Below are 72089 nucleotides of genomic sequence, written 5' to 3'. Positions count from 1 at the left end.
GTGATGTGTAGGAAATATATAGAAACGCTGAAGATTTATGTGCATTTATTTTGTATCCTGCAACTTTGCTAAAGTTATTGATTATTTCTACTAGCTTCTTAGTTGATTCTCTAGGATTTTTTAAGTAGACCATCATATCATCTGCAAAGAGTGATAGCTTAGTTTCCTCATTGCCTATTTTAATGCCTTCAATTTCTTTTTCTTCTCTAATCACTACTGTTAGTGTTTTTAGTGCAATGTTAAATAATAGAGGTGATAATGGGCATCCTTGTTTCACTCCTGATCTTACTGGGAAGGCTTCTAATTTATCCCCATTGCATATGATGCTTGTTGATGGTTTTAGATATATACTGTTTATTATTTTTAGGAAAGGTCCTTCTATTCCTATACTTTCCAGTGTTTTCAACAGGAATGGGTACTGTATTTTGTCAAAGGCTTTTTCAACATCTATTGAGATGATCATGTGGTTTTTGTTGGTTAGCTTGTTGATATGGTCAATTATGTGGAAGGTTTTCCTAATGTTGAACCATCCTTGCATTCCTGGTATAAATCCCACCTGATAATGGTGAAGAAATTTAGTCTTAAGAGTTGCCCAGGGCACTGAGAAATTAAATGACTAGTGTAGGAACACAGAGAGATCTCCATTTGTGAACATTTTCACTTGCTTTTTCCCACTTGGAGCTCTATCCTTCTTCATTCTGACTCTTGTCTTCCATGACTTCCTTCTAGTCTCAGTTAAACTCTTGCCTTCTGCAAGAAGTTTCCCCCCTTTAATGCTAGCGTGTTTGTGATTTACTCAGCGTCTCCCTGCTTCCAAGACATATATGAGGTCACATTTGAACTCAGTTCCTCCTGACTCTAGACCCATATCTCTAACCACTGCACACCTGCCTGCCTCAAGGTCATATAGATAGTGTGTGTTTCATTGATAGAATTTGACTCCAGGGCCATTTTGTTTCCCCAGTGTTTATGGAAATTGAATTGCTCCAAAGAAAACGAGTCCCAAAGTGGAATGCGCTGCTCTAGGGGGTCCCAGGATCAGAGAATCTCATCGATGGAAGGGTCCAGAGGCCATCCGGTCAAACCTGTCACTGACAATATCCTCTTTACAATATCCGTCCTCTAAGATGGCTTGAGGACCTTCAGTGAGGGAGAACTCATTGTCTCCGGAGGCAGCTCATGGCTTTGCTGGACAGCTGCTGCCAAGCACCAGTGTTTTCTTACATTGTCCTGGAATTTATTTCTGTTACTTTTATCATTGTTCCTTCAATAGTCTTCTGGAGCAGAGTAATTTGATTCAGTTTTCCAGGTATTTATTGCATACCTACTATGTTCCAGATACCATGCTAGGTGCTGGGTTTTGTTTTGAAACTGGCCTCATCGTTTCATTGGTTTTTCTTCTACCAGTGCAAAGCAGCACCTCTTATACAACCAACAGTCTTAGAGAATTGCCCAGACTCTTCCAACACCACACAGCAAATATGGCTAGGGGCTCTGAGATTCCATGATTCTCTGAAGTGTAGTTAAGGTTGGGAGTGGGAGAAATCATCAAAGGCTTCCTGGAGAAAGGGGGCTCTTGGCTGGATTTGGATGGACAGAGATGGAGACAGGGCATATGCCAAAGGAAAAAATCAAAATTCTCTCATGGGACACATATCATGTAATAATAATAATGATAGTTAGTGTTGCTATAGCTACTTTCATACTAGTAAAACACTTTACATATTATCTTGTTTGATCTTCACAATGCTGGAAGGTAAATATTACTACTATCCCCATTTTGCTGATAAGGAGACTGAGGCAAAGAAGTCAAGTGACTGACTGTCTAGGAATTATACAGTTGGTGAGCTGTTGGAATATGGTGGAAAACCCACTAGCTGGAAAGTACCCACCTCTAACACTTATTTTGAGTACATAACCTTTTGGGACCTCAGTTTCCTCATCTGTAAAATGAAAAGACTGGATTAGGTGGTTTCTGAGGTTTCTTCTATATTTAGGATCCTGTGTGTGAACAAGGCAGGAACTGATTTAATATTTGCCTGACTGTAGGTGTGGCAATTTGTGCTAAGCCCTTCACATCTAGTCATAGCTGCTGCTGGATATTCTAGTATAAATATTCCATCTTTCAGATTTCTGGCATGCTATTAGAGTTTATCAAAACAAAAAGACGTTTCTCTCATTTCATTCAAAATCTTCCCAAATATTTTGGATGGCATAAGTATTCTCATGATGTTGGAAGAAGATAGAAAAAGCCTCAAACACATTGGGTGAACCTTCTGTGGTGAACTTTTGGGAAGGCTTGGATAAGAGTTGCCATAATGAATAGATGTGACTAGGTTCTTCTGCCTTTTTGGAAGGTGCTCTTGAATTGAGATCATAGATTTACTGGAGCACTTGAGTATCTAAGACAATTACTGAATGAACAGATAGCTGGATGAGTGGGAGGATGGAAGGATGGATGGATGAATGGATGGAAGAATGAATGAATGGATGGAAGAATGAATGAATAGATGGAAGAATGAATGGATGGATGGATGGAAGAATGAATAAATAGATGGAAGAATGAATGTATGGATGGATGAATGGATAGATGAATGGTGAACAGATGGGTGATCTCCTCTCCAGGCTTCTTTATAATACGACATCTCCTATTCTCTATACTTCTGCATGAACTGTCTCCAATTTCTGTAATGCTTACCCTTTTTTCCTCTACCTCCTAGAACAGGGGTCAGCAATGTATGGCTCTGGCTCCACCTCCTGACCAGCCAGTCCGGGCAGAGCCCCAGGATGTGCCCCAGGGGGCCCTTCAGCCCCCACCCCATATTCCAGCACCTTCTGCCTCCATCCTCCTCCTTCCACAGGCGTTTATGGCTCTCACGGCCAAAAAGGTTGCCGACCGTTGTCCTAGAATCTCTAGATGCCTTCCAAACTTAGCTAAGCTATTACTTCCTACAAAAGGCTTTTCCTGATCTCCCAACTACCAGTGCTAGCCTCTGAAATTATCTTGTAACAAAAACAATAACAAACATTTATGCAGCTCTTACTATATGCCAGTCCTTGTGCTAAGAGTTTTTCATAGATATCATCTTGTTTAGCCCTCACAACAACCCTGGGAAGTAGATGTTTCCATCGTTGAGTTGTTTCAGTTACATCTGAGTCTTTGTGACCCTATTCGAGGTTTTCTTGGCAGACATACTGGGATAGTTTGTTTTTTACCACTCATTTTACAGGTGAGGAAACTGAGACAATAGGGTTAAGTGACTTGCTCAGGGTTGCATAGTTAGTATTTGAGGCAAGATTTGAAATCAGGAAGATGTCTTCTTGACTAGGTGTCTCTACCACCTAACTTACTAGTAGTGCTATTATTATCCATCCCTTTTTATAGTTGTAGAAACCAAAGCAAATAGATGTTAAATGACTTGCCCAGGGCCACACAGTAAGTATCTGGGGTTAGATTTGAAGTTAGATCTTCCTGATTCTCTGCCTTGGCACTCTACCCGATGCACCAACTAGTAGTCCAAGTGCCTTGTATTTACAAAGTCCAAGTGCCTTTGTATACAAAATGTACATATGCTCTTATATGCCTATTGTCTCCTCCAATCAAATGTAAGCTCTTTGAGGATAGGCCAGGTTCCCCTTTTATCTCAGTACCTTTAGTGCTTGACACAGTAGCTGGCACATAGTAGGCGCTTAGTAAATAGATGCTTGTGGACTGATTTGGCACCAGGGGTTCCCAGTCCCTTGGATGTAGCTCAGCTTGTTACAAAACAGTTTTCTCCTGAGTCCAGCTCTTGGCTAGTAACTCTAGCCTGTCTCTGGCACCCAGGGAGCCCTATCCAAGTGCCCTTGACGTGCCACTGATGTCAATGAAAGCTGACCACTTCTTCAGCAACAGGCAGCCACCCATGTTCATTTTCTCTCCTTTTGAATCTGCTTCCTACCTCCCATTCCAACTTCTCTCCCTCTCCCTCAGTGCAGCTGGAGGGGCTTTGTGGGCACCCTCCTCCCCCTTTCCTCCCTCCCATTGGTCCCTGTTACTTCCCTCATCTGTTCTTAGAGCAGCTCTTAGCTCTTCCACTTTTCTAGTCCCAACCTCCCATGGCCCAGCACTGGTAAATTCTGTCTCCCAGCAGTGCTGAGAAACAATCAGCATGAGTGAATGCTTCAGGGCTTAATGGAAAAAATAGAGAATTGATTTTACCCTCTCAAGCTCCCCCCTCCCTCTCTTTTCCTGACTTCCCCATTTGCCCCACCCCCTTTCCCTCCCTCTTTGATACTTTACAGTCAGAAGACTCTCCTGAGAGCTGCAATATAGAAACTTTAACTCTGACGAAGTCGCCAAAAGGACCCCCGAGAACTGCAGGAGTACTTGGGAGAGGGAAGGATCCTAGACAGACCTCAGAGAGACTTCAGAGTCCACAAGTCCAACCCCTTCGGGTTATAGATGAGAAAACAGAAGCCTAGAGAAGTGAAGTGATTTGCCTGAAATCTATCTATATATCTATATATTCTCAGGTTGGCAGCTAGGTGGTGCCATAGTGCACAAAGTGCTAGATCTGGAGTTAGGAAGACTCATCTCCCCGAGTTCAAATCCAGCTTCAGACATTAGCTGTGTGTAGACAAGTCACTTCACCTTCTTCCTCATCTATAAAATGAACTGGAGAGAGAAATGGCCAACCACTCCAATATCATTGCCAAGAAAACCCCAAATGGGGTCATGAGGAGTTGGACATGACTGAAATGACTGAACAACAACAACTAAGGTGGGAAGGTGGTCAGGGGTGGAATGTGAGCCCAGTCAGATCCCTGAGGGAGGACCAGTGCTATTTTCACTCCTTGGTGGGAAATTGCTTCTCCAACCTCAGCTCCCCAAGACCAAGGACTAGTTTTCCTTTGGCTTTATGTAGCCACCACCTAGTAGGTGCTTAATTTTTTTTTAAACCCTTACCTGCTGACTTAGATTCAATGCTAAGTACTGGTTCTAAGGCAGGAGAGAGGTAAGGGCTAGCCAAATGTGAGGTGGGCACCAGGTCCCCCTGTACATCCCAAATCCCTAGAGAGATCCCAGGTCAAAGATTACTTGAGGAGTTTCACCCCTGCAGTGCTGGTGGCTGAACAAACAGAGGATCTTCTGCCTCTCACTTTAGATGTATTTATACTAGTTTTATGATTAGGGTCTTAGCACAGAGGAATATCTCTTGTTTGTATCTCAAACATCACTAGGTTTCATAAGATAGGGAAGTTACCCACCTTTATGATCATGATGTCATAAATGATGCATACTTGTGCTTCTACCTCTAGACAGTATAATTGGGAATCTTGTACCTTTGAACTACATTACCCAGGAGCCCAATTACTCAAGACCCAAAGGCGCCTTATCATGTCACCTATTTGCCCCTGGATTGTCCCTCTGTTTGCTCCCATTGTTTATCCCCCTCCCCACCTTTCCTTTCCAGGTCATGTAGACCCCATTCCTTTAGGATATAAAAACCCTGAACCTTTTCTGTTCAAGGGTGCAGCTTGGTCCTGCACTCTGACTCCCAATCATTCAACCTAAATAAATCTCTTTATCTTTAAAAGGTATCTATTAGAGTCTTTCATTCTTGAAAGGGCACCCTTTCTGGCGACCCAGAGATTAATCTCCAGTTCTCCCACAATACATGGTCACACAGTTAGAGAGTGTCTGAGGTCAACCTTGAACCCGGGACCTCCCATCTCCAGGCCTGGTGCTCTATCTACTGAACCATTGAGATGCTCCTAATAGGTACTTAATAAATGCCTATTTGAACTCCTACCTGTGGGGCCACAGGGAGGCATCTTATCTCTTTGGATTTCAGTTTTCTCAGTTATAAGATGAGAGTTGAACTAGATCTCAATGCAGACTCCATGTACTTTAAAAATATTTTTTGACAACTATATTTCAATATAAGGGGCAGTTAGGTGGCACAGTGGATACTTCCAGTCCTGAAGTCAGATCAGAGATTTAGAGAAGGTTGGGATGGATGATCTCAGATAGATGATCTCCTAGCTCAACATCCCATTCTTCTTTCTCTTGTTCAATTGCAACAAGCATTTCCATAGCTCTTTCAGTTTTGCCAGGTTCTTTATGGACATTTCTTTTATCTGAGAACTACAAATGGGTCTGTTTATGCAAAAGCAGCAAGTATTATTGAACCAGTTTTCAAGGTAGATTAGCTAAAGCTTAGAGGAGTTAAATGGTCACAGAGATAATTGAATTCAGATCAACAAGTATTTCTTATGGCTCACAATGTGCCTGGCTTTGTGCTAGGCGTGGGAGATGTGAAGACAAGAATGAAGCAGGCCTTGCCCTCAAGGACCTTACATTCTAGGAGGAATGGACATTTTCTAGGGGGAAAATGACAATTGCACAGCTAAGTCAATACCAAGTGATAAATAGAACACAAACACCTCAGGGCATCAAGAAGCTCAGCAATGTTTGGTTGTGTCTTCATGACCCATTTTGGAGTTTTCTTGGCAAAGATACTGGAGTGGTTTAGCCATTTCCTTCTGTAGCTCATTCTACAGATGAGGATCTGAGACAAATAGGGTTAAATGACTTGCCCAGGGTCATATCACTAGAAAGAGCCTAAGGCTGGATTTGAAGTCAGGAAGATGAGTTCCTGATTCCGGATCTGACTCTATCTACTGCATCACCCAGCTGCCCCACTCATTAATAAGAGTCCCAAGTAAAAGGTAGCACTTGAAGAGAGTTCTAAATGGAGCAGAAGTGAAGAAGCAGAGAATTTTAGACATGAGGGATGGCCTTGGGCAAAAGCACAAAGGTGGGAGATATAATATTGTATATGGGGAATTGTACTGACTAATGTCTTCCTAAATTCTCAAGCCTTTCTCTTCTTTTCTTCTTGGGATCAGTGCCAGAGGGGAAGCTTAATGGCTGGACCATTGAGGGGGTTCTGTGGGGCCCTGGTCCAGGGAACTTAGGCTGTTACCACCCTAGTTAGCAATAGTAATGATGCTAGTAATAACAAGAGGAAAAATTAGATTATAGTTTTATATATCTTTATATATCTCTTCTCCCCACCCCTAACCATGCTGCAAGGTATTTTCAGACTGACTCTAAGATCATCTTCCCAGTGCTAGTGGCAAATTCCACCAGGTCTCTGGTTTCCCAAGCAAGAAACCTCAAGGTGGTTTTTGCCTTATTAAGTATCTCGAAACTTCATCCCTCTGGTCCATGGTCAAATTAAACCTCTTTTTCTTTTGTAATATTGCCCATTGTTGCTACTGCTTTAGTCCAGCTTCCATTTATCTTCCTTGCCCAAAGGTATATGGGGAGTCAAGGTCTATGTGCTCTATTAGGGATGGGCAACATCCTTTGGAATAAGAAAATTTGGGTTCAAATCCAGATTTTGCCTTTTCCTACCTGTGTGACTCTGGGCAAATCTAGGAATCTCAGAGTTGTTGTTCCTGAGAATTGTACTCCATCTCCTGTTTCTAGGTCTTTGGCCTAGGTGTCTCAAATATTTTCTAGATGTCTAGAATATTTTCCATCCTCACCTTTGCCCACTTAAAATCTCTGATTATCTTCAAAGCTCTGTTCAAGGGCCATGTTTTATATGAAGTCTTTTTTGATCTCCACAGAAGCTAAGCCCCCTGGCCCCTGCACTCTCCTCCTCCTGCCAGGTACTATGTACAGGAATCTCTTCCAAATCGCTCGGAACTCCCACAATCTGGAAAATCCATGTGAAATTAAAAAGAAAAAACAACCCCTTACCTTTCATCTTAGAATCAATACTGTGTATTGGTTCCAAGGCAGAAGAGTGGTAATGTCTAGGCAATGGGGGGTCAAGTGACTTGCCCAGGGTCACACAGCTGGGAAGTGTCTGAGGCCAATTTAAATCCAGGACCTCCCATCTCTGGGCCTGACTCTCAATCCACTGAGCTGCCTAGCTGCCCACCATGTAAAATTTTTTAGCCCTCTGTACCAGAGAAGTCTGAATTTTTTCTTTTTCTTTTTTGGGGCGTTTACAGTAAAAATAATGTGTATATGGTATTAAAAGATAAATTATTTTGATATCACACAGTACTCTATATATTTGTTATGCATTTCTGAGTCCCTAAACTTTTTCTGTGTTATCTGCTGGCCTTTGCATGTTGTCTGTGGTTTCTCCACCCTCCACCCCCCATTTTCATTTAATTTCTTATGCCAGCCTGTGGTGATATATTGAGGCCACAATGGGGAAAATGGCAATGTGGACGGGATACTTGTATTTAATTTGTAACTGTACATGTTGTCTCTCCCATTAGAATGTAAGCTTCTTGAGGGCAGTGGTTATTTTCACGTTTGTCTTTGTACCCTCTTAACTTGGCACAGGGCTTGGAACATAGTAAGTGCTTAATGATTTCCTTCTGACTGATTGAAAAACTAAAATAATCTCTTCTATAATATCCTTGATAAAGTGGTCTTCTAGCCTTTGGTTGAAGATGCCCAGCTAGGGAGAATCCACTGTCCTCAAAGTAGACCATTCCATTAGATAGCTAATTATTAGGTTTCCAATTAATTTTTAACTTGCCTCTCCATGAACCATTATTGATTATAATTTTTATTGCATTATGATCTGAAAAAGTTGCATTTATTATTTCTGCTTTTCTGCATTTGGTCGTGATGTTTTTATGCCTCAGTACATGGTCAATATTTGTGCATGTACCATGTGCTGCTGAAAAGAATGTATATTCCTTTTTATTCCTATTCAATTTTCTCCAGATATCTATTAACTCTAAGTTTTCCAAGATTTAATTCATTTCCCTTACTTCTTTCTTATTTATTTTTGGTTAGATTTATCTAGTGATAACTAATTATTAGGAAGTCTAAGATTTGTCTCTGTCTTTTGCCACTCTTTGTACCCCCAGAACTTAGCACAGTGCCTGACGTGTAAGTCAGGTGCTTTGTCAATGTCCATCCAGTTCTGCTTTCTGGGTCTAAGCAGAACAAGACTTTTACCTTTTCCATAATGGTGTTCAAACATTAAAAAAAACTATCTTGTCTCCACCAACCATAATCACTTTTTTCTCCATATGAGATAGCACTAGTTCTTTCAATAAATCATCATATAACACGAACTCTCAGCATTTGCTGTTTTTTGCCCTTACATCAGACTATAGAACAGAGCTTAGGAAAGACATGCATCTGAGCTGATGGAGATCCAAACCAATTTATATTATTTAACTTCAACTGGACCCTCACTAAAGAAAGGCAATGCTTTTTCTCTTTCCTAATTAATTCTCTCCTACTCTCAACAGAAACTCAAAACTTTCTCTTCTTTCCCCAAGTCTCCCACACCTTTCCATACCACATTCTCTCAGTTGAAGATTTCACTAACCCTTTATTCAGAAAATAGATGACCGTCAGAGAGAAGAGATTGTGGCATACAGGCTGGGACCCAGGTGAACTCCCCCAACATCCTCCTTCAAACAACTTTGGAATAACACCTCAAGTCAAATTTTGGAGCAACAGAGCCAACATAAAGTCAGTGGGAGGCATTTTTTAAGTCTAAGACAACTTAGGATGTCCTCAGGGGTCTGTAACATTGGGATTGGCACAGACTTGGAGCATGACAGGTGCATCAATGATGGTCTTAGGAGGTGATCCTGACAGTGACAACAGTAGCAACAGCAGCAGCAGCAACAGAAACTTCAGGAGCTTTCAGCTCAGAGATGGTAAGTGGGTCAGATAACTGGTCATACAGACAGGAGACCCTTTGCTGGCACTGGGTGTAACTGGTGCTGATTGACAACTATATTGCTCATAAGCAATTCTTGGCCATTGAGTCCAGGGTGGAAAGGAGCATTTGTGCTCAGTCACAGGGTAACAGGAGCCCTGGTTCCAGGGTCAGGAGGAGTGCTAGCACTTATGGCTGGAGGAGAGTAGAGGAGCACTAGTATTTACAGCTGCAGGGGAGCAGGGTCCTTTCCTGGGTAAAGACAAGAATATAGACCACAAGAGCAGTAACCATACTTGTCCCAGGATCATGCCATCTTGGGAGCCATACTCAAGATTTAGTGTCTTCCATGTTAAATGAGTGGAAGGCTTGGAAAATGATACTTCAGAAGGTAAAGGAGATAAGATTACAATCAAGAATAACCTATCCAGAAAAACTGAGTATAATCCTTTGGGGGGCTAAATGGATATATAGTGAATTAGTAAACTTTCAAGCAATTCTGATGAAAAGATTGGTGCTGAATAGAAAATCTGACATTCAAGCACAAGATTCAAGAGAAGTATAAAAAGGGCAAGCATGAAAGAGTAATCATAAGAGACTTATTAAACTATTTGCATTCCGGTGTGTGAAGATGACATATGTAATTTCTGAGAATTTTAACATCTTTAGGGCAATTAGAAAGAGTCCACATAGACAGAGGGTATATGGGTGAGTCAATTATGTTGAGATGATCTCCAAAAATAAATGTGGTGATGAGGAAGAGGGAGGCAGTAGGAGAAGTGGGAAGGAAAAGGCAGAATGGGGAAAATTTTCTCACACAATAGAGGAATGCAAGGAAAGAGCTTTTATAGTAGAGGGGGGAAATAGGAAGGCAATGTTTGAACCTCACTTTCACTGGAGTTGGTGCAAAGAGGGAAGTACATATATAATGTACAAATACATATACGTATATATATATACATATACATACTCAGCTGGGTATAGAAATCTATTTTATACAAAAAGGAAATTGGAGAGGAGGAGAGAAGAAATATGGGAGTGATGAAAGGAAGGACAGATTAAGGTATGCAGTGGTCAGAAGCAAAATAGCCTTTTGAAGAGGGACAGGATAAAAAGAGAGTGAGAGAGATAAACAAAAGAAAATAGGATGGAGGGAGATGCACAATTAATAATCACAACTGTGAATTTACATAAATGGGGTGAACTAACATAAAATGGAAATAGCGGAATAGATTAGGAACCAGAATCCAACAATTTGTTGAATACAAGAGATGAACTTCAAATAGAAAGAAACAAAGTTAAAATAAAGGTCTAGAGCAGAATCTATTATGTTTCAACTGAAATAAAAAAGGAAAGGGAAGTAATTATTATCCCAGGCAAAGAAAAAGCAAAAACAGACCTAATTAAATGAAGTAATCAGGGAAACTGCATTTTGCTAAAATGTACCATAGACAATGAAGTAATATAAAAATTTCTTATGATAATTTTATCAGATAAAGGTTTCATTCATATAGGGAACTGAATTTAGTTTATAAAAATAAGAGGCATTCCTCTATTGATAAAAGGTCAAAGATATGAATAGGCAGTTTTCAGAAAAAGAATTCAAAGTTATCTATAGTCATGGGGAAAGAAGCTCTAAATCACTCTTTTGGGGGGAATCTCCCCCTTTAATTTCTCTCTTAGAATCACTACTAAGTATCAGTTCTAAGGCAGAAGAATGACAAGGGCTAGGCAATCAGAGTTAAGTGACTTGCCCAGGATATACAGTTAGGAAGTATTTGAAGTTGAATTTGAACTCAGGACCTCCCATCTCTAGACCTAGCTCTCTATCCATGGAGTCACTTTCATGTCCCTCTAAATCACTGTTAATTAGAGAAAGGTAAATTAAAATAACAGTAAGGTACCACCTCACATCTATCAGAAATGACAAATGCTAGAGGGGATGAGAGGAAATAGGTACATTAATAAATTGTTGGTGAAGTAGAGAACAGGTCCAACCATTCTGAAGAATAATCTGGAACTATGACCAAAAGGCTATAAAACTGTGCATACTCTTTATTCCACTAATACCACTACTAGATCTGTACCCCAAAGAGACCTATATGTACAAAAGGAAAAAGGAAAAGGACATATATGCACAAAAATATTTATAGCAGCTCTTTTTGTGGTGGCAAAGAACTGGAAATTGAAGGGATGCTCATCAATTGGGGAATGGCTGAACAAGTTGTGACATATGATTGTGATGGAGTATTATTGTGATATATATATATATGCTTATATATATATATATATATAAAATTATGAAGGAGGTGGTTTCAGAAAAACATCACAAGACCTATATGAACTGATGCAAAGTGAAGTGAGAAGAACCAGGGGATCTCTGTGCACAGTAACAACAATGTTGTAATGATGACCAACTGTGAAAGACTTAGCTACTCTGATCAGTTCAATAATCCAAGATAATTCCAAAGGATCAATAATGAAAAAATGCTACGTACCTCTAGAAAGAGAACTGATGAACTGCGAGTGCAAATTGAAGAATAATTTTCTTATTTTTTTGTGATATGTGATATGTCTTGTTTCATCTCAATCTCCTTTGCTGGCTCATCATCCATATCATGCCATCTAACTGTGGGTGTCCATCAAGTTCCTTTTCTCCTGTCTCTATTTTCTCACTTTCTGGTCTCACTAGATAGATCATCAAAACATCTATGCAGATGCCTCCCTGATCTACGCCCCAAGCCCAAACCCATCTTCTAAACTCCAATCTGATGCCACTAATTGCTTATTGGATATTTAAACTTGAATATCTCACGGATATCTCAAATTCAACATACCCCAAACAAAAATTGTTACATTCTTCTCTTCCAGCCTCCTCCAACTCATTCTTCCTCCAAACTCTCTCTCACACTAGAGAGTAGTCTTCCTTTGCCAAGTTTGTAAATTCATTGTTATCTTCTACACTTCACTCTCCTTGATGCCACATATCCAATAAGCTGCCAAATATTTCAGGTTATTTGTCCACATTTCTAACATCCAACTTTTCCCCTCTACTCTAATGACTGCCATACTATTTCAGATCCTCATCACTTTTCACCTGGACTGTTGTACTCAGAGATGTGCTGGTAAATATTTAACAATTGACTTTCCAAAAAAAAAGCATGCATGGCACACTTTTAAATTTAATCAGCATCATTAACATTTTCTCCATCACTTCTTAGGTAGACAATTAATAAAACAAACCCAGCCCTCATTTGCAGCATCTGCCAATTTCCAAAGTAGATACATGCACTGAAAATGTGAAAATTGGCTCTGAATTGCTGGCAGATTGGTGGTACAGTGCATAGAATGCTGAGCCTGAAGTTGAGAGGACCTGAGTTCAAATCTAATTTTAGAAATTTAGTAGCTGTGTGACTCTGGGCAAGTCCCTTAACACTGTTTGCCTCAGTTTCCTCATCTATAAAATGAACTAGAGAAGGAAATGGCAAGCTACTCCTGTATGTTTGCTAAGAAAACCTCAGATAATGTCACAAAGAGCCACATGACTAATTAACAAAAGAATAACTTGATAGCTAGTATGTTGTCTTATTGCTCTCCCTTCCTTCTCTTTCCACCACTCCTTTCTAATCTTCCACATGGCTATCAAAAGTGATTTTCCTAAAAGCAGAGATCTCATAGTGTTTCTCTCTAATTCATAAACCTTGTGACTCCCTATTCCCTCTAAAATCAAATTTAAACATCCCTTTTTGCATTTAAAATCCATCACAACTTAGGTCTAACCTACCTTTCCTGCCTTATTATACATCACTGTCCTGCCTGTGCTCTATGGTCTAGCCAAACTGGCTTCATTATTCCTCACACATGAAAACTCACCTCCCATGTCTTTGTCTTGCTTTTCCTACTCACCTCCTCTGGTAATCCTTTGTTTCCTTCAAGATTCAGTTCAAATATTCTCTATATAACCTTTTCCCATATCACCAGTTCCCTGCACTCTCCTTCCAAGAGTGGTTTTCTCTTTATTTTCTATTTGTTGTACATATTATCTGCCCTAATAGAAGGAAAGTTCTTTGAGGGAATGGACAGTTTTGTTTTTTGTCTTTATGTCCCAAGCTTGTAACCCAGTAATTGGCATAGAGTATGTGATTAATGAATTAATTCTAATGGATTAATTCAAGATGATTCCTTTTGGATCCTCCCTAGATTATTTACATCCTATCTAAAATATGGGATCTGGAACTGAATATGGTACTCAGTCTAACCTTTCTGTATTTGTTTCTTTCTTGGTAAAGTGATGAGATTGGATTATATGACCTTTAACATCCCTTCCAACTTGAATATTATATGACTTTTTGATTCTATGGTCCCTTCCAACTAAAATTTTTATGTTCTGAGATCTTTCCAAGTTGACTTTCTGCGTTCTAAGCCCCCTTTTAGCTCTGACCCTGTGTTTTTATGGTTCTTCCTAACTTTGACAGTCTGCGTTCCAAGGTCCTTCCTGGCTCTGATATTCCCTCTTCTAATATTCCTCCCAGCTCTGACTTTACATATTCTAAGATCCCCTCCAGCTCTTATATTCTGTGTCCTAAGGGCCCTCCTAACTTTGACATTTTGCATTCTAAGGTCCTTCTCAATTCTGAAAATCTATGTTGTAATGTTCTATGTTCCAAGATTCTTTCCATCTCCTACATTTTCTGTTCCAAGGTTCCTCCCATCCATGACTATCTATTTAAGGTTCTCTCCAGCTTCGACACTCTCTGTTCTAATGTCCCTCTCACTTCTGACATTGTCTATTTTAAGATCCTTCTTAATTCTGATACGATGTGTCCTAAGGTCTGTCAGGGCTGACATTCTATGTTTTATGATTTTCTCTCTGTTTTAATAATCTGTTTTCCAAGATTCTTCCTAGTTCTAATGTTCTACATTTTAGGGTCTCTTCCAGCTCTGTTACATGGTTTAATATTTTACATTTTAAGATCATTTCCAAATTTAAAATTCTAAGTTTTAGGGTTCCTTTCAGATCTGATCTCTGTGATCAGGCTGAACTTGTACTTCCCAAGCCTATGTTATTTGTTCCATCATCACTCTGCCTTCTCTGAAGACCACTAAGTGCCACTCTTCAAGGAAGGCCAATCTGGATAGTTGGAGAAATCTTTCCAGAAGCCTAGGAAAAATGGCAAACAGAGTGGATCTGTTTGCAACATGGACTTAACATTGAGAATAAGTCTTGACTTTTATTCCCAGAAGCCTGAGAGAAATCAGGCCATCAGTCTACTGAAAATCAAGCTATCAGTTTATTGAAAATCAGGAGATAGATGTTTAGTGGCTTCAATAGGTCAACAGGGCATTCAAGGAAGAATAGCCCCCTTTGGAAAGGACAGGAAAAGAAATCTGCTTACCCATCCACCGCGAAATGGACCACACAAGAGATGGCGATGATCAGAAGGCCAATGATGATTGATGCAATAGCAACCCACTTGGCGTTTCGGCCCAGTCTCTTTGACCCTTCTATGTCACCTTGGTTAAAGCTGTTTAGAGACTGCAGGACAGAAAGGGAGAGCTGGTGACAATAGGGCATTGATATAGAAATAGACTCAACGACACCTACGGCTGAACTGTTTTGGCAGTCAAGTTTCCAGGAGTTGGTCAGTGGCTGTGCCATCTTGAATGCCAAGGTAGCCCTTTTGGTGATGGCTTGATGCTTACCTTTTTCCCTTAATGAGCCCTTTTCCTTCCTACGATAGTGGCCCAGTTTGACACAGGAAGCATGGTGGAGTTGGAGTTAAGAAGATCCAGGTTCAAATTTCTCTTCTTTTATTTACTAGCTGTATGAACATGGACAGGTCACTTCATCTCTCTGATCTGAGGTTTCTTCATCTTTATAATGAGCATAATAATATCAGCAGAACCTACCTCATAGAGCTATTTTAACTCCCACATGAAATATGTGTAAGATATTTTATGAAGTGTAATCAGTGACCTTTCCTATGTTTTCAAAAGCTGAGTGTCTTGCCAAAGTTTGCAAAGAAAAAAATGATCAGGGTTAAGTCTAACTTTCCAGGCAGCAAAGGATAGCATATAGAGTTCTGGATTTCAAGTCAGGAAGTTCTAGGTTCACCTTTTGGCTCTGACTGTTGTTAGCTATAGTAACACCACTTCTTTGAGCCTCGGTTTTCTTATCTGTGAAATGGGGATAATAAAACCTATCTCATATGGCTATTGTGAGCACTTAAGTTCCTTCTGTGTGCCAGGCACTATGCTAAGCACCTAGGTTATAGAGAAAGGCATAAATAGTCTCTGCTCTCAAGGAGCTCACAGTCTAATGTCAGAGACAACATGCAAACAAACAACTATATTCACCTAAGCTATAGACAGAGTAAGGAGAAGATATTCTCAGAGGAGAGCAGCAGGGTGGCACCACGATACACAGGAAAACTCATCTTGATGAGTTCAAATCTGGCTTCAGTTTCTTACTGGCTGTGTGACCTTGGTAGGTCACTTAATTCTGTTTGCCTCAGTTTCCTCATTTGTAAAACAAACTGGAGAAGAAAATGACAAATCATTTCTGTATATCTGCCTAAAAATCTCAGATAGAGTCACAAAGAGTTCAACACAATGGAGGATGACTGAACAACTAGAGAAGACTGGAGGCAGAGATAGGAGGGAACAGATTCAAGATAAGGGGGACAGATAGAAAAAAATCTATTGAGGGATGGAGTGTCTTGGGCAAAGAATGACAAGGACTTATTGATGTTGATGCCATTTATAGAAAAGCACATAGATGGGAATAAAGTGTAAGAGGCCTGGAAAGGTAGAGGGATTTAGGTTAGGAAAGGCTTTGAATGCCAAACAGAATATTTTGTGTTTGCAATAGGGAATTTATTGAATGAACTGGAGTCTATCTACTGAGTAAGGGGATGACATGGTCAAGAATGCACTTTACGAAGATTACTTTGACAGTTGAGTGGAAGATGGACTGGAATGGGGAGAAAACAGAGGCAGGGAGGCCAACAAGTAGGCTATTTAAATGGTTCAGGCACAAGAAGATGAGGACCTATGCCAGGATGATGGCAGTGTCAGAGGAGAGAAGGGAATGTGTTTGAGAGTATCTGTGAAGGTGGAATCTACATAATTTGGCAACAGATTGGATATAGGGGGTAAAAGAGAATGAGAAGTTGGAGGTGACATCTGATTGTGACCCTGGGTGACAACAAAGTTGGGGACATCCTTGACAATAATAAGAAAATGAGAAATATCCTAGGTTCAAATCTGGCCTCAGACACCTCCCAGCTATGGGACCCTGGGCAAGTCACTTAACCCCCATTGCCTAGCCCTTACCATTCTTCTGCCTTGGAACCAATACATAGTATTGATTCTAAAATGAAAGGTAAAAGTTTTAAAAAAGTGAGGAAGATGGGGAGGATTGGAGCTATTGGAATCAGTTTTGGACATGGTTGAGTATAAGATGTCTTTAAGACATCCAGATGGATATGTGAGGTAAATATTGATATTTCTGGACTTGATTTAAAAATTATTTTAAAAATATTTTTCCATGCTTACGTGATTCATCTTTCCCTCCCCTTTTCTCTTCCCCCTCCCAGGACTGACAAGCAATTCCACTGGGTTAAACAAATGTTATCACTTGATACCAATTTCTATATTATTCATTTTTGCTTTAGAACAATCCTTTAAAACCAAAACCTGAAATCCTATACCCATTTAAACAAATGATATGTCAGGTGTTTTTCTTCTGTGTTTCTACTCCCACCGTTCTTTCTCTCCATATGTATAGCATTCTTTCTCAAAAGTCCCTCTGGGTTGTCCTGGATCACTATATTGCTACTAGTAGCAAAGTCCCTTATGTTGGATAGTTCCACAATGTTACGCTTTCAGTGTACAATGTTCTTTTGGTTCTGCTCATTTCACTCTGCATCAGTTCCTGCAGATTCTTCCAGTTCATGTAGAAACCCTCCAGTTCATCATTCTTTACAGCACAATAGTATTTCATCACCATCAAATATACAATTTGTTTAGCTATCCCCCAGTCAAAGGACACTCCCTCATTTTCTAATTTTTTGCCACCACAAAGAGTGCAGCTGTGAATATTTTTGTACAACCCTTTTTTATGATCTCTTTGGGGTACAAACCTAGTAGTAGTATTGATGGATCAAAGGGCAGGCATTCTTTTAAAGCCCTTTGGGCATAATTCCAAATTGCCTTCCAGAATGAATGGATTAATCCACAACTTCACCAGCAATGTATTAGTTGGACTTGATTTTTTGATATTTTAGAACAGAAAGGAGTACCCCACCCTTTATTGTCTTCTGTGATAAGCTTATCACCAAGATATGGAAATGAGAGCAGCTTGTAGTCCTATACTGTTCCTCGAGACAGTTAGGTAGCACAATGGATTCTAGCACTGGACTTTGGAGTCAGAAAGACTTAATTTCAAGTCCTGCCTCAAATACTTACTGGCTGTGACCTCAAGCAAGAAAGACCTCTTTCTGCCTCAGTTTTTTTCAATTGTAAAATGACTGTAATAATACCACCTCCCTCCCTGGCTGTTGTGAACATCAAATGAGCCTGACACTATAGTAGAGACCATATAAATATTAGCTATTGTTGTTTTAACTAGTCTTAGATTCAGCAGAGCAGTTACTGTCCAGGGTGCTGACACAGTCAGTGATATCGACAGAGCCCAGTTGGCTGATGTTTGAAGTTGCTTACCAGGCTTTCTTAGCTCTAGGCACATGGAATCACCATTGGATATTACTCCAGCTGGCATTCTTCTATTTTTTTCCTTTCTTTCCCTCACCATGGACTATTGTGGACTAAGACTATGCTGATGATGATTATAGTCAATACCTTACTTTACCTCTTAATGAGACCAATGATTTTAATCTTCAGATCCTAACCCTTCAATTACAAATGCTTCTCCCTTTCCTCATGGTACATTAAGCAGAATTATGCCTGTGAAAAATATTCTAAGCCAAGGAGACGCCCAATAATACCACACATCTTTCTTCTTCCATTAACTGATGCATCTCTGCCAACTTAGTCAGCATTCAGTCACAGGCACAGAAGCACAGAATTAAAGGTGGGGCCGGTTGCCAGATTCCAGATGTGAAGTGATTGGCACCAGGCATCCCAAACTTCAGAGACTTTCAAATGCTTTCAGTCCTTGAAATCCCTGCCCTTAATGTGTCCTTAACATCCTCTGTCTTGAACACAGCAGGCACTTTTGCCTAAATGTTGAATGATTGTTGTTCAATGTTTGTTGAAACCAATAAATAATAAATGTTTATAGAATTGAATTTAACACAAGATTCAAGGAAGGTTAAGAGGCCAAGTTTTTCTACACTTATTATTGTTGTTGTTGATGCTGTTATTATCTACTTTATTGAAATCCCCCCTTTTTTGCATTAAAAACTAAACTAAAAATGGCAGCTATATTTTGTTTTACATCACCTTCATTTCCAAATACCTCCCTTTTCCTTTCCCTATCCACAGAGTCATCCCTTTTGCTAAGGAATAAAAAAGAAAGGATGACTATAACAGTTCAGTAAAACTAACCAACCCATTGACCAAGTTTGGGAGTAAATAGTTCTTACACAAAGAAAGATGGGAGGTGTATTTTCTCAACTCTTCTTTGGGGTTCAAGCTTGGCCACTATACATTTTTCATAACCCTTATCTTATGCCTTACAATCAATATGTAGCATTGATTCTAATATCTATATTCATTAGATTCAATTAGATTATAATATCTAATTCAATACTACATGTTGATTCTAAGGCAGAATAGTTAGGGCTAGGCAGGGGGTTAAGTGACTTGCCCAGGGTCACCCAAAAAGGAAGTGTCTGAGTCCAGATTTGAACCCAGGACCTCTCATCTCTAGGCCTGGATCTCTATCGCCCAAGTCACCTAGCTGCTCTCTTGGCCATTATAATTTCTTGTTTGTTGTTCAGTTGTACAGTCATTTCTGACTCTTCCTGACGCCATGGACATTGCTATCCCTTGGGTTTTCTCAGCCAGGATACTGGAATGATTTGCCATTTCCTTCTCCAATGAATCCAATGGAGCGATTATTATTACATTATTTATTTTCATTTGTTTAGTTATTTCCATTTACACTATTGTAATCATTATGTATAGTGTTCCTGATTTCACAACAGTTCCTATAGATCTTCTCATGCTTCTCAGAATCGAGCATACTCTAGTCTTATGGCACAGCAAGAGTTCATTAAATTCAAATAATATAACTTATAAAGAAGGAAGCTCATGTAAGAAATGGCTAGTTTCTGTTATAGAGCTTTTAAAATGTAAATAATAAATATGTCTCTAAGTTAAATCAATCAAAGTAGTAGCAAAATGAGTTGGAGAAGGAAATGGCAGACCACTTCAGTATTTTTGCCAAGAAAACTCTAAATAGGTTCAGGAAGAGTTGGATACGACTGAATACAAATCTTTTTTTCTTTTTGGAAGGGCATCTAGGTGGCACAGTGGTGAGAGCACCAGACCTTGGAATTAGGAAGACTCATTTTCATGAGTTCAAATCTAGCCTCAGATACTCACCAGCTGTGTGACCCTGGGCAAGTCACTTATCCTCTTGGCCTCAGTTTTCTCATCTATAAAATGAACTGGAGAAGAAAATGGCAAACTACTCTAGTATCTTTGCCGAGAAAACCCCAAATGGTGTCACAAAGAGTCAGACACAACTGAACAACACTAATCTCTCTGTCTCTCTCTTGCTGTCTCTGTTTCCGTCTTTATTTCTCTATCTCTTTCTGTCTCTCTCTATCTCTGTCCTAAGTGGTTTAGAGTGGATACGAGTATGACTCATGACATATTACAATCTCAGTTTTAGTATTATTAATATGATAGTGGACTATGACTCAGAGGGAATCTAATGACAAGTGCTTGCATCTTTGGTCTGCTTACATATTTCCTATGTAATATTGAACAAGTCATGTAGTTTTCCTTATCTTTTTTGCTTGTAAAATCAGAGGATGATTTCTGAGATTTTTCCCAGTGTTTTTTAAATCCTCACCTTATGTCTTGGAGTCGATACTGTGTATTGGCTCCAAGGCAGAAGAATGGTAAGGGCTAGGCAATGGGGGTTAAGTGACTTGCCCAGGGTCACACAGCTGGGAAGTGTCTGAGGCCAATTTAAATCCAGCACCTCCCCTCTCTAGACCTGGCTCTCAATCCACTGAGCCACCCAGCTGCCCCCTTTTCTCAGTTTTAATTCTATAATCTGATGATTGGCAATGCTATGCCAGTCTCTTCTAGGGCAGGGGAAGGAAGCCTAATCTCACATTGAAAGAGGCTTACTCCCTAATACCTCCAATTCCTTAGTTCCTGTCTCTTTCAATCCTCTGTGAGGATTCTTCATGGCCCAGCTCTGTGGAAGTGGTACTGGTTTTGGAAGACCTGAGTTTGAATTTCATTTTTCATACTTATTACCTGAGTGACTTTGGTTTAATGTACTGAGTCACTTAAGTCACTTAACATTTCTGGTTCTCAATTTCCCCATCTGTAAAATAAAAATGATTGTACTAGATGAAAGCCTTCCTTCTTCAGTTCTATGAATCTTTGTGGTATCAGGGCCAATCCTTGTACTCCTAAAATCCTTGTAATAATTCAGTAAAATCAGAGGAAATATAGTTACAGAGCTATAAATGTTATCTTTGGATAACTGACTGGCATCAGAGATTTAGAGCTGGGAGTGGTCTAGACTAACCCACTTTTTTACAGATGAAGAAACTGAGGTCCAGGGAGGTTGTAACCTGCCCAAATTCACCCAAGTAATAAATGGAAGAGCCGAATATGAACTCAGATCCTGTGAAAGAGGGCTCTGCCCTTCCCACTATACCACACTGCCTCCTCCATGTCTCATAGCCATCTTGGGCAATGCAGCAGAGAGGTTAGTGGTAATAGTTCATGGTTATGTGAGGTCATACCTTCACATTGCTTTAGTTTTGATACTCAACACCCTCCGTGACTTTTCTCCTCCAATTGGAGAACTGGAGAATGGAGCAAAAAAAAAAACTCTTCCAAAAGGCTCTTTTTTATAGAGGACTTAGAATTTTCCAGCCAGTCCTCCATTTCCCAGCAGTTTCTCTGCTTAGTTTTGCCTCCATCATGTCTCAGGGCTGGGTAGCCCTTGACTGCTCCCTTCTTTTCAGCTTCCTTTTGTGGATTGCCTCCCCCCTATTAGTCTATAAATTCTTCCTGTCTCTGCAATGGGAAACAATTTCTTGCCAGGGAGGACTGTGAGGTACAAGGAGGGGTTACAGAGGGGACTTCAGAATGTGCTTCTGAAGAGTGAGCAGGGAATTGACTTCATTCATTCACCAAGCATTTAGTAAACACCTACTGTATACAGAACATTGTGTAAGGCACTGAGGCTACAGGCATGATATGAAATTAATAAATAGCAGCAGCAACAACAAAAACCAGTCCCTGTCCTCAAGAAGCTTACATTTTATTTGGGGAAAGGACACATTTAAACTGAGAAGTACACGGAATATTTTGAACTAACAACTAGGGGAAATCGGGAAAAGGGTGTATGAAAGTCTTAAAGGAAGTTAAGGATTTTGGGAGGGGAAAGTGAGGAAGGGTGAATATATCAATCATGGAGGACTGCCTGTTGGAAGGCATGAAAGTGGGAGGTAGAGTGCTGAATTAGGTCAGTTTGTCTGGATTATAGATTGTACAGAGGAGGATAATGGGAAGTAAGTCTAGATCAGTGGTTCCCAAACTTTTTTGACCTACCACCCCCTTTCCAGAAAAAATATTACTTAGCCCCCTGGAAATTAATTTTTAAAAAAATTTAATAGCAATTAATAGGAAAGATAAATGCACCTGTGGCCATCACCGTCTCCCTGGATCGCTGCAGCACCCACCAGAGGGCGGTGGCACCCACTTTGGGAATCTAGATCCAGTCTGTGAAAGACTGTAAACAGCAAGCTGAGGAATTTTGTATTTTATCGAGGGGTGATAGTGAGCCACATAAGATTCTTGAGCAAGGGGTCTGACATTGTCAGATGCTCTCTTGAGGAAGAGCAGTTCAAGTGTCAGTATGTTCTAGCCCAGGTGTAGGGGAAGAACTAGATAATGGGCAAATCTTCCTTCTGCCTCTGGGTGAACATGGTTAAATCTCTCTAGACTTCAATTTCCTCATGTGTAAAATGAGGCGCTGAACCTGGATGGCCTCTTATGTTCTTCCAGGTCCAGATTTATGATCTTACGTATCAAGTTACTTTCCAAATGTGAGCTTTCCCAACTCCATGATTTATGGAGGTTTAAGGCCCTTTCTAAGCCCACAACTCTGTGGTTCCATGGGAGAACTGGCTACTTGCTCCTGTAATCCTACCCTGGGTACCTTATTTTAAGAAGCTGAGTGCCTTGTGGCTGTTTGTAATTAGCCAGTTTTTTTTCTTTAAACCTTCACTAATTATCGGTTCCAACACAGAAGAGCAGTAAAGACTAGGCAACTGGAGGTCAGATTTGAACCCAGGACCCCCTATCTCCAGGCCTGGCTCTCTAGCCACTGAGCCACTTAGCTGCCCTTTGCCAGCCCTAATCTTTCTCCAGTCCCGCATCTCCGCCTGCCTAGGAGATAGGGCCAACCATGTGTCCCGTAGACATCTCAAACTAGCTGCCCCATCCTCAGCCTCGTACTTTTTGAGGGCCAAGAGCTGCAAGTTGCTTCCACTCCATCTGAACATCAATTTCTATAGAAAGGATATTTGTCGTGCAAATCCCTCCTGTAAGGGTCCTGAAATCGTGTCTGCTCCCAGAAGCCTCCCCGGGAAGCCCCCCACAAGGAGGGAGCCGCCTCCTCTCTTCTTCGGGGCGCTGCGCCTCCCCCCACAATGCATTATTCATCGTAGAACTGGAGAAAATTGGATGGTTCTGCTCCGTCAGCAGCCTCCAAGCAGACAAAGGTCACCCGCCACAGAGAAGGGTGCCACTGCCTTCTCTCCCACAGTAAATACAGATGACATATTCCTTGTTACTGCACCTACTTATTTCAGGTTTATTTATGCCTCCCCCTCGCCACCGCCCCACTGCAAGGATATATGATACCCAAATACCTGTGGGAGGAAAATAGGTTGGGAGCCAGGCACGGCTCTTTGGACCTTTTTTCTTAACCATCTGAAAGGAGGCTGTGGACGAGTGCAATGGGGCTGAACCTCAGGGGCTCTTGGACGGGCGGAGCCAATCTGAGCCAATTCTTGTCCATCCGTGTTAAAAGAGAGGACCATAACAACAACAATAAAAGTTAAGAATTATGAAGCGTTTTAGGATTGGCCAAGCACTTTATATCGGTCAATTCAGTCGATCTTCACTCTAGCCATTAGAGCTGCTATTTTTATCCCCATTGTTTAGATGAAAAAATTTAATAAATGCTATTATTATCCTCATTTTACAGCTGAGGAAACTGAGGCAGGTTAAGTGAATTTGCCCAGAGACACATAGCTAGTAAATGCCTATAGCCAGCTCTGAACTGAGGTCTTCCAGAGCTCTTTCCACTCCCAACAATATTAAATGATTAAACTTAAAAAAGTTAAAATATTTTTAAAAAGTTAAAATATTAACTCACAATAATATTAAAAGAAATAAGGTTGACCAGTGGAATTGCTTATCAGCTCCTGGAGGGGGGAGGGAAAAGGGGAGGGAAAGAATATGAATCATGGAACCATGGAAAAATCTTCTAAATAAATAAATTAACATAATATAGAAATCAATCAATTAATTAATAAAAAGAAAGATTGAGAAAGTTTATTATATGTCTTATCTCTTTAAACCTTCACAATTGCCATGTGAGGTGGGTCATGTTTTAATTCCCATTTTACAGATAAGGAGATGAAGGAAGACAGCAGTTAAGTAGGATCTCATCGCTATTAGGTGTCTGAGGTACGATTTGAACTCATGTCCTCTCTACACCAAGTCACTTAATGGACTCTCTCTGCCAATAGTACTACAAATATTCCCATGTAGGAATAAAAGCCAATGGATATTTGTTCTTTTTTTTTTAAATCCTTAACTTCTGTGTATTGGCTCCTTGGTGGAAGAGTGGTAAGGGTGGGCAATGGGGGTCAAGTGACTTGCCCAGGGTCACACAGCTGGGAAGTGTCTGGATATTTGTTCTTAAAATTTAAACTTATTTTCTATGTGCACTTGCCTTCTGCGGGCTACAGTTTACCTCTTTGTAAAACGAGGAAGTTGGAGGTTCTCCTCAGATTCCTTTCAGCTCTAAATCTATGATTCTATGAACAGGGGCACATCCTAAGTTGAGAAAATTTCCAATTTGAACACAAAACCTTGTGGGAAACTATGCAGAAGGAGATGGAAAGTCACCAAAGATTTAGAGGTAGAAGGAACCTGGAAATCTGTTAGGTACAATTTTCTCATTATTTCATAGAGGAGGAACAGAGAAATGAAGTGACTTGCCCAGGGTCACACGGCTAGCCAGCGTCTGAGGTAGGTTTTGAATGTGGGTCTTCTTGACTCCAAGCTTAACACTCTTGCCACTCTACAATGGTGCCTGTGATTCAGGCTCCTTGTCTGGCTCCTCCATGGAAGACACTTCTCTGCTTCCCATGGCTTGCTGGGGATGGTCAGCATCATCTCTCAGATGTCTTGAGGGTCCCAGCTCAGAGGGGAAGTGTATCGGCTATAAAGAGTTCTGGGATGGCAGCAAGGAAACCTTCAGGCAAACACTGACTCTCTACTCACAAACTTGGGGAAGCCAATTCACTTTCAAGAGCCTCAGTTTTTTTGTCTATAAAATGGGGACAATAATATGGCACAGAACTGTTAAGGGGAAAATGCCTTGTAAAATTGCAACATACACCTGAGCAGTGACTTACTAGAGAGGAGATGATAGCTTTGGCTGATTTTGTAGTAGATTAAAGGTGGTGCAGTGAATACAGAGGGTTCCGTGCTGGAGTCAGTAAGACCTGATTTCAAATCCAGATTCAGACACTTACTAGCTGTTTGACCCTGGAAAAGTCACCTTAACCTCTCCTTGCCTCAGTTTCCCCAACTATAAAATGGAGATGATAATAATAACATCTACTTCCCAGGGTTGTTGTGAGCATCAAATGGGATAATATTTTGTACAGTGGTAATCAGAGTGAGAATGTGAACTATGACTCCACAGAGAATGTAAACTACCTTGAGAAAATGTAAACAGCAAAAGAAGCTTTAATTATCCAATGGAAAAAAACCCCATACCTGGGACTATGCCTTCTTTGTTCTTTTTCTACATAGGTTTTGGTCCCTAACATATTTCTTTGTTCTGCTGCCACCCAATCCTGGCCTCTTGTGATTACACCCCCCTCATGAACCCAATGAACTCAATGAATCCTAATAAACTCAATAAAAACTATGAAGAGGGAGCAGCTGGATGGCTCAGTGGATTGAGAGCCAGACCCAGAGAGGAGAGGTCCTGGGTTCAAATGTGACCACAGACACTTCCTAGTTGTGTGACCCTGGGCAAGTCCTTTAACCCCCCCATTGCCTAGTCCTTACCATTCTTCTACCTTGGAACCAATATACAGTATTGATTCTAGGTCAGGGTTTTTATATTAAAAAATAACCAAACTCCGAATAACTAAGCTGGCACAGGCCCCCCTTTATTTGGCATCTCAGTATTATTTTGAAGGGTACATCATATTGTAATTGGCATAACTGGTTTCAAAGAGATCTGCCTTCTGCCCCCACATACAGTGATCCAGTGGGCAGGATAGTCTTCCCTCTTACAATCCTATATGCCATATATATATTATATATATATAATATACACATTATATATATATATATATATGTATGTAAGAGCACTTAGTGCAGGTCCTGGCACACAAGAGACACTTAATTAATGCGTGGTGATTGCCTGGCAAAGATGACAGTAATTTAAGATAGGACACGTTACATAAAGACCGAAAATTAACACAAAAGAAAAAAAAACCATTGGTAATGCCACTGATGGTATTCGTATGTTCACCAAACTTATACACACTCCCAGCTCTAGGATCATGGATTTAAAGCTGGGTAGAACCTTAGAGATCTTAGAGTCTACCCTTCATTTAATTTTATTGCATTTTACTTGTTATAAACAAAAAAGAATCATCAGATGTGAATATTTCAACATACAAAGACTAGGAAATTACGTATGATATGGCTACTCTTCTACACTTGGCTTTCTAAAGCTTACTTTCCATCTTAGAATCAATACTGTGTATTGGTTCCAAGGCTGGGCCATTGAGGTTAAGTGACTTGCACTGGGTCTCACCATGAGAAAGTGTCTGAGGTCAAATTTGAACCCAGGACCTTCTATCTCTAAACTGGACTCTCAATCCATTGAGCCAGCTAGCTGCCCCCTCTTCATTTTAATGCATATTAATTTTAAGTTGTATTACCAACCTTGCCCTATTTGTTTATGATTCTCTTTGCTGGTCAGAGATGGTTGCCTCTATTTTTAAATGTTTCATTGATGCTCTTTCTTTTCTTTTCTTCCTTCTTTCTCTCATTATCCTCACTATTCTCTCCCTCTCCCCTCTCCTCCAAAGTGAAGCTTTCCCTTGGAATTGAATGGATATCCAAGCAAAAAAAAATTGTTGTGTAATAGACCTTGGTCAAGGTACTTCCCAGCTCTGGGTCCTGGATTCCTTGCCTGAAAAATGAGGGGCTCACAGCATCATAATTCCAGAACTGGAAGGGACCTCATGGACCCTCTAGTTCAACCCTTTCATTTTATCAGCAAGGAAGCTGTCATCCAAAGGAAGTGATGAGTTGACGTGCCCACCACATATTAAGGAAGTTTTTTGAAGGAACTGGGTATGGCTAGCCTAACAAAGAGAAGACTTGGGTAGTAGGGGTAGGAGGATGATGGTTGTATCCAAACGTCCAAAGACCTGACCTTTAAAAAGTTTTCCATGCATGTTCTGTTTGTCTCCAGAGAATGGAACAAGGGGCTTCAAAGAAGAAGACTGAGGTTTTGATATCAGGGAAAACTAGAATGAATTCTTTTGGGAAGTGATGGGTTCTTCTGTCGCAGAAGGAGGTCATTGAAAGGACTTGATGACCACTTTTCAGGCATATGAGAGAGGAGATGAGAGGAAGCTTGGCAGAGTGGATAGAGTTCTTAATGATCGATAAGACCTAGGCTCAAATCCAGCCCCAGACATTTGATAGCTATGTCTCTTGGCAAGTCATTTAACCTCTCCTGCCTCAGTGTCCTCATCTGTTCAAGGGAGATAATAACAGAACCTAATTTATGGGGAGATTGCAAAGTTCAAATGAGATATGGGTCAAATACTTTGCAAATCTGAAAACACTATCTGAATGCCAACTGTGGTTCATGTCGCCGTCTCCAATAGAATGTAAGCTTGTTCAGGACAGAGACTGTCCCATTTTGGGCTTTGTGTCTTCAGTGCCTGGCACAGAAGAGTATTAAAATACCTGTTGGCTGATTGATGAATGATTTGGACATGTGGCCTCTGAGTTCTCTTCCAACTGTGAGAGTCTCTGAGTTCATAAATTTAACACCAACCTTTTAGGTTAATCAGATTAGGGGAGACTTTTTCTTTGTACAGAGTTGGACACACAACACAGCAAGTTCTTCTAAAATATGCACTGACTAATTTGGAACTATGCCCAAAGGGCACTAAAAGACTGCCTACCCACTGCTGGGTTTATACCCCAAAGAGATCATAAGGAAAAAGGCTTGTATAGCCGCACTCTTTGTGTTGGCAAAAAATTGGAAAATGAGGGGATGCCCTTCAATTGGAGAATGGCTGAACCCAAATTGTGGTATCTGTTGGAGATGGAATACTATTGTGTTATAAGGAATAATGAACTGGAGGAATTCCATGTGAACTGGAAGGACCTCCAGGATTTGATGCAGAGTGAAAGGAGCAGAACCAGGAGAACCTGATACACAGAGACCGACACATGTGGCACAATCGAATGTAATGGACTTCTGTACTAGCAGCAGTGCAATGATCCAGGGCAATTCTGAGGGACTTATGAGAAAGAGCGATATCCATATCCAGAGAAAGAACTGTGGGAGTGGAAACGCAGAAGAAAAACAACTGCTTGATCACATGGGTTAATGGGGATATGATTGGGGATGTAGACTCTAAGTGATCACTCTAGTGCAAATACTAATAATATGGAAATAGGTTTTGATCAATGACACATACAAAACCCAGTGGAATTGTGCATTGGTTATGGGAAGGGGGTGGGAGGAGAGGAGGGAAAGAACATGAATCATGTAACCATGGAAAATTTTTCTTAATTAATCAATAAAAAAAGAAAAGAAAAGAAAACAAAAAAGATAAAATATTCATCGACTGATTGTATTCCAAGAGTACAAACACAACTTCTAGGGACAGAAGAATTCAACTCATAGTATAAGTGAACACAGAATAAATAAGTCACTGTAGCTTTTCATTTTCTATAGATCATGGCCAGTGATCGAGGGCAGGGAATTTTTAGAAAATTGCCTTTTTATCTCTCCCTGTGCCTGGGACAATACCAGGCATAAGATGGGTATTTAGTAAATGTTGAATGAATGAATGATTGATTATACAGAATCCATGTTCTGAATTTTGGAAACTGAAGCTTCTGCATTATTCCTTCTGATAAAGAAATCTTTGGTACTAAACAAGAGGATTCTTTTTAATATGAAAAAAAAAGACCCTTTGATACTTCAAGGACCTGCATTCTGTGCAGACATTCCCTCCACTAATGCCAATTGCAGTTTCTTGGCCACTTAATAATTTTTCTTTGAGACTCATCATGGACAAATTATTAATCCTGCCATGGCCCAGTGGTGATGAGCATATCCAAAATTAACGAGGTTGATTCTTGGTTAAGCAATTTGGGTAGATACTAAAGAACTGTCAAGAGTTTGCTTAGGGGGAGGAGATGACAGTCATAGGATCACAGGATTTAAGAGTTGGAAGGCATCCAGTCCAACCCATACTGCACAGAAGAATCCTTTCTGCAACATGGCGGACAAGTGGTTATCCAATCTTCTCTCTCCAACTCTAAGGGGAAGTCCACATCTCCCAAGGCAGCCCAGTGCACATCCCTATATTTCTAATTGTTATAGGATTTTTTCCTGACATCAAATTTAAATTTGCCTATTTATAACTTCAACCCATGGCTCCTTGTTCTTCACTTTGCAGTCAAATAAAACAAGCCTAATCTCTCTTTCGCAGAAACAATTTCCAAGTCTTTCTGCTTGAGAAAGTGTCCTTTCGGGTCTTCTATTCTCCAGGCTCAACACTCTCCATTCCTTCAATTGCTGCCCACAGGGCACAAACCGGAGGTCCTTTACAATCCTGATTGCCCTCTTCAGGATGTGCTTCCTTTTACCATATTTATCATTTATCCTCATTATCCTCTTCTCATATTTTATCAATGCCCTTCCTAATATCTGGTGGCCTTAAGTGAAAACAATACTCCATATATGGTCTGGCCAGGGTATGACTATAAAAGGTCTATTATTTCCTGGAAATAATTGCCTTGGAAGCTTTGCCTTTCATTATAGCCCAAGAGCCCATTAGCTTTTTTTTAAACCTTTATCTTCCATCCTAGCATCAATACTGTGTATTGGTTATAAGGCAGAAGAGAGGTAAGGGCTAGGCAATGGGGGTCAAGTGACTTGCCCAGGATCACACAGCTAGGAAATGTCTGAGGCCAGATTTGAACCCAGGGCCTACTGTCTTTGGGTCTGGCTCTCAGTCCACTAAGTCATTCAGCTGTCCCCCCATTAACTTTTTTTATGGCTGCCATATCACAGTTTTGGACCATACTGAGCTTACAAACCACCCAAACTCTCTTATATTTTTTCAGATCATCTTCTGTTTAGCCAGACCTCCACTATCTTGTACTTGTGAAGTTGATTTCTTGAGCTCTGACATCAGATTTTACATTTGTCCCTATTGTATATAATTTTTATTAGCTTCAACTTATTGGATCCATCTCAATGTTCCAGCCCATTAAGACTCCATTCAGGGATAGCTAGGTGGCTCAGTGGATCAAGTACCAGCTCTGGAGATGGGAAGTCCTGGGTTCAAATTTGGCCTCAGACACTTCCTAGCTGTGTGATCCTGGGCAAGTCATTTAACCCTGTTTGCCTAGCCCTTGTCCTTCTGTCTTAGTGTTGTTACTAAGACAGAAAGTAAGTATTAAAAAAGACTTTATTCAGCAAATATTTATTAAGCACTCACTGTCTGCAGGTATCAGGGATGCAGAGACAAGGAAGGAACAGTCCCTGACCTAAAGTAGCTCACGTTGAACTAGGAATGTAGAATGCCCTCAGATAAGTGAATACAAAATATATGTGCAATGTTAAACCAAGTAATTTCAAGAGTAGGAAAAGCAAGAGATGGGCAAAGACTTTGAGATGGAGGTGATGCTTGAGCTTTGCTTTGATGGAAATTGGATATTTAAGAGGCAAAAGTTTGGGGGAAGAAGAACATTCTAGACTTGGAAGGCAGATGATCCAAAGGTCTGGAGACATGAGACGGAATGTCGCAGATCCAATCTATGGTTTGTATTTAAATATTAAAAACATCAAAAATAGATGTGGAATCCCACTGCTAGGTATATACCCCCAAGGAGGTCAAAGACAGAAAGAAATGTCCCGTATACTCCAAAGTATTTATAGCAGTGTTTTTTTTAGTGCATGATGGCAGGGAACTGGAAAAAATAGATGCCTATCGATTCGGGAATACCTAAACAAATGGTGGTGCATGAATGTAAGGGAATGTCTAGGGCTGCAGTGTAAGAAACAATGGATATGAAGAATTTGGAGATGTATGAGAAGACATAGACAAATAGAAAAAATGTAAGAGACTTGGGAAAATTATATACATGATTACAACAATGTAAACAGAAGAAGTGACAACTGCAAAGTCCAGAAATGAAATACAGTATAATAATGATGGCCACGCTTAGCTTGGAGAAGAGGTGGAAAAATGTAGCTCTCTCTGTCTCTGTCTCTGTCTCTTTAAACCTTTACCTTCTGTATTATAGATGATACCAAGTATTTATGCCAAGTCTGAAGAATGGCAAGGACTAGGCAACTGGAGTCAAGTGACTTGCCCAGGGTCACACAGCTAGGATGGGTCTGAATTCAAGTTTGAGCCCAGGACCTGCAATCTCCAGGCACCTTTGTCTCTTCCTTGAGGAGATGGGAAACTGAGGACGTGGGACACAGCATACACTATTACGAAGTTGGTGTGTTAGCCAACTTTGCTGAACTGATTTTCTGTCCTTTTATTCTTTGTTCCAAGGGCTAGCTTGATGGTTGGGGCTGTGAGTGGTTCATATTTAGAGATGATGCTAATGCCAAAATAAAAGAGCCACAAAAATTAAAAAAAAGATTCTGGGATCATTTCTTCATAGGGAAAATTAGCAATTTTCATTCTGAACAGCTAAGTAACTCCTTTGCTTGGTATCCTTGTGTTGAGGGTTAAAACCACAAAAGATGACAATTAGGCAATAGCATAAAAACACTCTGTGGCTTAGCTGAGAGTGCTTCTTTCATAAGTTTTGGTCTATAAGAGGGAAAAAGAGAAGAGTTTGAGGAACATTTTCTATGCAGCTGAAGGATGAAAAATCCTCTTCTGTGCTGATGGGGGTTGGGAGGAGATGACCGGTTCAGCTTAGGAGAAAGCATCCTCTTTTGATGAGAAACTCTTCAGAAACCTTTTTGTAAATCCTTTCCCATCTCTGCCCATGGGGGCTGCCTCTGCTTTGCCCATGGGGATGCTCATGCCTCACAGTGGGTCTATGGTGGACTCCAAGATCTCACTCCCTGACCATAGCACTTTGTATCTTTCCACCTGCTGTCATGTTACCATGGAAACTGGCCCCAACTCTTGGCTCCACCATTGAGCTAAATAACGGGGCTCTTTAGAATTAGACGAGGGTAGATTTGACTCTCCTCCAATGACAGAGCCCAGTGTGTCCATTAGCAGAGATCTCAATTGAATTTTTTAAAAAGTGTTTATTGGATTCTATTGATGGTGCTATTATCCAATAGGTTGTATAACTGGAAAACAGTGAGTAGGTCCTGCATTAAGACTAAAAGATGATAGATAGACTTTTAGCTGCTTTGGTAAACACACTTAATGATGAAATGTAGGGGAAAGCCCCAACCAAGCATCATGGGAGAATCCTTATCTGGAGATGTGTTCTTGCTGTTGTTGTTCAGTCATTTCAGTCATGCCCGACTCTTCATGACCCCATTTGGGGTTTTCTTGACAAAGATAATGGAGCTGTTTATCATTTCCTTCTCCAGCTCATTTTATAGACAAGGAAACTGAGGCAAACAGGGTTAAGTGAGACACTGAAAGGGTTTGCCATTCCCTTCTCCAGCTCATTTTATAGATGAGGAAACTGAGGCAAACAAGGTTAAATGACTTACCTAGGTTTGGGCAGTTAGTAAGTGTCTGAGGCCAGATTTGAATTCATGAAGATGAGTCTTCCTGACTTCAGTTCTGGCACTCAATCCACTGGTCCACCTACCAACCCTGCCTAGCTGGAGATTTACTTAGACATAAAATAGAAAAGATAATAGGATCATAGAATTAGAATTGGAAAGGATGTAGAAGGTCACAGCATCGAGAGCTGCAAAGGACCTTATAGCTTATCTAACGTGATCACCGTATCCTCAATTTAGAGATAGAAGGTCTTCTTAGAGGTCTTCTAGGTACAAACCTTCCATTTTTATAGATGAGGAAACTGAGGCCCAAGGAAATTAAGTGACTTGTCCAAATCTTCACAGCTAGTATCAGACACATAATTTTAATTCAGATCTTCCCTGACTTCAAATCCCTGCTCTTTCCATTTAACCACATTACCTCCAAGAAAAACCGAGGCTTGGGATGACTAAGTGACTTGACTGTGCTAGTCACACAGATGGAAAGGTTGGAACTGGGACTGAAATACAAGTCTTTTCTTCTCAGTCTTTCTATTGTCCCACAGATTCTTTTCCTTCATGAGAGGAAAAGTCTCTGTACACTATCAAGTTATATAAGATTATGGGCTAATGGGGTGGTTAGGTGGTTAATGGATAGAAAGCCAGGCCTAAGGTCCTGGGTTCTAATCTGACCTCATATATGTTCTAGTTGTGTGACCCTGAACAAGTCACCTAACTCCAATTGCCTAGCCCTTACTACTTTTCTGCTTTGGAACCAAAACACAGTATTGATGCTAAGATGGAAGGTAGGGATTAAAAAAAAGAACTAGATCATCAGGAAGATCACCATAGCTTATGTACATATACTATAAAGAATAAAATCATACAGACATCCTGGGTTCAAATTTGGCCTCACTTCCTACCTTTGTGACCCTAGGAAGTCACTTAACCCTATCACTAGCCCTTACCTCTTTTCTGCCTTGGAACTGATATTTAGTACTGATTCTAAGACAGAAAGTAAGGGGTTAAAAAAAGAATATGGGTTAATGTCTTAGAATAAAAGTTTATCTCCTTCATTTTGGTGAGAAGGATCTGGACCTTTGGCTTTATTGATATAGAAAACTCTCCACCTAGACAGATTGATACATGCTTTGAAGTTTATAGACCTAAAGACATGATGGCAAACCTATGGCACATGTGCCCAAAAGGGCATGCAGAGCCCTTTCTGTGGGCACACCTACAATGTTTTTTTTTAATCAAATAAACACTAAGTGTTCGAGAATATTTGAATACAGGATTTGAATCCAGGTTTTCAAGTCTCTAAGATTCCTTGCTTTCCCCTCCATTCCATCATTTTACAGGTGGGAAACAAAGGTCCAGGGAGGTTAAGGGATTTGTCCAAGGTCACACGTGAAGTAAGTGTCAGAGGTAGGTTTTTTGTCTCCATATCTAGCCCTTATTCACACAAGATGAGAAGGTGTTGATGGGCTGGGTGTCCCCTCCATCCATGCCTTCCTCTAATGCCTCATCTCATCATAGAGGAGAGGGTTGTCAGACTGAATCAGCATAGATTTGAGGGAAAACTGATTTCTAAGATTTCAGAAAAAGGATAGCCCGGAATTCATGGTCTAAAATTGAAAGGGGAAAGTCATTTATTCACTCACCAAATTTATTAAGTGTCAGGCACTGTAGGATATAAAGAGAATAAATGAAATCATCCTTCCTTGGAAGAATGGGAGCAATGAGGCAGGGGCAAGGGATCAGACATTTACAAAGCACTACTATATGCCAGGAATTGTGCTAAGGACTTTATAAATATCATCTCAATTGATCCTCACAATAATCCTGGGAGAAAGATCCTATTATTATTCTCATTTTATGGCTGAGGAAACTGAGGCAAACAGAGATAAAGTGACTTTTCTAGGGTCATGTAGAGATTAAGGACATACACAAATCATTACAGAATAAATAAAAAGAAAATAAAAACAAGATAGTTAAATACAAGGCATTTTAATGGCACAAGGTATTTTTGAGAAGGACACAAGAATGTTTACAAAAGCAAACAATTCCAGTCAGGAAAAGAAAGGGAGGGGCTGTTTACAAAAATTTATGTGGGTGCACAGGGAGCTCCTCAGTAATCTCAGATTTTATGTCATGGCTTAGTGAAAAGATTTAGGAAGACCTGAGTTCAAGTCTTGCCTCTGACCCATAAAGGCCAAGTGACTCTGGGAAAGTCTTTTTACTTCTCAGGGTCTGAGGGAACTCTCTATAGCCCTAAATTATAGCTGGGGAGAATTATGAACTGGGGAGAATAGGAGTGGGAGGCTAAAACTTAGAAAGAATCTAGGTTAGTGATAAAGAGACAGAAAGTCAAGGGAATTTTCAGCTACTTTGAAGGCAGGAAGAAGAGGAAATCAATTATAGGGGTGCCACTTGGAGGGACAATGAAGAGAGGAAGGAGAGAGTGGGGAAAGAGGAAGAGGGAGGCAGAGAGAGAGAGAGAGAAGGACAGGGAGAGAAAGGGAGAGAGAGAGGAGAAAAAGAGGAAAAGAGGGAACGAGGGATGAAGAGGGAGAGATGATGGAGAGATGGAGGAGAAAGAGAAATATTGAATGACCAAATCTTCATATTTGTTTCCTTGGCCAAAGAGAGACAGTTGAATTTATAAAGATGTGGGTTCAAGTCCTGCTTCTGACATCTACTGGCTATATGATTCCTGAGCAGATTTCTTAAACTCTGTCTTCTAAGATTTATAAATTATAAAGAAGGTACTGACCTATGTTAGCAGGGGGAGCTTCCTCACCTGGAGTTTCCTATACCAATTTTATCATAGGTCCAACCCCTATTCTCTATACTTTTTCTTCCAAGAAGGATTATTCTAGGATTGGGAACAAGGATAAATTAATGGGAAGTTGAAACCCAACTAAAGAAAATAGAAGGGAACATTAGGTTGTTGTGATTAGTTCGAGTCATCAAGTGACAATGAATACAAAAACTGAATACATTTATTCTGAAAAGCTTGGAAGATGGGACTGTTGGACTCTCTCATTCCTCTTTTCTCTTTCTTTCTCGTTTTTTCCTCCCCCTCTCTATTCCTTTCTATCTCTGTTCTTCCCCTCCCTCCCTCCCTCCCTCCCTCCCTCCCTTCCTCTTCCTTCCTTCCTTCCTTCCTTCCTTCCTTCCTTTGTTTCTTTGTTCCTTTGTTCCTTTGTTTCTTTCTCTCTGCCTCTCTCTTCCTTTTCCTCCCCTTTCTCCTTCTCCCTATCTCCTTTCTCTTTCACTCCAAGTAGTGCCCTGATCATTGATTTTCTCTTCTTCTTGCCTCCATAAATCTGGCTGCTCACTCCTCTGATATGTTATAATGGGTCAAATTAGAATTTAGGTTTTCTGAACACAAATTCAACACTTAATGATGTAGACAGGTGGTGTTCTTTGCTGAGTATGATGGTCCCCACACTAATGAGAGAATGGGGCCAATGGAGTATTGACATATATTGATTCATGTTCTTTCCCATAAGGACTGGACTGGATGGACACTGAGCTCCTGCTTAACCCTGAAACTGGTGTTTCTGTGATCTGTGAACAATCATGGAAAACTAGAGGTATCACCATGTGGCAAAGTAGACTAGTGTGTTCTATTGAGAAGGCAGTGGAATGGTGGTCAAGAGATCAATGTTTGAGTCCAGCTTGGAGGTGAATCCCAGAAGAATTCTAGACCATGTTAAAAGATGGTTTAAGAGCATGCTAAAAGAGAAGCAGAGGTTATTGTTGGTGTCATCAAAGTCTACTCTCATCAAGGATAGACCTTACTATTTTTTCCTTTTTTTGCAAGAAAGGAAAAAACCCAAGGATTTTAAAGCACCTACTACATTCAAGACACTGTGCTAAGTGCTCTATAAACATCTTGCTTGATCCTCACAACAACCCTTAGACCTAGGTGGTATTATCTCCATTTTATAGTTAAGGAGGCTGAGGTTATGTGACCTGCTGAGAGTCACAAATCCATCAGCTTTCTGAGGCCAAATTTTAATTTAGGTCTTCTTGACTCCAGATTCAGTGTTCCATCCATTGCATTATTTTTGTTGTTCAGCCATTTATCCATTGTGTCTGACTCTTCATGACCCCATTTGGGTTTTTCTTGGCAGAGATACTGGAGTGGTTTGCAATTTTCTTCTCCAGATCATTTTATGGATAAGGAAACAGAGGCAAACAGGGTGAAGTAACTTGGCCAGGGTCACATAACTAGTAAGTGTCTGAGGCCAGATTTGAACTCAGGAAGATGAGCCTTCCTGATTCTTGGCCTGATGTTCTATCTATGACTCCATCTAGCTTTACATTGTACCCTCTAGCTGTTTCTGAAGGTCTTGACCATTATGTAAGGGGAAGGTCCCTGATAGAGTTTGCCTGAATTTCATAGAGACATTTAAGAGTCTTTCATACTATTGTTACAGACAGAATAGAGATAGTAGGACTACTGTTTGGGGAAGGGGCAGCTAGGTTTGAGGGCCAGGCCCAGATATTAGAGGTCCTGGGTTCAAATCTGGCATTAGACACTTTCTAGCTGTGTGACCCCGGGCAAGTCACTTAACCTCCATCGCCTAGCCCTTGTCACTCTTCTGTCTCAGACCTAATAAGCAGCCATGATTCCAAATTGGAAGGTAAGGGTCAAAGAAAAAAGAGTATATAAAATTGGGCGGATTTAGGATTTCTGGAATGATAAGATCTAAGGACTACTCATAAATGGGTTGATGTCCATCCAGAAGAAAGTTTCTAAAGAAAGTTCTATTTTGGAGGCTATGCTGAAAAACTTCCTAAAAATTGTAGTGACTGGCCAGTGAAATTGGAAAGGAATAGATTCTGTATCTCTGGAAATCTTCAAGGGGAGGTTAGATAGCCAGTTGTCTTGGAAGGTACAGAGATGATTCTTATTGAGGAATTCAGTGGATCATATGACCTGTGAGATCACTTGCAGCACTGATTTCCTGATTCCATGAATAACTCTTTGAGGCAGGAAATACAAGTATTATTTTCCACACAAACTGAAGCTCAGAGAGAGGAAACAATTGGCCCATGGCTATGCAATGAATTAATAATAAACATTTATTAAGTACCTACTATGTGCCAGGCATTGTGCTAAGCACCAAGTTAGTTATGTGGATGACAGAAACATAAATCTAGACCCAGAAGGGACCTGAGGGACCAACAGCATTGTAGCCAGCATTTTAAGGTTCACAAAGAGCTTTGCAGAGACGATCTCATTTGCTTCTCACAATAATCCAACTGGTGAGGTTGAGTTATTATTATTATTTACAAAGGAGGAAATCAAAGCTGAATTGACCTTTCCGGGGCTACAGAACTAGTAAGTGAGGTGGAACTTGTGTCTTCCTGACATCAGTTCCAGCTCTTTATCCAATATGGCATCGATGCTTTCTTTCAGTGAAAGGGAGAAAAAGGAGATACAGAGCAGATCGCATAGAGAACATTCCAAGTGTATATACAGAAGCTAGACAGACTTAGGGTGGTCTTAAAGGCCAGGCTAAGGAATCTGTATTTTATCCTAGTGGCAATAGGGAACCACTGAAGGCTTTTGAGCTCAGGAGGGACGTGGTCAGACCTGCGTCTTAGGGTGATTATTTTGGTGGCCATGGTCAGCACTTGTTATTCATTCACACTATCTCCTCTTACTTTCAGGTTTTCTTGCTCCATAAATATCTTTAAGGACAAGGAACAATTTGTCCTTGAGTTTATTATCTCTAAAACTAGAAATCTGGGGAGGAAATTTGCCAAGTTTGATGGAGAGCCCTAACTTTGAGTATGTGAGGCTTCTTATATTGATGGAATAGGCCTATTAAAAGGAAAAAATCCCAACCTTTCTGGCAATCAAAGTTAAATTCTTTCCATTGGATAAGATCTGATATTTAGAGGATTGAAACTATTTGAGGTGATAAGCTGGTATTCTAGGGTTGAAAGGGATGTCAGGGGTCATGAAATTCAGCTTCTTCTCGCCCCAGATGGGAGAACTGACCCAGAGGGCAAAAGATCTGCCCAGTGCCATTAGGTTACAGATTTTGAGCAACAGTTAATTTCCCGCCAATGGATAAAATCTGAAGTTGAGAAGGGAAAAATGGTTTGAAGTCATTCAAGCATAGTAATACAGAGGCAGAACAGGAAGGGACCTGAGAGGTCATCAAGTTCATCTATCGCATTTTATAGGCAAAGAGACGGATCTGTAGAGAGGAAGGATCTTACTACCAATGTAAGTGGTAGTATTGGGATTTCAATGGAGATCTTCTGAGGCTGGGGGTCTGTACTATTAGACTTTGGTGCCAGGTGCTGATGGCACAGTGGATAGAGCACTGGGTCTGGAATCAGGAAGACCTGCATTCAAATCTGGCCCCAGACACTTACTAGCTGTGTGACTCTGGGCAAGTCACTTAATCCTTTTTGCCTCAGTTTCCTCATCTGCCAAATGAGCTGGAGAAGGAAATGGCAAACTATTCTAGGACCTTGGCAAGAAAACTCCAAATGGGGTCATGAAGAGTAGTACATGACTGAAATGACTGAACAACAACAAAAAGGATCCTAGAACTGAAAGGGACCAGTGACATCATCTGCCCTCATTTTACTGATGAGATACTGAGCCCCAGAAGGGGACAGTAAGTTGTCCAAGGTTACCCAGGTAGCCAAGTGCAGAAGTAGAATTAAAACTCAGGTCTTCTGAATGCTAAATTTCAGCCCTCTAGCATTTTGACTTCAAGATCTTCAAGTAATGGGTACAAAGGGGCAAGAGTGAGTGAAGCAAGAGAAAAATTAAAAAGTCATTGTTTTGTATGAGCAAAGGAGAGAGGGCATTAAATAGGATCTACTAGAAAATTCTATGAATTGGGCTTAGAGAAACCAAGGGATAAAGAGCTGCCATTTTTCTCCTGACCTTGAGAACTAGAATGGCTACTTATTATTTCTATAATAAATTATAAACTGCTCTGTCTGAATTTTAAAGTCCTTCATACCTTGGCCCCACTAAATCCATCCAGTGTCATATATTACTTCCCTTCCCAACTTCTGTAATCCAGTCAAACTGGCTTCATTCTCAGAGGTAGCCTTCCATCTCCCATCTTCATGTATTTATAATGGCTGTCCCTCGTGCCTGGCATTCCCTCTCTCCTCTCCTCTGCCTCAAATAATCCCTCACATCCTTTAATATTCAGCTCAAGCATCATCTGCTATACCTGAAGCTCCCAAGTACTAGTGCTTTCCCTCCTTAACTACCTTATATTTAATTTGTATATAAATATGGCGTATTTTCTAAACCAGTGATATTGTCTTTGTTGCTGTTTCTTACATAAGACCCTCCACCTCTTGACTTTAAGCATTATTTTCTCTGGCTGTCCCCCATGCTTACAACACTCTTCTTCATCTCTGCCTCCTGGCTTCCTTCAAGTCTCAGACAGAATCCCACCTTTTGCATTAAGCCTTCTCTGATACCTCTTAATACCAGCCTTCCCTCTGAGACCACGTTGAATTCATCCAGTCTCTAGCTTATGTATACATAATTGTTAGCATGTTTCTCCCTCATTAGAATCTGACATGATCCTTGAGAATAGAAACTTTCTTTTTGCCTTTCTCAGTATTCCTTGGTGCTTAGCATTGTGACCAGCACATAGTAGGCATTTAATAACTGATAGTTCCAATCCAATCCGACAAACTTTTATTAAGCTCCTACTATGTGCCAGGCACTGTGCCAAGAGCCAGGAATACGATTAATAAAGATAATCTTTGCTCTCAAGAAGTTTACAATGTGATGGGAGGAGACAAGTCACAAAGGGAGGCGAGAAGGTGGGAACCTAGGGGCTATCTTATTCCATGGAATTGAAATCAGGCAGAATTATCAAATGCAAAATCTAGCTGACTGCTTGTATTTATTTATGTATGTGTTTTTTCTCTAATAGAAATAAGCTTATTGAAGGCAAGAACAACATCATTTTTATCTTTGTGCCCCTAGCGCAGAGTCTAGCAACTAATTAATTGATAAACATTTATTAAACACCTACTATGTACCAGGCAAGCAAAAGGAGAAAGGGATGGCAGAATTTGAGATTGATAGATAGTGTCATGGAAGCAATGAACATGAGCTTGGACAGATTTTGGGAGACAGTGAAGGATAGAAGGGTCTTGTGTGACATGGACCATAGAACTGGACACGATTGCACAACAAGAATGTACCAGGCATTGTGCTAAGTGCTTGGGCTACCAAAAAAACCCCAAAAAAACCCCAAAAAAACCCCAAAAAAACAAAAGACAGCCTCTGCCCTCAAGGAACTTAAAATCTAATGGAGGAGGCAATATGCAAAGAAATATATCCAAAGCAAGTTAAATATATAAATACAGGATAAAGGAAATAAGAGAGAAAAGGCACTAAACCTGAAAAGTTGAGAAAGGCTTCTTGTAAAAGACTGGATTTTAGTTGGAATTTAAAAGAGAGCACAATATGCAGTAGGTGCTGAATAAATGCTTCTTGATTGAGATTGACTGAATGATAAGAACATGCAGTAGGTCTGGATGAGATATTTTCTCAGGTATCTTCTGGGTTTACATATGTGTTTCTATGATCTGTAGAATCTGGGGAAGGCAAAAGTAAATTTCTATTTTCTGGGTCTACTAGAGAATTATAGCTTTACAATTGGAAAGGACCTTAGATGATGGAATACTATTGTGTTCAAAGGAATAATGAACTGGAGGAACTCCATGTGAACTAAAACGAACTCCAGGAATTGATACAGAGTAAAAAGGAGCAGAACCAGGAGATCATTATACACAGAGATGGATACACTGTGGTACAATTGAATGTAATGGACTTCTATCCTAGCAGCAATGCAACGATCCAGGACAGTTCTGAGGGACTTATGAGAAAGAAGCTATCCACATCCAGAGGAAGAACTGAGGGAGCAGAAACACAGAAGAAAAACAACTGCTTGATCACATGGGTCGATTAGGGATGTAGATTCTAAATGATCACCAGCAATTATCAATAATAAGGAAAAAGGTCTTGATCAATGACACATGTAAAACCCAGTTGAATTGTGTGTTGGCTGTGGGAGGGGGGTAGAGGGAGAGAAGGGAAAGAATGTGAATCCTGTAACCATGGGAAAAATGCTCTAAATTAATTAATTAAATAAAAATTTCAAAAAATTAAAAAAATAAGAAAGGACCTTAGAAATCAGTTGGCCCAATTCCTTTTGCCCTTCCTTCTGTTCTTTTTTCATTTTTAAATTTTGTTTTATTGGGTAGATTTTGTTGTTCAGTCATTTTCAGTCATGTCTGACTCTTCAGGACCCCATTTGGGGTTTTCTTGGCAGAAAAACTGGTGCAGTTTGTCATTTCCTTCTCCAGTTCATTTGACAGATGAGGAAACTGAGGTCAATAGAGTTAAATGGTCAAGGGCCATATAGCTAAGAACTGTCTGTGGTCAGATCTGAGTCCAGGACCTTCGATCTCCAGGCCTGGTTCTCTGTCCACTGCTGGGTGGCCTAGTTGCCCTGGTCAATGTTGTTTCTTCCCATTAGAATGTAGGCTCCCCAGAGGGCAAGGGCTGCTTCAGTTTTTCTTTGTATTCCTAATATCTACACAATGCCAGAACCACAGGGACCTTAGTGGCTAACAAGCCAAACTCTTGATCGAAACTCTTCCAGAATCTCCAGTATAAGGGAAACCACTATCTCCCATGGCAGCCCATTTCACTTATAGACAGTTTTAATTGTTAAGAAGTGGCTAGAGAGCTGGCTTGTGAGTCAACAAGATCTGAGCTCAAATCTTGCCTCTTACACATACTGGCTCAGTGATCCAGGATAAGTCACCTAACCTCTTGGTACCCAAGGCAATTCTCTGAGAATGTAACTTACAGAGAAGGTGCCCATTGGCACTAGTAGAGGAAGTTCAACATGAGGAGTTCCCTACACCTATGAAATCAAGAGCTCTGTCAAAAAAAACTTGTATTTACTTCTCTGTGTACTTAGGTGTCTTCTTCCATTGAATTCTAGCTCCCTAGGGAGTTCAAGTTGGGCTTGGAGACAGGAAGATTCATCTTATTGAGTTCAAATTCAGCCTCAGATACTTACTAGATATGTGTCCCTGGCCAAGTCACTTAACCTTGTTTGCCTCAGTTTCTTTATAAAATGAACAGGAGGGGCAGCTGGGTAGCTCAGTGGATTGAGAGCCAGACCTAGAGACTGGAGGTCCTAGGTTCAAATCTGGCCTCAGACACTTCCCAGCTGTGTGACCCTGGGCAAGTCACTTGACCCCCATTGCCTACCCTTACCAATCTTCCACCTATAAGTCAATACACAGAAGTTAAGGGTTTAAAATTTAAAAAAAAATTAAAAAAAATAAAATGAACAGGAGATAAAGAAATAAAATAGGGGATATAAAGTAGGGGAAATAAAATTAGGGATAACTTTATTTCTATGTCTGCATCCTTGAAACCTAGTACAGTACCTGACACAGAGTAGGCAGTTGAATGTTTGTCAATTGATTGAATAAATGTTTTCTTCCCATTAAGCCTCGATCTGTCTCTTTGCCAATCCTTGCCATTGCTCATTGGGTCAAAGACAAACCTGGCACTGACTATAACAAAGGGCTTAATAAAGGCTTATTGAACCGAACTGAATTGAATTGAACCAGAGGCAGTTGTTTTAAAACCCTCAATAGGATCCATTTCTGCACTCTGTCGGGTGTGGCAGGCCACAGAGAGCCAAGAAGCTAACCACTGAGTCTGTTTGGGGAGAGAGAACTTGGGTTTGGACGAGGCAGCCTGTGGTCAGGCAGAAAGCAAAGACCTACAGGATGAAAGGCAAACCCACTTGGACCCCCTTTCCATCGACAGCCATGCCAGTGGGGAACCACTCATCCATCACCGATGTGCTGCAAGAAGAGTCCAGTTGGGTTTTGAGTGGAGATGCTTCTGCATCTGCAATGAGCTTGAGAAGAGTAGGCCTTCAGTGGAGGCAGGCCACAGCTGGAGGAGCACTTGGCCCGGAGTGGGGAGATCTGAGGGTGGGCTGAAGATCCAAAGAAGGATGTTAGACAAGTTCCTTAGCTCCTCTGGAAACTAGGGGAATCTTTTTGTTGTTGTTATTCAGTTGTTTCAACTGTGTTCCACTCTTTGGGACCCTATTTAGGGTTTTTCTTGGCTGAAATACTGGAGTGGTTGCCATTTCCTTCTCTGGCTCATTTGACAGATGAGGAAACTGAGGCAAATAGGGTTAAATGCCTTGTCCAGGGTCACATAGCCAGTAAGTGTCTGAGGCCAGATTTGAACTCCCTGACTCCAGGCTCAGCACTCTGTGCACTCTGGTGCCACCTAACTGCCCCAGGAGAATCATAGAATCATGGATGAACTGGAATGGTCCTTAGAGGTCATTGAATGTAACCCCCTTATTTTATAGATGAGGAAACTGAGGCCATGGAGGGGCTAAGGGAAGTCATAAAGGCACACAGCTAGTTAGTGTCCGAGTCAGGAATTGAACCTAGGTCTTTGTCACTCCAAATCCTCTAGCTATTATGCACTATGCAGTCTTCAGTGAAAATCTTTCATAATAAAAATTGGTTGAGGACTTCCTTGCTTGAACATGAGGTCGACTTTTTAGCACCCACATACACATTCCAGCAAAACTGAAGTTTTCACCAGATCAAATGAACAAGAAATCCAATGAGGAACTGTAGTAGGCGATTTCTTTGATTTTTGGATTGGCAGAGAACAGCTGGTTCTGAGGGTAATAGGGGAGCACAACCAGAAACAGACCAGAGACATGTGTAACCTATAGGGTTTTGTGTCCAGAGTCAAGTAAGTGTTCCCCAAAGAATGCCATAAGGTCCCTACCCTGGGGGTGCCAATGAGTAGTGACTAGCTGCGACCCAGACCTAGAAGACTCCAAGTCCCTAAAGCTCTGCTCTTAGATTTCAGGGAGGAAAAGAAGATTCTTCATGAAGACCCTCAAAGATCCAGGGAGTACCTAAACCCATTAGATAGAGGTCAAAGCTAGAACCCCAGGAACCCAGAAAAGAATAAGTGGAGCCAGTTACTCCACCCAACAGGCAGCAGTGAGTGTACTCTGACCCTTTCACAAAGCCCCAAATCAGGAACTAAATCTGGAGAGATGAATAAATCAAAGAAAATTCCAATTAGTATAAAAAAGTGATTGCATATCTGAAGATCCCCAACTGCAAGCAGATACCCAAAGGAAAAATTCAATTTTCTACAAGGATTACATAAATGTCTAGAAGAAATGAAGTAAGAGATAAACAAGGAGATAAAAGCTCTTCATGGGGCAGCTGGGTAGCTCAGTGGAGTGAGAGTCAGGCCTAGAGACAGGAGGTCCTAGGTTCAAACCCGGCCTCAGCCACTTCCCAGCTGTGTGACCCTGGGCAAGTCACTTGACCCCCATTGCCCACCCTTACCACTCTTCCACCTATGAGACAATACACCGAAATACAAGGGTTAAAAAAAAAAGCTCTTCAGGAAAGAATTAGGAGAATAAATAACTTACAAGGGAAAGTGATAAAGTTTACCTAGTACCTCTAGTATCTCTTCCAAGAAAATTTCAAAAGGAGTCATGAAGAGTTGGACACAAAGGAAAAAATGGAAAAATATAGGCTATCTGATATAAAAAATATAAGACTTGAAAAATTCCAAGGAAGGAAAGGGAATAAACATTTATATAATGCCTATTTATATGCCAAGCACCATGCTAAGTGCTTTACAAATACTGTTTCATTTGATTGTCACAAAACCCTGCAATGTACATGTTATTATTAACCCCATTTTACATTTGAGTAAATTGGGAGAAACAGAGATTAAGTGACTTTTTCAGAGTCACACAGTAGCTAAGATTCTGAGACTGGATTAAACTCTGAGACCTGAGTTCAAATCCTAGACTTTAGGCCTGGTGCTCTAATCACACCACCACCTACTGATCTCAAGAAGAGCTCTCAAAGAGATTTAAGAATCACCAGATTCTGAAAACAATGATTAACCCCCACCCCCTAGACATCATATCTCAAGAAATCACAAATGAAAACCACCCAGATCTGTTAGAACAAGAAGGCAAAATAAATAAAAGAACCCCAAATCATCCTCTGAAAGGAGCTCCAAAACGGAAAATTTCAGGAGTGTCATGGCTCAAATTCAAAGTTCCATTATCAAAGAAAAAATTCCTTAAGCATCCAGAAAGAACATTTTTTAAGTACCAAGAAACTATAATTACACAAGATATGGCAGCTTTGACTATAAATTAGAGGGGACCTCAGAATACAATCTTTCAAAAGGCAACATATACAGGTTTACAACCAAGTATTACTTATCTTGAAAATCTAAGTAAAATCTATACAGGGAAAAATAAATGTTAGTTTAGTTGAATTCCTGACCCATCAGTCCATGTTAGAGAGGAGAGCATGGTCCTAGGCACTAGAACTTGGGGGGGTCCTCTCTTCTGTTTAGGTTTCTTGGTGTGAATTCTTCCAGGTATCATAAACTCACAGGTCTAGAGCTGGAAGGGACATTATTTACCATTTAGTCTAAATCTTTCATTTGACAGATGAAGAAACTGAGACCCATGGATGTTATATAACTTATCTAAGTTGCATAGGTAGTAAGCCTCTAAAGCAAGATTAAAAGCCAGGAATTCTGACTCCAGAGCCAACCCTCTTTCCTTAACTTTGTGTACATTTTGTATATACTTTATATACATATTGTTTCTCCCTATGAGATGCAAGCTGATTGAAGGCAGGGACTGTTTCATTTTGTCTTTGTTTCTCAGTGCCTGGCAGAATTCTTGGCTCATAGTAACCACCTAATGTTTTTTAGACATTTCAGTCATGTCCAACTCTTCATGACTCCATTTGGGATTTTCTTGGCAAAGATGCCTGAGTTTGTCATTTCCTTCTCCGGCTCATTTTTTGGATGAGAAAATGGAAGCAACCAAGGTTAAATGACATATCCAGGGTCACATAGCCTGTAAGTATCTGAAACTAGACTTGACCTCAGGAAGAGGAGTCTTCCTGACTCCAGGCCTGGCATTCTATTCACTGCACCACTTCGCTGTCCCAGGCACTTAATAAACATTTGTTAATTGATCGATATCTCAAGAATGTCAATGACAGAAAGATAGCTCCAAATACAACAAAAATATTTATGGCAGTATTTTTTGTAGTAGCAAAGAACTAGAAACAAAATGGATCACTATTGATTGAGGAATGACCAAACAAAATGTGTTTTATGAATGTAAAGGTACGTGATCACCCTGGAAGCAATGGATGTGCTGAATTCAGAGAAACTTGAGAAAGATCTGTCTGAATTGATGCAGGGCAAAGTAGGCAGAGACAAGAACAATTTAAAAGATGGCCTCAATCATGTAAAATGGAAACAAAACAAAAAGAAACTCAGAAATGACCAAGCAGAAATGAACCTCTGTCCCGGAGTACTTAGGACAGCTCAGTTGAAAGAGCTTTGGGTCTCGAATCAGAGGGTCTGGATCTGAAACTTGGCTTTGCTATTTATTTATTCATGGGATTAAATGAGAAGGTTGGACTACTAAATTCCCTCCCAGACAAAGATCTATCATTTTAGGATGTTACATATCTTCCTTCTCTTCTTTTGGCAGACATGATTAGAGTGTTGGTTTGTTTTACTTAATTGTACCCTTGTTAAAAGGAAAAGTTCTTTTGGGAGAGTTATTGGGAAGCAATAGCATCAATAGAACACTTTAAAGAGAGAGAAGTTGTAAAGAGGAAAATTATAAGTGTACATATAGCGAGAATTTATTTTTCATATACTATATTCATTCCTGTATATTAGGGAGAATTATTGGGTATTCCTGTGTCTGGGATCGGGGTCAGAGATACCATCCAGTCTTATCCTTTTTTATCGTCTTTGCCTTTAGGAATCCCATGAATGTCTTACCTTTTAAATACAATTTGCTTAATAAATGAAGGAAATAAGGGTTCTTTTCCTGTGTATGTCTCATGATGTAGTTATGGGGAGGGGTGACTAACTTGATGAACCACCTTATAATTAATCATCACCAATTCGGGTGGCCAAGGCAGGGGCTGAATAATGAGTTCCTAAAAGTCTATTTACTGAGCTGTCTGACCCAGCTTGAATCATCCTTGGTCATAGAAGAAAGAGTCAAGGAGACCTATATCACTATTGGTTATGATGTTGGTCCAACTAATAAACCTGATGCAATCAACAAGCTTATACTCTCATCCCCAAAATCAGTTTCTCAATAAAATTTTAAACACACACACACACACACACACACACACACACACACGCACGCACACACACACACGTACACACAGACACACACACTGCATTCCAAACCTTAAAGTGCCATATAATGTTAGATTTAAAAAAAAAAAACAACCCTTACTTTCTGTCTTAAAATCAATACTGTGTATTGGCTCCAATGCAGAAGAGTGGTCAAGGCTAGGCAATGGGGGTTAAGGGACTTGCCCAGGGTCACACAGCTAGGAAGTGTCTAAGGCCATGCTAGCTATTGTTAATGGAGATTTCTTTCATGTATGGATTAGACAAGATGACCACCAAAGTGCTTTCTAACTCCCAAATCCTATGATTCTGTCATATCATATTGAATCTTACAGAGGATACAGAATTTCTTTTAATCAGAGCATCCACAGTACCCAATCACAATTCCTCTGCCTGGGCTTTTTTATTCTTGGCTTTGCATGACTAAAACTGAGCACTGCACCTTAACTAGAGAATATATTTGATAAATATTAATTTTTAGTTTTTTTTTAGCAAAGGAAGTATATTTCTCTATTAGGAACTTGGGATAAATGCAATGAGAGATAAGGCATGCTCATCACCCTTTGGGACCAAATCATATGAAATTTTCCATGCAACCAAGCTGGAAGTATTTTTTAGGCTGCTGGTATACAAAAGAGAGTGTGAACATGTAATGGTAGAGATTGCTGAAGTGTTTCTCTCTACTTGTCTAAGGGGCAGAGTTGGTGATTCTTAAGGGCTCAAGTGGTTCCAGAGACAGTTAAGACAATGGGAATTCGAGGGGTTGGAAGAGGAGAGAGGGAGAGAGGGAAAGAGGGAGGGAGTTTTTGGAAGCGAAAGACATGTGGGAAAAGTAAGAACTTTCAACCTGTCTTTGATTTCCATATGGCGACTCAGGAAAATCTGGAGGTAGCGTATCCCCCACCCACCAATCTTGGATGATGTTGGACCTCTCTCTTGGTTGGAGTTGAGATTTCATCTTGCTCTGTACAAAAGATCCCATTATTTTTTCCCTGTATTTTCTAGTATATTTTAATCCGTAGAACTTCAATTTTTGTTTGTGATTTTGCTTAAATAACAATTATTTGACTAGAAAATAACAAAACAATTCCCCTGCCCTTCCTTCATATTAGCTTCAAGCTCCATTCATGAAATACTGAAGAGCTTTATGTGATTCTAGACTAACACCTCTTCATTAGAGTAATGAAGGTAGCAAGGATGGGAGAGAGCTGTCTCTTGAAGGTCACTGTTAAGATGTTCATGTTACTTGGATGGCCCTCTAGCTCTCTCCTATCTGCATCTTATCAGGGGCTAGTTTATCAGTTTACCTAGATAATTCAAGACCAGAGGAGATTACATTTGGGAGAGACAAGTTTCTAGGAATTCAGGGAAAGGAAAGGAAAATCTGAGTGACCAAAGACAGGATAAAGAAGGCTGATGTAGAGAGAGATCCTAGAAATGGCAGATCTTCAGTGATACTGGTGTATACCAAGGAAGGGAAGAACTGGCAAGTGGTTACTAAAAAAGGAGATCCTGGAAGGATCTTGTGAGACTCTGTTAACGAATTTGTAAAATAAGGAATTAAACTAGCTAGCTCTTGAGCTTTCTTCCAGCTTGAAGTCTAAAATACTATGATCCTGCAATTCAAAATCAGGAGACTTGTTTGTCTGGACTGCCACTAATTACAAGGGACCACCAGGGCCATTTAATCTAATTCATACTTGAATAATAAACCATCCTATAACTCTTCCCATATGACAAAAGGTTATCTGGTCTTCACTTCCAGGGATGGTAAACCCACTCCTTCCTGATGTAGCACATTCAATTTTTGGACAACTGATTTCTTAAGTGGCTTTTCCTGATTCTTTTCCCCCTGATTTGAGACCAAATATGCCTTTTCACCTCCCATCTATGGCTCCTCCTTCTCTCTGGGGGTAAACTGATCACACCATGGGACACCTTTTATAATACCGCTCTTTTGACCCTCCACCCTCATTTCCTTTCCAGTCTCAAAATTTCTGATTCTTTTATTGCTATTTTTATGGTGTGCTCTGCAGACCTCTCACTCTCTTGGTTAATCTTCTTTGGCTATACTATAGTTTGCAAATGCCCTTCTTAATACAATACATGTGGACAGACTGCCCCATCGTCTGCGTTGGACCCCCCCCCCCCCCAATGCAGCCCAAATTCATATTAACCTACTGGACTGCCATGTCACACTAATTAACTTTTGTTGAACTTGCAGCCCAGCCCCACCAGGCCCCCAACCCAATCTTCACACAAATTATAATTTACGCAACTGGCTCCATCTTGTCCCTGTGAAATTGATTTTTTAGAACAAGTATCGGTTTTACATTTACCTCGATTAATTTTTGTTTTATTCATTTCAGCCCACTATCCATTTCCAATTCTGGCTGAAGTTCAGTGCTTTAGCTGACCATCTGAGCACTGGGCCGGCTGCACGTTGGATAAGCACATCCTCTATTCCTTTATCCAAGTAACTGGTAAAAACATTGAAAAGCAAAGGGCCAAGGACAAATCTTGGGGCCTTTTCACTTCAGTCACTTTTGCTACTCAAAGCGACAATATGCCGAATGAGAGATTATACTTGCAAATATGTATATATGCATGTGTGTGAGTGTGTATATCATTCATATTGTTTATTTTGGTGTTTATTTTCATGCTGCAGTATTTGTGATAGAAAGATGGCTTTTTTTGTTTTGTGAGACATTCTTATTGAATATATATTTAAATATTAAGTATTATTATAAATATTAAATATTAAGGAGACTTAAAAAATACGTATCAATCTTTGACTAAACAAAAAAAAAACTCAACCCAACCCAATTTATTCCAGTTCAATCCAGTTAATCTAACCCAATCCACCCCAACCCAATGTGACCCAACCCAGTCTAATAATCATTTTCCAATTGAACTAGCTTCATAATAATATTAATCAAAACAATAATAATACCCTATTACTGTCATTAAACTAAAATATATTTTATCTACATTTTTAATCTATAGAATATTAAATATAAAAAGAATAATAGCCACATAGTGACTTGGCCAAGGATTATTTCTAACTGAAGTCCATTGAAAAACATGAGAAAGTGATAATAATAATAATAAAAATAATAATAATGAAGAAGAAGATGATGATGATGATAGTTCAAATTTTTATAGCACTTAAAGGTGAAGAAGCACTTTTCCTCTTAATGACCTGTAAGATGGGGAGGATGAGATTCAGCATTATCCCTCTTTTTCAAAGGAGGAAACTTAGGTTGTGGGAGCTAGAGTGACTGGCCTCTCAGTCTTTCCACAAGGACAAGTAATACTATCTACCCTCTAGGGTTATTTCTAAGAGAACATTTAAAAAAGTATAAGTGCTGGAGAAATGAGAATCATTATTAGTGTAGAGGCAGAGGAGGGAAAGGGAGATGCTAATGGGATCTTGTGGGCTAGGAGCTTGTCTTTCTTGGGGAATAATGCTAAGAACTGATATCTCAATGGCAATCTGAAGTTTGCAAAATGCTTTTTATGCATTATCTCATTGGAGCCTGAGGACAACCTTGTGAGGTTGGGGCTAGCCATTATTACCCTCATTTTATAGGTGAAGAAGCTAAGACTCATAAAGAGGAAGTGAATTGTCAAAGGTCATATCGCTGGTAAATATCAGAGGGAGGATTTCAGACTAGGTCTTTCTGGATCCAAGTACTACATGTTCTCTTTGCTGTACCAGTGTCATCGATGGTAAGGAGGGGAAGGATGGTAGGAAGACAAAGTAGAAAATTGGTTGGAAGTTTGGGTGAGAGAGAGTAAGAGAGAGATAGATAGAGAGAGAGATAGATAGAGAGAGAGAGGGAGGGAGAGAGGGATTGAGGGAGAGAGAGAGGATCGTGGGAGAGAGAGAAGGGGGAGAGAGAGAGAAAGAGAGAGAAAGACAGACAGACACAGATACAGAGAAATGGAGAGAGGGAGAGAGAGAGACTGAGAAAGAGACACACACACAGACAGAGACAGAGACAGATAGACAGAAGGACATCAAGAGAGGGAGAGAGATAGTCAGAGACAAAAAGAGATACAAAGACAAAGGCAGAGAGAGACAAAAAAGAGACAAAGAGCTACACAGAGAGGTAGAAAGAGACAGAAACAGACCAAGACAAAGAGATAGACAGAGACAAAGAGATATGCAGAGACAGACACAGAAATACAGAAATAGATTCAGAGGAAGAAAGAAATAGAAAGAGTCAGAGACACTGAGAGAGAGTCAGAGGTGGCGAGATGGAGAAAGACAAAGATACAAAGAGAGACAGAAGCAAAGAAGAGACACAGGTTCAGAAAGAGGCAGACAGACACGAAGAAAAGAGAGAATGAGAAAGTTAATCCTTAAACGATAGTGACCAAACTATGGATGACAAAACAGAACAGGATACATGGAGTCTATTGAGTCTCCAGTATGCTCATGGAGTCCAGAGCCTTCTGGGTTTTTGCCTAGTCCTTCAGTCTGTAACCAAATATTAATAACTTCCATCTGAAACTCAGCACTTCCTGTCCTCACAGTAACAAGTTGGAAGATACAGGAAAGATTGAGGATTCATTTCTAGAGGAAGAAGGGATTGCTCATTTTATCATTTTATTTATGCCTTTCTATAGCACATCCACACTTACGAGGTGCTCTCCTCCAAACTGTCCTTTGATGGAGTCCGCCTTACAAATAAATATTACTATTGCCCATGGCACAGATTGATTTGCTGTTCCTGGTATATATCATCCCATCTCTTGCCACTGTGATTTTTGCATTGACTGCAACCCATGCCTAGAACACAGTTCTTCTTTACTACCACCTTGTACCTGGCTCCATGGCTCAGTCAGGGGCGTCTCCTACATTTGGATTTTCCTGAAATGACCTAGAATTGCCCCCTCTGAAACTACCTTCCATCTACTCTCTTTAGAAAATATGAGCCCCTTGAAGGCAGGAACTGTTATGGTTTTAAGTAACTTCCATGGTTAGCACAATAGGGTTGGGTTTGGGTATAAATTAGAAGGGAGAAAAATGATCTTGGGGTTCACAGTGTGAAACTGATCACTGCTTTGCCCCTTTGTCAAATCACCATCTCTCTATCCTCATTCTGCAAGTTTAGGGATGACTTTGGGCTAAGAAAGAAAGGGGGGTTCTCTGCTGCTTCTTTCTCTACCTCCTTTCCCATTCCTGTTGAGGGTTGGGAGTCTTGGAGACCCTTCAAGTAGCCTCTGCTTCCTTGAGATCCTAAGGACATTGCTGACACTTGCAACCCCAGCCAATGCTAAATAACATGATTTTGAAAAAAAAAGACAAAACGAGCTGGAGAAGGAAATGGCCAACCACTCCAGTATCTTTGCCAAGAAAACTCTAAATGGGATCATGAAGAGTCCACTTACATGAACAAACAACATGACTAACTCATTTGATCTTCACAACACTTTGTGAGGTAGGTGCTGCTGTAACCCTCATTTTATAGATGGGGAAACTGAGGCAGACAGAGATGAAGCCACTTGCTTGAAGTCACATATGCTAGTGAGTGTCTGAGGTCACATTTGAATTCAGGTTTTCCTATCTCCAGGGCCAGTGCTTTACCCACTTTGCCACCAGCTGCCTCAAAGCTGGAACATAGAACGGTCATTAGAGATCATCTTTTCCAATTACCTTATTTTAGAGATGATCTAACTCACCACTGAAGAAGTCAAGGGTCTTGCCCAAGGTCACACAGGTAATAAGTGGCAGGTCATCTGAGCCCAGATCTGGCACTCCCAGAATTATAGAACTCTAGAGTTGGAGGGGACTGTAGCAACTCACACCTGAAATATAGCTAATATATCTGACAAGTGGATATCCAGCCTCTGTTGAAAGATCTCTCAAGAGAAGGGGAACCTACCACCTTCTGAGGAGGCCCATTCCACACTGGGATGGTTAAAATCATTAGACCGTGTTCCCTAATAACAAGCTTAAATTTGTCTCTTCAGAACACTACTCATTGCTACTGGATCTTCCTTGTGGGTCCAAGTAGAGCAACTCCAATCCTTCCTCTACACAGTGGCCCTCCACAGCCTTGAAGACAGTTATCATGTCTCCTCTGAGTCTTCTCTTCTTTAGGCTAACCATTCACCTTCAAGCAATCTTGTATGATGGGCACTCAAGACACTTCATCTTAGCTGACCTCTTGATGATCAAGAATTTATCTGCACCAGTTATTTAATTAATTAATGTAATTAATTATATTATATTATACATATTGTGGTAACATATTACATAATTATATTATTATGTAATTAATGATAAATTATAAACTATTAATTAATGTAATAATAATAATGAATAATTTCTCATGACAGTACTCTATATATTCTATCTGAGCAGGACAGTGTACAGACCGTCTCTTCCATAGTCTTGGAAATTATGTCTTTCTTGATGTAGCCCAAAGTCTCATCAGCTCTTATGGTTGCCATATCAAATGCTGTTGCCTATTGAGCTTGCAGCCCACTGAAATCCCCTGATCTTCACCCAAAGGAATGCTTTCTATACATGCCCCATCCTATCTTATACTTGGGAAGGTGATTCATCGTGCCCAAGTGCAAGACTTTATATGGCTCCCTAGTGAGTTTCATCTTACTACATTCAGCCATATTCTAGCCCTGCGATGGTGAACCTTTTAGAAACCGAATGCCCAAACTGCAACTCTCACGCTGCATGTGAACCCACCACCTTACCCCAGACAGGGGAGGGAGGAAGCGTTCCCCCTGGACTGCTAGGCAGAGGGGCAGGTGATGTGAGAAATTTCCTCAGGTGAGTGCGGAGAGAGGGAAGGGAGCAGCTCACTCTGGCATGGGTGCCATAAGTTTTCCAACATGGTTCTAACCTGTCAAAAATCTTTTTGGATCCTCACTGTTGCTCATCATGTTAGCTACATGGTTTTGGGTCACCTGCAAATTTTATGAATATACCATTTAGGCCTTTATCCAATTCATTGATTAAAAAATACCAGATGGCACAGGCCAAGCATTGATCCCTGGGGCACTCTACTAGAGACTTCCTTGCACTTTGACATTGAGTCATTAACAATTGCCCATTGGTCTAGCCATGCAACCAGTTCTTTATCTCACTGCATTAATATCTCATGCATATCTCTTTATCTTCTTCACAAGAACAATACAATGGGAGTCTGGTCCATATACAGACAGCCTCAGTTTGTTAAGATGACATTACCCACATGGGAGAGCGAGGCACTTGTTTCTGAGAGACTAGAAACTGAAGGATGAGTGAACATTCTGCATTAACCTACCATGTGGGCAATCTTTTCCCACCAGTTGCATAGCTGGAATTCTTGGCACCTTTTAAATAGCCTGACTCAGCTCTTCAGAAGCTTTTAATTATTTTTGAAGACTCTTGTCTTCAGTCTTAGAAATGATACTATCGATTTCGAGGCCAAAGGGTGGTAAGGGATAGGGAATTGGAATCAAGTGACTTGCCCAGGGTCACACAGCTAGGCAGTGTCTGAGACAAGACTTGAACCCAGGTTCTCGTGACTCCAGGCTTAGTGCTCCATTCACTGTGCTATTTAGCTGCCTCTGCAGAGAATTCTGTGTCATTCTTATCTGAGGTCTGAAAGTAAAAGACTCCTTATTCTCTTTTCCTTGTAGATATAAGGAGGGGAGTCTGGAGAGCTAAGAGTGCAGAAATCCAGGCAGGATGCCATAGAAGTCCATCAGTCCATGCCTTGAGGAGCACAGTCTGAAGATGCCAACCCAATAGAAGCCAACACTATTGGTTTAGGATTGAAACATGGTGGCACCAATGCTGTGTAGGAACTGAGCCAAACTGTGAGCCTAAGCCCCTTCTCCCAGTCTTCTATAGTATAGAGGGGGATTATGTCCCAGGGGTCTTTGGGGAGAATGTTTGTATATTTGTTCTTACTGAATCTTCAAAGGAAACATACCTTTCTAAAAGTGATTCTAATGATACGTGGTTCAATGGAGAATGACAGGAGTATAGCCAGTGGGGGCTTGGGTGGATGGCAGAGAATTGAAGCAATCTCCAGTTCCTGAAGAGTATCAGATAACCTTGAAGGGATAAGACATGATAGACTTGGCTCTAAGAGAGTAGGCTCAGAGTCAATAATATGAGATAGCTTATCAAAATTTTTGCTAAAATCTGTTGCTGTTGTTGATTCGTTTCTGCCAGGTCCAACTCTTCATGACTTCTTTTGGGATTTTCTTTTTCTTTCTTTCTCTCTTTTTAAAAACTTTTTAAAAACCCTTGCCTTCTGTCTTGGAATAAATACTGTGTATTGGTTCCAGGTGGAAGAGGGGTAAGGGCTAGTCAGTGAGGGTTAAGTGACTTGCCCAGGGTCACATAGCTGGAAAGTGTTTGAGTTCAGATTTGAACCCAGGACCCAAATTTGAACCCAGTCTCTAGGCCTGATTCTCAATCCACTGAGCCACCTAGATGTCCTCATGGGATTTTCTTGACAAAGACACTGAAGTGGTTTGTTATTTCCTTCTCCAGTTCATTTTACAGATGAGGAAACTGGGGCAAACAGGGTTAAATGACTTGTTCAGGGTCCCACAGCTAGTATGTGTTGCATTATCATCTCATGCATATCTCTCCATCCTCCTTATCCCCTGCCTAGGGTCCCACAAGCTAGTAAGAGGTTGTATTTGAATTCAGGAAGATGAGTCTTATAGACTCTGGGCCCAGGACTCTATCCACTGAGCCATCTAGCTACCCCTAGATTTGCTAAAGTCTAGGTAAGCTAAAGTCAACATCATTCTCCTCATATACTAGTTTTATAATTGGTCAGAAAAGAAATGAGATTAATCTAGCATGATTTCATCCTTTTTCAAAAAAGTAAAACATTTACCTTCCATCTCAGAATCACTGTGTATTGCTTCCAAGGCAGAAGAGGGGGTATTGGCAAGGCAATGGGGGTGAAGTGATTTACTCAGGGTCACACAGCTAGGAAGTATCTGAGGCCAGATCTGAATGCAGGATCTCCCGTCTCTAAGCCTGGCTCTCAATCCACTGAGCCACTTAGCTGTTCCCTATTCTTGCTGAAGCCTTGTTGACTTTGTAATCACCACTTCCCTTTCTGCACATGTGCCAACCATGTCTTGAGCTATTCATTCTAGAGTTTCCCCAGGAACAGAAGTTGATCGTACTGACTTTCAAATGCTGTCCTCTTTCCTTTTAAGGAAATCAGGACATTTGCCCTTCTCCAGTCTTATGGCACCTCACTCATCTTTCATGATCTTTCAGAGATTACTGACAATAATATCTGCAGATTTTGTTCTTTTCAGTATTTTAGACCTTCTTAGGAAAATATGGTTTAGACAATCATCTTAAACTCTGCATAAAGAATTCAGATCCTATGACTCTAATCAGGGATTAAGTAGAGCCCGGCTCTGAACAAATTCCAAATGAATGAATTACAATGAACGTGGCTGGACTATCTTGTGTGTTTATAATGGCATAAGATAAAAAAAAGAGAGAGAATGTATATGAAGATTTCATGACCACATCATATTTACCAGGTTCTTCTCTCTTGTGTTCCCTATACACTCTTCTAGCCTGGTAGTATGTTATTTCCATTATTTATTTATTTATTTATTTAGAAAAATCCTGATCTTCTGTCTTAGAGTCAAGACTGGGTATTGGTTCTAAGGCAGAAGAGGGGTAAGGGCTAGGCAATGGGGGTTAAGTGACTTGCCCAGGGTCACACAGCTGGAAAGTGTCTGAAGTCACATTTGAACCCGGGACCTCCTATCTCTGCACCTGGCTCTCAATCCACTGAGCCACCCAGCTTCCACCTAGTATGTTATTTTTTAAAAGTACAATGACACCCTCTTTCAATAGGTAAACTCTTCCAGTAGATGCATAAGATCATAGATTTACAGCTGGAAGGGAACTTTGAGGTCATCTAATGTAAACCATGAATTCAACACATGTTTATTGAGCATTTACAGTGTACCAGGCACTGAACTGGGAGCTGATGGCACAAAAACAACAAGCAGTATGCCTGCCCTTATGGAGTTTATGTTTTACTAAAAGGAGACAATGGAACACAAATGCAAAGAATACGGAAATTTAGATAAAGTATAATTCAGAGGAAAAGAGCACCCACATCTGGGGGCAATCAGCAAAGGCAATTCATAGGATCTGACACAGGAGTTGTTTTTTTTTTTTTAGAGCCAGAAGGGACTCCAAGCTGGGGATTCCAAGAGGTATAGATGGGGAGAGTTCATTCCAGACCTGTGGGAAGGAATTGGTGCAAAGGTGGGAAATGGAATTTCCTAGAAGGGGAAGGACTAACAGGGCATTTTTTGCTAGGATGGAGAGTTCCCGAAAGTGAGTAACAGCAACCACAAAGACTTTAAAGATAGGTATGAGACATGTCAGGCTAAGCATTTTGTTTCTTAAACAAGAGAGAACCAATGAAGATTGTTAAATAAGCCAAGAGTTGAGACACCTAGGTGGCAAAATGTATTTACCCAGGATCATACAGGTAGGAAATGTCTGAGGTCAGATTTGAATGCAGGACCTCCCATTTCTACACCTGGCTCTGTGTTTGGAGTAAGGAAGACCTGGGTTCAAATCCTGCCTTGGACATTTACCAGCTCTGTGACCTTGGGCAAGCCACTTAGCCTCATTGTTCAGTCATTTTTCAATCATTTGCCACTCTTTGTGAGCCCATCTGGGGTTTTCTTCCTTCCTTCCTTCCTTCCTTTCTTTCTTTCTTTCTTTCTTTCTTTCTTTCTTTCTTTCTTTCACCCTAATATCTTTTATATATATCCTTCTATATTAATTTTATTTGTTACAGGGCTAGGCAATGGGAGTTAAGTGACTTGCCCAGGATTACACAGTCTGAGGCCAGATTTGAACCTAGGACCTCCTGTCTTTAGGCCTGGCTCTCAATCCCCTGAGCCATCCATCCAGCTGCCCAGCCCCCCCCCCCAATCTGGGGTTTTTCTTGGTAAAGATACTGAAGTGGTTTGACATTTCCTTTTCCAGCTCATTTTACAGATGAGAAAACTGAGGCAAACAGGGGTAAGTCACTTGACCTTACTAAGCCTCAGCTGCCTACCTGGACAATGGTAGAGGAGGACTTGCTTGCTTCTAAGGTCCCTTCAAGTTCTAAATCTATGATCCCATGTTGAGATTTGTTTTAGGAATTCGATAGCTGCCTGGAAGATGATCTGCGAAGGGCAGCACCTATGCCTGGTGACATAGAGTGTTAACCGCTAAAAAGGTCTTAGGAAGGATGCGGCTTTCAGATTTTACTAGGATGGTTGACTGTTAGCTAGGGATATTGTATAGTTGTTTTTTTGTTTGTTGGTTTGTTTTGTTCAGGCAGGAGTTGTACAAATGCCCCCTGTGGTCCTTTCCAACTCGGAGCTTCTGAGAAATGCCCTGCGATTGTAATTGTACACCTCCTCGTCAGGAAGAGCAACCTGCCAGGTTCATCTCTGCGGTTCTCACCTCTTTAAGTTATCTGCGTCTCCCCAGATGTGGGAAGGTTTCCCCCCTCACAGAGACCAACAGCAGCCGCCTTTGTAGTCTCTGAGCCTTTTTTTTTAAAGCTGTACCTCGCACAAAAGATTTCCGGTAGCATTGGCAAGGGTGGGGACTGGCTGACTTCCCAATCGTCCAGACAGAGTCTGGAAAAGGCTTGCAATTAAACAGGGGACCTTGGCGACTCTGGCTGAAGTTTCCCTACCCCTCCTTGCCCCCTGAAGAAGACAGAGGGTTCAGCTTAGTGCAGCTGCTGGGGAGTGGGTGGACACTTCAGGTTAGGGGTGAAGGGCGTGTTAGTGAGAGAGCCAGAAAGTTCCCTTTGCCAAAAGTTGATACAAAATTAATAACAGGCTTTTAGGAGTGGAGAGACAGAAGGCATGATGGAAAGAATGAGCTGGAACCCGAGTCAAAAGACTTGGGTTCCAATTCGGCCTGGTACTAGCACCCTGTGTGACCCTGGGCAAATTATTTCGATTTTCTGAGTCTCGGTTTCCTTTTCCGTAACCTGAGAAGGAGCGATACTATTTATCTAGCTCGATTATCCCTAAAGAGAGGGGAAAGCGCTTTGTAAATCGTTATGGAAACACTACGGACATTTTAGACAAGATTTGGGCCAGAGAGAAGAGCCATGTGTCACCTGGATGGAGGAAGATGTGTAGTAGGTGAGTCGGGGAGCTCTACCTGCCGGGGATAGGGACTGGCCTGCCAGCAAGAGGGTTTGAGGATCGTGACTCTCCCAGGGCAGGGCGGCGGGAGGCTGAGCGAGGCAGGAGGCTCTGGCCAAGAGATTGCAGGGTTGTCCCGGGACAAGGCTGGACAGAGCCTCACCCCGCTGCAACCCCAGCGCCTCGCGGCCAGCTGCTCTGGTCAATAACGAGCCGCTCACCCCCTGCCGGTCCGTCCATCGGTCCAGTGGCTGGCCGGGCTGGGCAGGGCACACAGGCAGGGAAGCGTGGCGGCAGCCGGGAAAGATCCACCCTTCCGGGCGGGAGCTGACCCCTAGACGTGCCTCGCCCGCTGGCCGGGACTCACCATGATGGAGAAGACGAAGGCCACTATGTTGATGGGATACGCGGGGCAGAAGCAGGAGAAGATGGTGAGCAGCAGGTAGTTGGGGGGCATCTGGACCTCCTCCTCCGGGGCATCATCCTCGATGTTGGTCTCTGGACTGCCGTCCAAAGCCCGCTTGGAGTCCGACGTGGGGCGGTGCTGAGACATGGGAGAGGCCGAGAAGGCGGGGGCAGGACAGGAGGTCTGCGGAGGCTGCGGACACTGGCCGGGGGCTCCAGAAGAAGCTCTGAAAAGCCGGCGCTGGGCTCAGGGGAGACGTGACCTCACCTCTCATCCCTCCTCCGCCCGCTGCTGCTGCTGCTGCTGCTGCTTTTTCTGCTGCTGCTGCTCTTGCTGCTGCTGCCTCCCACCTCTGCTGCTGTTGCTGCTGCTGCTGCTGCTGCTGCTGCTGCTGGGGCTCCTTGGGGAACCAGAGCCAAGGGCGCCGCCGCTGTGGGGAGGGGTGGGGGTGAGGGGCGGGGGCGGGAGCAGGCAGAGCCGAGGGAGAAACCGATTCCCGGAGACTGACAGACTGAGAAACCGAGAACTAGGAAGACAGAGTGAGAGGGCTACAGATTCAGGGAGAGTCAAGAAAGAGAAACTCTGGGACGGCAATGGAAACAGGGAAGGACGGAGGAGAGACAGAGAAAGAAACAGATATAGAGACAGAAGAGAGAAATTGACATTGGGACAGAGTAAGAAAGAGAAAGACAGAGACAGACCAAGACAGAAAGACAGAGAGAAAGAGAAACAGAGAGACCAAGGACTTTAGAGACAGACTCAGGGAGAGAGCGAAAAGGATTCGCTGGGACAGGCAGAGTGAGAGACGGGGAGGGAAGGAGAGGGAGAGAGGGAAAGAGGTAATCGAATAAGCAGACATAAAGGAGATAAAGACAGACACAAACACATAAAAATGTACAGAGCTAAAGAAATAGGGAGGAAAAAACAGACACTGTGGGACAGACAGACATGCTATTGGAGTCTGAGCAAGAGACAGATGGAGACAAGCAGGTGGAAGCCTCAGAGCTGGAGGGGCAATTAGATGTCATCTAGTCCAGTTTCCTCATTCTGTGCAAGAGGTAACTAAGGGCAAGTTTGGCTAAGTGGCTTAGCCAGGCACACAGGGCACACATAGGGAGTAGAGGAGGAATTTGCATTCCAACAATGGGTTTAGTTACTAGTTCATTGACATATTAAAGTAGAAAAGGGGAAATGTGGGAAAATGCAGAATCAGGCACCTTGAAAGGGTCTGTACTGTTAATCCTTCACCTTTTACATTCTCCTTCCTATAGACACATGGGTTCCAGCATCTCAGGCAATCAAGATCCAGGGCCCAAACATAATAGGTACTTAATTTCTGTTGAATTTCCCAGGTTATAGAATGATGTCGAGAAAGACTTAGCAGGTGCTACCTGGGCTCTCTACATGCTCAGAAGTCCATCAGCTCAGCTGACTCCAGCCCTGTATTTGGGTTCCATACCAGGTGCTTAGTTATCTGCCCTCTTCAGGACCATGGACTGCACTCCTAATTCCAACCCATCTGTGACATTCCAGTCTATGTAAATTTGTTAAATACTAAGTGTAAGCCCTGAGGATGCTGAGAAAAACAAAACAAATAAACAAAAAGTCTCCTCTCCTCAAGGAGGTGACATTTTAATGAGGGAGACAATACATAAACAATCGCGTACATGTAAGACACACACAGTTTAAATTTTGGAAGAAATATCCTGGCAAGAGAAGGAATCACTATCCTTGAAGCCATCCAGGCTCACAACCCAGGTGTCATCCTTAAATTCTCATTCATACTTACCCTACATATCCAATCTATTATCAGGTTTTTGGGAGTAAGGCTCGGGGGACAGGAAGAACTGAGAAAGGCTTCATGCAGAAGGTAGGATCTGAAGTGGATTTGAATCTCTCTTTTTCTTCTACCCTTATGGGCCATCTTTTTTTAATTTTATTTTATTATTTTTTTTTGGTTTGTTTTTTTTTTAAACCCTTAACTTCTGTATATTGGCTCCTAGGTGGAAGAGTGGTAAGGGTGGGCAATGGGGATCAAGTGACTTGCCCAGGGTCACACAGCTAGGAAGTGTCTGAGGCCGGATTTGAACCTAGGACCTCCCCTCTCTAGGCCTGCTTTTCAATCCACTGAGGTACCCAGCTGCCCCATGGGCCATCTTTGAATCAATACTGTACATTCGTTCTAAAGCAGAAAAGTGGTAAGGGCTAGGCAATGGGGCAAAAACTTGCCCAGGATCACACAGCTAGGATTCAATGATTTTTTTTAACAGATTTCTTTGGTATAAGAAACTCCTAGTGAGAAAAGTCTCTCTAACAATACTGGTGAGTGTCTTCTCCACAATTCAAAATGTTGCCTGGGGGGGGCACTGGGAAATTGTGCCTTGCTCAGGATACACAATTAGATTATATGAGAGGCTGAATAGAAGAACCCAGTTCTTCATCATTTGGTGATGTCTCCATCCTCCCTCTGCCTCTCAAAGTGATAATATAGGAGTGAAAAACAAGACTTAATAGAAATCTTTACATGACACTTAGTAGAAGTCCAGAAATATAATTTTATTTATTTATTTTAAAGCCCTTACCTTTTGTCTTACTAAGTATCAGTTCCAAGGTACAAGAGGGGGAAGGGTCAGACAACTGAGGTTGAATGATTTGCCCAGAGTCACACAGCTAGGAAGTGTCTGGGGTCATATTTGAACCCAGGGCCTCTGGATTTGAGTCCAGAAGGAGGTTAGAGAGCCAGGATGTTTAAGTAAGGAGAAAGGGAATTCTAGATATGAGGGATAGTCAATGCAAACATGGAATTGGGTGATGGAGTATCATGTGTGAAGAACATTAAGTAGACCAGTGTCAGTGGATTGTAGAGTTCTTAGAGAAGAGTAAACTGAAGGAAGATTAGATAGAAAGAAACAATATTTTAGCACTTTAAATGTCAGAAGACCTTAGATTTGATCATGGAGATAGTGAGTTCCAGAGTTTTTTGAGAAGAGCATGTAGGGGTGGGTGGGAATGATGTGGTTATATCTATGCTTTAGGAAGATCATTGGCATATAAGTAGAGGATGAACTGTAGTGGGGAGTAGCTTGAAGCAGAGACCAACCAGTGGTTATTTTGATTGTCCAAGCATTCAGTGATTAGAGTGTGTACCAGAGTGATGGTCACGTGCGTATAGAGAAGGGGATGTCAGTGGGAAATACTGTGAAGTATTGATAATAGTTTGGATATGTGGGATGAATATGAATGAGACTTTAAAGATGACACCTTGTTTGTGAGCTTGAGTGACTTTAAGGATGATGGTTTCCTTGACTGTGACAGGAAAATTGGGAACTGGGGAGAGTTTTGAGGGAAAGATTAGGAATTTTTTTCTTGCTCATGTTGAGTTTGAGATGTTTTCATACAAAAAGATTGCCTTGCAGCAGCGAGGGCCCAGTTGAGATTATGTAACTAAATTTAGAGACACCCTAAAGGCAATTGGAGATGTGATACTGAAGCTCAGGATCTGGATATATAGATTTGTATCTATCTGCATAAAGCTGATAATTGAACTCATGATTGCTGATGTGGTCATTAAGCTAGATAGTATGTATAGAGATGAGAAAGAGGGTCCAGAATAGAGCCCTGGAGAACACCTATGCTTGATAGATGTAACCTGTATGAAGATCCGGCAAAGGAGACTGAGAAGGATTAGTCAGACAAGTGAGAGGAGAAGGAGAGGGAGTAGGGTCATGAAAACCTAAAGATGAGAGAATATTCAGAAGACAGTGATCAACAGCATCAAAGGCTGCAGAGGGATCAGAAGGATGATTGAGGAAAGACCTTTAGATGGCTATTAAGAGATCACTGGAAACTTTGGAGAGAGTAGTTTCAGTTGGATTATGAGTTCAGAAGTCAGACCAAAGAGACTTTAGAAGAGGGTGAGTGGAGAGAACAAGTGGAGAGACTGAATGTCAATTTTTTTCAAGGAGTTTAGCTGAGGAGAGGAGAGATATAGGATAATAGCTTTGGGGAATTGATAGGAGAAGTGAGGATTTTAAAGATTTAGGGACATGAATATTTTTTGTAAGCAGAAAGAGGGGGCCAGTAGATAGAAATTAAAGTTGAGTGAAAAGGCAGGGATGAAAAAAAAGGCAGGGACGATAGAGGAGGCAATCTGCTGGAGGAGACTATCAGTTAATCAACAAACATTTATTAAATGTCTATTATGTGCCAGGCATTGTGTTAAACACTGGATAAGATATCATTTTTACATCTAGAGAGGTCTGAGTTGGAGAAAGGCTACCTTTTCAAGTGAGACAGGAATGAAGAAGGAGATAGTGATACTGTTTATATAATTCGATATGAGGAAGGGGTGAGAAGAAGGAGCCATGAGGGAATATGAGGTGAGAGCCTCAGCTATAAGGGTGGGAGAGGAAAACTGCTGAAGGTTTGAGGAGAGATGACAAGGTTGAAAAAATACTGTGGTGAGTGGGCTAGTGGACTAACTAGGGAGACTTACAAACATTGCCTTGTAGCAGTGAGAGCCCAGTTGAGATTATGTAATATAAATTTATAGTAGGCTCAGTCAGCATAGTTTCATGATTTTCTTCAGCTTTGTAAAGCACTATGTAAATAGGAGCAAAAGAGGTGGATAGTGGGACTATTAGAAGGTTGAGGTTTGGCATTATTTGTGATTGGACAAAAGTACAAGGGATTCCAGTGTAGAGTGGAATTGATTCATCAAGAAATTTGGTTAGGGAAGGGAGGAAAGTAGCCAGTGCTGGGGTAATAGCCAGGGATAGACAGTGTAGAGGGATTTGGAAGTCTCAGTGAGGTCAATGAAGAGAGTTAGGTATCATAAAGCAGAGGGGAAAATGATTCGATTTAGAACTAGAAAGGATTACAAGATTTAGGACTCATCTGGCCCAAATTCTTTATTTTATAGTTGAGGAAAACTAACACCGTGGCACTGGAGGTGACTTGCTACAAGTCATCTATGTAATAACTTACAGAGTCAGGATCTGAACCCCATACTGACTACTGAGAGACAACTTTGCATGGTGGATGAGAGCTGTCCTTGGTACCAGAAGACGGGAATTCAAATTCCACTCCTGACACATACTGACAGTGTGGCCCCTGGGCTAGCCATTGGTGCTTTTGGCACAGTGGAAGACTTGAAGTCAGACTTTCTGAGTCCAAGGTAGCTTTCTATCCACCACACCACTGGTTTGTAACCCTTTTATGTCAAATCTCCCTTTGACAGTCTGATGAAGTCTAAGGGCTCCTACTCAGAGTCAAGTTTTTAAATGCATAAAACACAGGATTACCAAGGAAACGAATTATATTAAAATATAGTTACCGAATTTATTAAAGAAACAAAGACTTCAGATTCAGAACAACTGCTCTATACACTGTTGCCTCTCATCAGAAAAACAATGTGTACAAACACTTTCTTCTTGACGGCAAGAGCTGCTGTTTTTAACTTCTTTGCACCCCCAGCACTTAGCACGGTGTCTGGCACTTAGCAAGTGCTTAATAAATGTTTGTTGATTTGATTTGTACACAGGTTTACCATTTAAGATTTTTTTCTAGACCAGTTTGAGGTTGTTTAGTATTCTGTTTTCAAGATGAAGAAGCTAGCCTCAGATAGGTTAAACTGCCTGTCCAATTTCATGCTGCTAATAAATGGGCAAGCTGAGTCTGATACTAAGTAGATGGTCATATGGTCCAGTTAACTAGTTATGAAGTCAGAGAACCTGGTTTCTGAAGCCTGGCCCAGATACTTATTTTCTGTGTGACCTTGGGCAAGTCCCTTACTCCATATGAGTCTCTTTATTTATAAAATGATGGGTTTAGACTTGGAAGATTTCTTAGGTTTAGATCAATGGTCCTATGATCTGGGGTCCCTTTCAGCTCTAAACTGTAGATCCATGATTCTCTAAAGTTACTCTCTGTGCCTCAGTTCCCTTATTTGTAAAATGAGCATATTGTAGTAGATGGCCTCTGAGGTCTCTTCCAGCTCTCCGTCTGTGATCATTAGCATTCAAAAGTTGACTCAACCCTTTATCCCTTGTCCCGCTGACTCTTTGTAAGAAAACTCAGGACATAGATTCTTTTCTCCTAGTGTCTCAGCAGGGTCATCCTCAGACAGCCAGGAAAAACTATTCCCACTTAGGTTACACTTGGGGATTTAGAGTGCTTTCTGTACCTTGACTTTAGCAGATACGAGGCGAGGAGTCTTATCTCCATGTTTAAAATGAAGAAACTCTGGTTTTGAAGGAGGAAGTAACCTGCACTGGGTCACACAGGGGTGTAAGCTGGGATTTGAATTGAGCTCTTTTCTTATTCCAAATCCCAGAGCTCTTTCTGCCCTACCAGTGTAGACTCAGACAGTATTATGGGATTCTTACCCATTTCTTATGAATCATAGCTGACACTGATTTAGGAGATGGAGGTGTGTGAGTCACTTTACACACATGATCTCATCCAGTCCTCGAGATGGCCTTTTGAGGCAAGTGCTTTGATATTCTCTGATGGATTGGCGAGCTCAACAGTGTGGTCATTCCGTTCCATGGTCTAGATCCTGGTCACCATTTTGTGTCATTCTGGGAATCTGCCCCTCCTGAATATATCTTTCTCCTCTTCTCCTATCCAGGGAGAGGCAAGACTTTTATTAATTAATCAAACAATATGAATGTACTAAGCATCTACTGTACTAGATCCTGGACTTCTAAAGAAAAACAATGGAAGAAGGGCAGCTAGATGGCTCAGTGGATAGAGAGCCAGGCCCTGGAAACTGGAGATCTTGGGTTCAAATCTAGCTTCAGACATTTCCTAACTGTGTAACCCTGGGCAAGACACATAACCCCAACTGTAGCCCTTACCACAATTCTGCCTCGGAATAATATTGATTCTGAGTCAGAAGGTTAGAGTAATTAGTAAAAGAAAAACCAATGGGATAGTCTCTGCCTTCAAAGAGCTTACATTCTATTAGGGGCAATGATATCTTCCCATCTCTCTTGCCTCCATCTCTAACTCTTCTTCCATCACACGGTATGCTCTGTCTCTGCCCCCTCCGTGTGTCCTAGGTGTTTTCCACCATCAATTGAAGAAATCTTTGCCTGCTGAGGCCCAAGTAAAGCTAACTGTTAATCAATAAGTATTTATTAGGAGTCTACCATGTTCCAGGTGCTCAGCTAGGTATTGAACATACAAAGACTAAAAAAGAATTGGCTTGTACTCTAGCAGGAAAGAGAACATGTAATTATAGAAGTGTAAGTAAAGTCCTTACATAAATACACGATGATTGGGGGGAGTGGTGGTGGGAGGAGGAATGTTTTGGAAGGCATTAGTAGTCGGAGTGAACAGGGAAGGCTTCCTGTAGGAGGTAATGCTTTAGCTTAACCTTGACGAAAACAAGAAATCCTTAGAAGCTGAGAAGAGAAAACATCAGGGGCACAGGGGAGCCTGTGAAAAAAGTACAGAGATGGAGAGAGTGTCCTGTGTGAGGATCACCCACAAAGCATATTTATCATAAGGCTGGAAAGGGAACTTGAAGAAGCCAGGTTGCAAAGGGACTTTAAATGCCAAATGGGAGTTTTGTATTTAACCCCAGAGTTGGGATTCTCAGCCATTTTTATGTCATGGACTCCTTGGGAGTCTGATGAAGCACGTGGACCCATTTTCCGAATGACGCTTACTACCTATATTTATATACTAGAAAAAAAACCCTACCTTGTTTCAGAATTGATACTAGGTATTGGTTTCAAGACAGAAGAGCGAAAAGGACTGGGCTATAGGGGTTAAATGACTTGCCCTTGGCCACACAGCTAGAAAGTGTCTGAGGTCAGATTTGAACCCAGGACCTCCCGTTTCTAGGTCTGGTTCTCAATTTACTGAACCACCTAGCTAGCCCCCCACCCCATTCATAATTGAAGGAAATGGTAAATTTCAGACACACACCTGAAGCTGTGTGTCTGTCTGTGTTTAGTGAAAATAAAGATGAGTGAAAATAAGACTTCATTTTCCCCTCTACAATTTCCTGGATGTCCTGAAATCAATCTGCTGAACATCTTGGGGGGCAGCAGTGAGGCCCGAGACCCCCTGGCTACGAGACCTCTGCCGTCTCCTCGTCAGGTAGGTTATAACGAGGATTCTTTCTCCACCTTGGTTAGACGAGGTGGCTGCTGAGGTCCTCTGCAGCTCCTAAATGGTGCCAGTCTCTGATTCTAATTTGGCAGTAAGGAGCCCCTGGAGCTCAGTGAGTAGTGGAGGGAAGCCACCGGAGGGCTCTGACTCTCAGGCTATCTCTTCCTTCTCTGAATTATCTGGATCCTATTCCAAGTTGAATCTCTGCTCCAGGACCAGAGAAAGAAGACTCTACAGTTGCAGTATCGGGGCAGGATACTGTCTTATTTATCTGAGGATCAGAATGAGGGGGAAGGCACTCATCTCTGGAATGTGCCAGACTCACATCCTGCTTCCAGATTCTAACAGGGTGGATGGATTAATAGCTTCTGGCCTGGCCTAAAAGGCTGCAGTAAAACTCCCATCACTTGAAACATTCACAATTAAATTGAAAAGAAAATGGCCACAACCAGAAAGTCTAATGTATACTGCCTTGCTCCCGGAGGGATGCATTAGATTCCTTGGCTGGGCTTTTCAGATCCAATTTCCAGGCCTTGCTAATATTCTCTTGAGGGGTCAGTCCATCATCCTTGGTGGTGGCCTTTCTGCTTGCTCAAGTTGAGCTTTGAAGGAAACTAGGAAAACAAGTGAAATCAAGTCAACAAGTATTAATAAGTGTCCATTAGGTGCCAGGCACTGCGTTAGCAGCCAGGCATGCAGAGAGAGGCAAAAAGCAGTCCTTGGAACCTCGAGATTTAATGGATAAAGGGGGAGAGGAGACAACCTGCCAATAACTATGTGCAGAAAAGGGGGGTGTACAGCATACACAGGGTAAACTGAAGATAATCTCAGAGAGAAGGCAGTAGCATTAAGGGGGGGATTAAAAATAACTTTTTTGCAGAAAATGAGACTTTAGCTGAGAGTTAAAAAAAAGCCAGAGGAGCCAGGCAGAGAGGAGAAGCGAGACAGTTCTAGACACGGGAGGTTGTTGTTGCTGTTCAGCCTTTATTCAGTTGAGTCTGACTCTTTGTGATCCCGTTTGGGGCTTTCCTGGCAAAGATACTGGAGTGGTTTGCCATTTCCTTTTCCAGTTCATTTGACAGATGGGGAAACTGAGGCAAACAGGGTTAAGTGACTTGTTGAGGGTCACACAGCTGGGAAATATCTGAGGCTAGGTTTGAACTTAGGAAGATGGGTCTTACTGACTCCAAGTATGAGAGAAAACCTAGTGAAAATTCATTTTTGGGAGATGGGGTGTCTTTCTCAGGAACAGCAAAGAGACTAGTGTCACTGGATCAGTGTGTGTGTGTGTGTGTGTGTGTGTGTGTGTGTGTGTGTGTGTGTGTGTTAGAGTGGATAAGGTGTAACAAGGTTGGAAAAGTAGCAGGGGGCAGGTTACAAAGGATTTTAAAAGCCTTCTCTCTTCAAAACAAGCCAGGCAGGTAATCCACATGGGGAAGGTGAAGGGAAGAGTATGAACATTTATATACTGCCTCCTATGCTCTAGGCATTGCTCTGAGCACTTTTTTAAAGCCCTCACCCATCTTAGAATCAATACTATGTATTGGCTCCAAGACAGAAGAGTAGTAAGGGCTAGGCAATGGGGGTCAAGTGACTTGCCCAGGGTCACACAGCTAGGAAGTGTCTGAGGTCACATTTGAACCCAGGATCTCCTGTCTCTAGTCCTGACTCTCAATCCACTGAGCCACTCAGTTGTCCCCTCTAAGCACTTTTAAAGGAATATTATCTCATGATATTTATAAACTGACCCTCACTATAACCATTCAAGGTAGGGATTTTTATTATCATATCCATTTTACAACTGAAGAAATTGAGGTGGACAGAAGTCAAGTGACTTAACCAGGGTCTCAAAACTAGTAAGTTGTCTAAGGCTGGATTTGAACTCAGGTCTTCCAGACTCCAGGGCTGACACTCTACTTCACCTCTAGTTAACTTTGCATTCATTAAGCAATTACTATATATCCTGAGAACTGGGGTACAAAGAAATAGAAAAACCACAGAATCTGCCCTTAAGAAGCTCACGTTCTAATTTGGAAGACAATATGTAAACAACTACGTGTGCAGTGAGAATTTTTCCTATACTATATTACTCTTCTGCTAGGGTTCTCGATCAGAGGCTCCAATCTAACCTGCTAACCCCATGCATTTTCTTTGTTATTAGGAACTCCCAGGAATGTGCCCCTCTCTCCCTCTTTCATAGAAAGCTTCCTGCCTTCTTGATCCCATTATCTATGGGTGTGTGTGATGAATGACCTTTTTATTAACTAACTGTTCACTGATCAGAGATGTCTTGGGATGTCCGAGGAAGGGGCTGAATGATGAGCCTCAGATGGTATTTAGAGACCTGCCTGAAGGTTTTTAGGGGTCTTTGGTCATCGAGAGGGTCACTGATATATTAATTTATAATGCTAGCCAATCAATGAATCAATCAATTGATATTCTCATCCAAAAAGCCAACCTCTCCAACATTTTAATTGTAACAACGTGCATGATCCATGCAGGGTAAATGGGAGGTAATCATAGGCTTGGGCTTAAGTGTCTTCCCTCTGTGGTTTTTGTACCATCTGGCTGCTAAGATCTTCTCCACCTGGAACATCTCCTGGTCTTGAAGGTGGCATGGTGGTGCAGTGGTTGGAGCTCTGGACCTGGAGTCAGCAAGATTGGAGTTCTTAAGCTATGCAAACCAATGACTCAAAACTGTCTGCCTCAGTTTCCTTATCTCTAAATGGGACTAATATTAGCACCCACCTCCCAAAGCTGCTATGAGGATCAAATGAGATAGTATTTGCTAAGTAAATCTTTCAAACACTACATAAAAGGGGCAACCAGGCTTGGGATTGAGAGGTTCTGGATTCAAATCTGATTTTTGACACTTCCTAGCTGTGTGACCTTGAA

The 72089-nt window shown here is 41.3% G+C and overlaps 1 protein-coding gene across 2 annotated transcripts; it reads right to left on the bottom strand.

The window, feature by feature from the left end:
* Positions 1 to 15093: 15093 nt before the first annotated feature.
* TMEM233 (transmembrane protein 233) lies at positions 15094 to 61398 on the bottom strand. Of its 2 annotated transcripts, none has more exons than XM_044658827.1 (2): positions 61032 to 61398; positions 15094 to 15237 (listed from the first exon to the last, which is right to left on the bottom strand). In XM_044658827.1, the coding sequence occupies exons 1-2, from the start codon at positions 61215 to 61217 to the stop codon at positions 15094 to 15096; spliced, it is 330 nt and encodes a 109-aa protein (XP_044514762.1). In that variant the 5' UTR covers positions 61218 to 61398. The 2 variants fall into 2 exon arrangements, with proteins under 2 accessions (XP_044514762.1, XP_044514763.1); XM_044658828.1 differs by lacking the exon at positions 15094 to 15237 and adding an exon at positions 58342 to 58736.
* Between the last annotated feature and the right edge of the window lie 10691 nt (positions 61399 to 72089).

This window comes from Gracilinanus agilis, chromosome 1 (assembly GCF_016433145.1).
Source record: "Gracilinanus agilis isolate LMUSP501 chromosome 1, AgileGrace, whole genome shotgun sequence".
Classification (NCBI taxonomy): Eukaryota; Metazoa; Chordata; class Mammalia; order Didelphimorphia; family Didelphidae; genus Gracilinanus; species Gracilinanus agilis.
This window is presented reverse-complemented; position numbering and strand designations above follow the sequence as displayed.

What these genes read in the sequence shown, in the direction of transcription:
- TMEM233 (XM_044658827.1), bottom strand. Translation starts at nt 61,217, where the DNA reads ATGTCTCAGCACCGCCCCACGTCGGACTCCAAGCGGGCTTTGGACGGC. An exon ending in CCTTCGTCTTCTCCATCATG is followed by an intron (nt 15,238 to 61,031) that starts GTGAGTCCCGGC and finishes TCTGTCCTGCAG; the next exon opens with TCTCTAAACAGCTTTAACCA.